Source organism: Camellia sinensis, chromosome 1 (genome assembly GCF_055761805.1).
Source record: "Camellia sinensis isolate YWXY chromosome 1, ASM5576180v1, whole genome shotgun sequence".
NCBI lineage: Eukaryota > Viridiplantae > Streptophyta > Magnoliopsida > Ericales > Theaceae > Camellia > Camellia sinensis.
This window is the reverse complement of record NC_138961.1, coordinates 27114935-27181491: the sequence shown is the minus strand read 5'-3', so window position 1 is coordinate 27181491 and position 66557 is coordinate 27114935. Positions and strand designations below refer to the sequence as shown.

The following is a 66557-nucleotide window of genomic DNA, read 5'->3' as shown; positions in this document are numbered from 1 at the left end:
TGAAAATAAGTTTTTGGCGACCAAAATTTTGGTCGCCAAAAAATATGTGACCTTTCGCGACCAAACATATAGTTGGTCGGCAAAAGCATACCACTTTCTGCGACCAACTTATTTTTTGGTCGCCAAAATATAACCTTCTACGACCAATAATATTTGGTCGCCAAAAATAATGATCATTCGTGACTAATTAATATTTGGTCACCAAATGTCATTTTTTTGCAACCAAAATTTTTTTGGTCGGCAAAAGTGGTCGCGAAATGTGTAAATCCTTGTAGTGCCCAAATTCAAATTATAAAACATAGTTTCTTTGCATATGGAAATAAAGAAGGTTGCATACATTTTGCTTTTTGCAAATCATGCAAAAATAGCAGTATCGTGCATTGATATTTTGTTCCATGAATTTAACATCTAACATTTTTTATAGCATGTGATGGGTCGTTTCATACACTAAAAATAAACTATAAACTGTATCAAATTACTTAGAATAATGGCAAGTCCAGACATCGATCCACAGGGACAATTGTGAAATTAAACTAATTTAGTTATTAAATTCCTAAATTAATTCTGATGAAAGAGATGGTTGTTCATAACCTAATAATAATTAAATTAAATTAAGCGAATAAACTAACAATTATAAATAAAGATGAATTTACTGATTTGTAGAAAAACCTAGGGTAATGAATTTACCACTAGTTACATAAACAAGGCTTCCATTTAAGATTCAATTATGTCACGGTTCAAACTAAATAATACTTTGCACCTATAAGCTCGAAGCATTAATCAAGAAAATTAACACGTTTAATATATATGCACGAACCATCTCAAGTAGTACGAGTTGTTCGCTCTAAACTAGGGTATCAACACAACTCATCCCTCGTAGCATGGTTGGCTTCATACCTTGAACATGAAAGAGTAGAAAGCCATTATATAGAAAGCATTCAACAATCACAGAAAGCAAAATATTCGAAGAAATAATGAAAAATTATATTATAACACTTATTGAGAACCATACAATTGTTCAAACTATTACATAAAAGAAAATCAAAAAGAAAACCTATTTACGTGGCTAGGGTTTCATCAAAACCCTAGAAAAGAAGAGCCTAGCCACTTATGGAGGTGTGGAAAGAAGTAAAAGAAGAAGAAACCTCCATAAAACTATCCTTGAAGATTGAGAATTCCCTTTCTTTAAATGCTAACCTCCATTTTCTCTGAAAATATTTCGAACCTGGTTACAGCCTCTTTTTCTTCTTTTTATTCCTAGCAAAAGAGCCTTAAATTTTCACGCATGCAACCCTAGGTAGGCTGCACATGCAGTGGAGCTTGGCCGCACATGCGGTGAGGTGGCAGGTCGAGACTTTTCACCACTCACACGGAAAATTTGCTTTTGGACCACTTTTTGCTTGAATTTGTGTATTGCTTGCCAAATCTGTACAAGTGCACAAAACACATCATCTTCACCAAATAAACAAAATTCAAAGACTATAAATGTAACTTAAGCAGCTTCAATTTAGTACCTTCCGGCCTACATCAGCATGCAATAGCTAACATCTAACTTTTTTTATAGCATGCAGTAGCTGAGATCTTGTACACTAAGACTTCTCTTTAGGGATTTAGATTGATTGCTATATAGCATATCCTACATTAATACTATTAATTATATAAAAGTATGGAATAATCGACTTCTTTCGAATTATTAAAAGGTTTGATTAACAATACATAAGTGAACTAAATCATAATTAACTAAGGCATCATTTGAGCAGTTGGCTTTTTGGCTATTTTAACGTAGCTAAAAAAATTGTATTTAGAAATATAGTTAATTTTTTTGTAGTTGATTTGATGATTGTAAGAGAACAAAATAAAATAATTATGAGTTGGATATGACATTTTGTCTTATTGACTATGTTAACTTATTTTGTCTTTATTGGCTATTTTAACCTAAATAGCCTGTCACGACCCAAACTTGCCCCTGTAGGTTTAGCACCGTAACCGGCCAATAATCCGTGGATTACCAAAGGCCTCAGAACAGATTGCCAAGTAATAAGGGGCTGCGGAAGCAATAATTCAAAATAGACAAGGTCTAATGAACTGTGATAACATACATGGGACAGAACATCTCAAAACTTATATATATATACATAAACATGCCAGTCTAGATACACAATATTTACAACAATGTACATCCCAAGACTTGTTTGTCCAAAACATATACAATGACTAGCATGAACACAAAAAGAAACAGCCATGGCATTAGGCTTCGTTCGGAACCTCCTAAAGAGGCACAATAGTTGGCTGACAAAATAGAACAGAAGGCCGTCAACTCTGGCCCTGGTCAGGTGCTGTCTCACCTACATACATAATATAAACTGTAAGCGAAAGCCCAGTGAATAATAACAGAGTAAAGGAGTTTCAATGAATGAGTTCGTACAGATTCAGAAATCATAATTCAGTTTCATATCAAAATCACAATTTGTCTATATTATATACAGACAGAAATCATAAGTCATGATTAAGTTTACGTGATACATCCCTTAGCGTTAACAGAATAGAACAGAACGCATACGCGTGAGGTTACGAATAACCAGTTCCACAAAGGAACCTTCGGATCCGGGTAACAGAACAGAACAGAAGCTGAGCCCCCATGACAGGGCCTCCGGTACGGGTAATAGAGTGCAGACAGATATCAGTTCCATAAAGGAACCTCCGATACCGGGTAACAGCTAACAGATATCACATGATACTAAGGATGTCACGAATACATGTCAGAAATTGAACAATCATTCATTGTATAGAACATATCATTTCGAAAAACATATCTTGTTTTATCACACAGAAAATAGATACAGTTTGAACATATCTTTACTAAGTTATTACTCAAAGTTGGTCTTGAAACAAACAGACAGAGCAGAGAGGTCAAACAGAACAAACAGACGGAGCAGAGAGGTCAGACAGAACGCGGTACGTGACCTACATAGCACATAACGGACACACACTTGAAACACACATTCTAAAAGTACAAAACTTACGTTGTTGGTTCTTAGTGTGTTTCTAACCTTCAATCCTCACTATAGAGTCTTAAACATGGCCTAGGAATGCCTAGGATGGAATGAGGATGCAAAGATGCCTTGGAAAATATTTTTCAAAACTTGCTGAAAACAAGGGTCTCGCTCGAGCGTGACTTTCTTCGCTCGAGCGAGCTTATCAAAACAGAGGGGTCGCTCGAGCGTAAACTCCTTCGCTCGAGCGGTTTGTAAAAATACAAAAGTACTGGTTGCTGAAATTTTACGCTCGATACCCGCTCGATGCTCACTCGAGCGTGAGACACAGCCCTTCACTCAAGCGTAGGTCTCGTCGCTCGAGTGTGCATCTGTGTGCACCAAAAATCTGAGAGCTTGCAATTTACGCTCGAGCCACCATTTCTTCGCTCGAGCGGAGCTCTTAACAAACGATGGTCGCTCGAGCGTGGAATCCTTCGCTCGAGCGAGGAAGCCAAGTTCTGGAATTTCCAGATTTGCAAGCTCAACCTCTTGGGCCCATTTTCTGGAAAAAAACTCTAAACTCATAGTATAACATGTTTTTAAGATCAATTTGAGAAATCAAAGTCCAAGGGTGAGTCAATTAAACACAATTTCAAATAAAGCTTCCAAAAATTGCTAAGAAACAAAACATCCAAGTGTTCTAATGAATTCAATGTTCCAAAAATGTAGCCAAATGCAAGATTAAACTCAAAATCATGATGAACTCATGGACTATAACTAGAATATGGTCTTGCATGCAAGAATTTCCATGAAAACACTTCAAATTGTTATGATATGAACATGCATGCATGAATTAAGCTCTAATTCAACATTTTAATCCAATTCTTGACTCTAGGCTCCAAAATTAACATGGACCATGCAAAACACAACTTAAATTCATTAACCAAAGGATGAATTCCTTACCTAGGTTCCTCAATTTAAAGTTTAGAAGCCCAATTATGCAATGAATCCTCCAAATCTTCTAAGTCCCAAGCAAATTTCTAGATAGCTAACTATTGCTTACAACTCTCAAGCTCTCTCTCTCTCTCTCTCTCTCTCTCTCTCTCACGTTTTGGTCTCTTAGAGGAAATGAAGAGTGATGCCAACACATGTAATTGAAGACAACACATTTGGTCTAGCAAGCCCACTTAATGGCACTATGGTAATAAAGTCAAACTAATGTAATTTAACCTTATTTAATCTAATTTAATCGTACCAAATCCAATTCTAATTAAACCTACCATAAAATCTCATAAATTCTAATTAACATGAAACACTAATCAATTTCGGAATCAGGCGCCGATAAGCCTTTCAATTCGCAGTTCGAAGTCTAAACATGAACAGATCAATTTATAGCAAACAGATAGAAACACAGAATTAATGCAATACATATGCAAATTAATCCTAGATTCCTTCTAAATTACTGTTAGGCATAATTAATCATGTTTTAGCATTAATCGGAGGTCGGGGTTATTACATAGCCCTTCTCAAATAGGGCCTTAGATTCTATGGCAAATTACACTAAGCTCCCTTCAATTTTGACTTTTTTTTGGGTCGCCTCCCTAAAGTTTTAAACTTAACATTTAACCCCCTTTAAATATATGACTTATAAGTCATAAACATTGTAAACGAAAACATTAATTTACCCTTTTGTCCTTCAATTATAACCCTCAAACTTCAGTTACATGTAACCCTAAAAATGTGAATTGTCAAAAGTAACGAATTGTTGAATGAATTGTTAACTATAGTTTTTAAGAGATATTTTGATTTATTTATTGGCAAACCATCCACTAGATTCCCAAATTGATGGCTCACTACCATGGATGAGATCTGTATTCCCAAGTTGTCCAGCTCCCACAAATGGCTCTTCCGTTATACCTATCATTTCCCCATCATCGATTACCTCTACTACCTCATCTATTTTTCCCCATCTGATGCCTCATTTTCTTACCCTTATACCTGCAACATCACTTTTTCCCCATCAATCAAAATTCCTTTTGTTAACGCTACCACCAACCGCCTCATTTCATCATAAATATTTAATTACTTTGTTATGTGCCACTCACGTGACATATTTCTATTAAGAAATTCAATAGATTATAAACAGAAAGTGCTTAGTGTTACCAAATAAAATCATATGGGGATTAAATGTTGAGTTTTAAACTTTTGAGAGACTAAAAAATGAATCATAATGTAGGAAGTTTAGTGTAATTGTCCTTGATTATACTATCTTCATTTGTCAAAATGTCTGTGCATACACGTTTACTTTTACATGTTCGTTAACATCACTCCTAACTGGACCACAATGCACATGCAATTACAAACTAAATTGGTTAAGATGATGGGTACAAATTTTTAACTCCCACGGCAGGTTGCGGCATCACAAAACATTAATTTTCACATGCAAGTTTGTAATGTTTAAATTAGTTTACATTTTTTTGACATTTGTATTATTATTTTTTAAATAAATATATTAAGATTACAATATTTTAAAAATATAAAATGATTAGCATTGTGCGGGGGTGATTTCCGCACTATGAAGAAGGGTTGAACTTCGCAGAAGAACAGTGTGCTCCGGGAATTGAAGATCTACACAGAGTAACAAACGGTAAGGCTGCTTGACCGGGGTTTGGTCAGAAACCCCTTCGATGGTAAAGTCAGGAACTTCGGGAGAGGAAGAAGAGAGAATACAAAGTATATATGTTAAGTGTGGATTTCGGATCTCTTAAGGATGAATAGTGTTCACCTTTTATAAGAGAAGGTTGCTTGTCCTCCAAGACCTTCTCTTTATGCCATTTCTCCCATTTGTCTTGTTCGTGGTCATCTTCCATTGGGGGAGAACGACCACTCCGCCTGACATTCAGGTGTAGGTCTGTCATGTGTGTGCCTTCATGTCTCCACATTTTGTTCAGATAGAGGGAGAGGAGCAGAGTTGTTTGTTTCTTGCGAGCTCCAAGAAAGATATTCGGTGAATTGGCCTTTTTTAAGTTGTCCCACTTCGGAGTGGTTGCTTGCCCAACCATGAGGTCCAACATGTTGCTCGGCCCACTTCGGAGTGGTTGCCTTCCCAACCAGAAAGCCCAATATGTTGCTCTCTCTACTTTGGAGTGGTTATCCAATATGTTGCTCGGTCCGTTTTGGAGTAGGCCTGGCACTAAGCCGCTACCTTGATTGCCTTGCTTTAGAACAAGTGTTTGGTCATTAGGTCGAGCCTTTAGCTCTCCTATTGGCGCGGATCCGACGTTGGGCCAAACACCAAAATTTAATTAATTTTATCCCATTTCATTTGCCCCTTGGTTTGCACTCACGTTTAGCGAAGTGGAAGCCAATTCCGTCACTAGCTTAGGAGTTCAGTTGGTCACAACTTAATTTGAGCTTTGCGGGTTGGATTCAAAATTATTGTTCGACTCAGAGTGTTTGTGTTGGGTCTATCTTGGTTTTTGCTCAATATTCCATAGCTTGGTGCTTTCTTAGTCGGCTGAGCGTTGTTGCTTGACTTGAAAATATATATGCAGAATAATAATAATATATATATTTTTTTATAGTATTCGTCGACTGGGCTGAGCAACTCAGCGGCATTTCAAAGCAGGCCAAGTGTGCCTTATTATAGCCTTATTCTAATTTGAAAGACATATTGGCTATCTTTTTGCTCGGTCCCACTTGTAGGAGATAAGTTGGTGTTGGTCTCAATGCTTGGTTGGCCATGTCCTGCCCCTCCACTCTGTTCGATCTCGAAGTGTAGCTTGCTGACACTGCTCTGTCATGTGGATCATATACCATTTTCTTGTTTGGATGTGATCACGTCTATTTGTTTAGCTCGTTTCTTCATATTTTGGTCGGTCATTTTACCTTCGACTTGTGAATTGTCGGTCACTTAGTTAGTCGGCCGTAGCAATTTGTTTGCATAATTTTTGTTTTTGATCACCGAGTTGGTTGGTTGGCCTTAGCATCTTTGGTGTTGCAAGTTTGTCGGTATTCTAGTTATTCGGTGGGCCTAACAATTTGGCCTTTTGAGTTTGTATTTTTTATTTTGGTTGCTCTATCACCAAGTTACTGTCAGCCCTAGCACCTTTGATGCGAGAGTTATCTAGCACATAGTTGTTATAATCTTGGTATCGACTTCGATAATATTGACTCTCGCCCTAGTACTGCACACCTCCGACCTTTGCTTGTTGTTCCTCATTTTTCTCTGGTTCTGATTTCAAAAATATAGACTTCGATATTGTTAGTCATTTGGTTGGCCAGTGTACTTCTGACTTTGCAAGTTGTTTGTAGTGTAATTGTTTGGTAGAACGTTGCACTTCCATTTTGTTTGTTGTTAATCTTTTGGTTGTTCACTCGAGCTCTGAAACTTGCTTTTGCCTTAGCTAGTTTTGTCCCACTTCCTTTACTCAGTCCATTTTGGAGTGGATGTTAGGCGTCCAATCAACCTCTATTGCTCGGTCCACTTCAGAGTGAGTATTGGGCGTCCAACCAACTTCCGTTGCTCGATCCACTTCAGAATGGGTGTTAGGCATCCAATAAACCTTTGTTGCTCGGCACATTTTAGAGCGAGCATGGGGCCTTCGACCAACTTATGTTATTTGACCCACATCGGAGTGGGCACTAGGTAACCGACAAACCTCTGTTGCTTGGCCCATGTGTTGGGTGTCCGACTAACTTCTATTACTCAGCTCAAGCATTTGATGTCTGACCAAATTTTGTTACGTGGCCCAAGTGTTGGGTATCTGACCAACTTTTGTTACTCGACCTGCTTCGAAGTGGGTATTCCAAGTCCAACCAATCTTCATTGCTTGGTGCACTTCAGAGTGGGCGTTGGGCATCCAACCAACCTCTGTTGCTCTGTCCAAGCATTAGGCGTTTAACTAACTTTTATTGCTCGGCCCATTTCGAAGTGGGCACTAGGCGTCTAACCAATCTATGTTGCTCGGCCTAGGCGTTGGGCGTCCAACCAACTTTTGTTGCTTGCCCAGGCGTTGGACGTCTAACCAACTTTTGTTGCTTGGCCCAAATGCTGGGCGTCTGACCAACTTCTATTGGTCGGCCCAAACGTTAGGCGTCTGACTAACTTCTGTTGCTTGGCTTACTTCGAAGTGGGCATTCAAAGTCTAACCAACTTTCATTTCTTGGTGCATTTCAAAGTGGGCGTTGGGTGTCCAACTAACCTCTGTTGCTCTGTCCAAGCATTGGGCATTCGACTAACTTTTGTTGCTTGGCCCACTTTGGAGTGGACGCTAGGCGTCTAACCAACATTTGTTGCTCGGCTTAAGCATTGGGCGCCTGACTAACTTCTGCTGCTCAGCCCAAGTGTTGGGCATCTAACCAACTTCTGTTGCTCGGCCTACTTCGAAGTAGGCGTTGAGAGTCCAACCAACCTCCATTCCTTGGTTCACTTCAGAGTGGGCTTTGGGTGTCTAACCAACCTCTATTGCTCTGCCCAAGCATTGGGTATTCGACCAACTTCTGTTGTTCATCCTTTTTCGTAGCTGTTCCGCTTTGTAACACCTTCGCTAGGCCAAGCTTCTTCTTTTGTAATGAAACTTTAAGTTAATGAAGTATTTTCAAAATTTGCCAAGTGTTGGACTTGTAACTTGCACTTTCAATTTCTTTATGTTTATGTTGTTTGCCCTCAAACCGAGCATCAAAGATGTGGCCTTACATCATTGGTTGTTCGGCCAGACTTCAACTTATGCCTTTAAAAGTCGAGTTGCTCTTCCGGTCAAGCAATAATAAGGGAACCTAGCAAGATTGTCCGTTTTGCCTTAACTAAACCCCGGCCGAGCAGAAGATTCTTGGCAATAAGGGTTGTCTGCTTGGACAAATTAGGATCCGTGCTCTCCGGCCAAACAGAGGCTCTGAGGTGATCGGTCAAGCTAGGCATTGTGCCTTAGAAAAATTTAAGAAAGAAAACTTTCCATAACTCCGACCAAGCAGAGGCTCTGAGGTTGAGTGAGGCATTTGATTAGTCAGACCAAGCTTCATGCCTTAGTAAAATTTTGAGGAAAGAAATTTTTATGCCCTTTATCTGAGTAAAGGCTCTAAAATCGAACAGGGCGTCTGATCAGTCAGACCAGGTTTTGTGCATTCGAAAAATTTTGAGGAAAGAATTTTCTATGCCCCCGGCTGAGCAGAAGCTTTGGGGGCGAACTAGGCGTCTGATTGGTTAGACCAGGTTTCATGCCTTAGAAAAAATTTGAGGAAAGAACTTTGTATGCCCCTAGTTGAGCAAAAGCTTCGAGGCCAAGCGGATCGTCTGTTCGCACAAACTAGGCTTTGTGCCTTAGAAAATTTTGGGCAAGTTTTACTTATCGGAGAATGTAGCTGGGCTCTTTGTAAAGCGCAAGTCATTATCATGGACTATGCTTTCAAGTAACGATACTTGACACAACTTCCACCAAGCTATACCACTTGGCGCCCTACTCTGACCAAAAGGCCGAGCTTTAGGACTGGGGTGTAGGTTAAGACCCGTAACCCATTTTTGCTCAATTGTCAAGTGAAATATGTACAACACATGAAAAAAAAACTCATTGGAGAGTGTAACTTGACTCTTTGTTTAGTACAAGTTGTTACCATGGACCATGCTTTCAAGTAACGATACTTGGTACCCCATTCGCGACCAAAGGGCTAGGGCATGGGTTAAGATCCCCGTTATCCGTTATAAAGGATGAATTTCGATGGACTGTACTTCGAGGGAGTTTCCACAGCTTCAATCTTAAGGCAGAGCGGGGAAAGGACTAGTCGGTCCAGAGCACGATGCTCCATCTAACGAATAGACCAATCTATATGCTCTTTTTCCCTGTCTAGCCACTACTTAACCACTTTGTTCGACTGTCAGTCGTACCCCTTGTTATTGCTCAACCATGTCCTCAAGTCATGCGATTACTCGGTACGGAGAATGAGAGACTACCGAGTGATGACTGACGGCCTTTTGCTTCTTGCGAGAGTCTTCTCAAAGATTTTTCGTTCTGGGATAGTTTGTACTGCTACTGGCCCTTTCGCTGCGTACTGATATCGGCCGACTACGCTCTCCACGAATAGGATTGCGGTTGGACCGTTCTTTTTATAGAAGCGAAAGTGGAGTGCGCCTCATTCGCTGTGATGACCCTTCTCCAGACTTCCTTGGCTTCGTTTGAGGCATCATTTGTTTTCTCAATTGAGCACAAAGCTCCTCAATCTCCAGACTCATCAAGTTGATGATACAATCACGGTGGTTCTTCTCAATAAACAAACGTTAAGATGATTCAAAGACGGTGATGTGACGTTGCTTCACTGTATCAAGGGTTGGACTATCGTAGTCCATCAGGTCATCATACCCAGTAAGGAGTGCTAGACCTTTTACTTGGTTCTCTTCGTTCTTGGAGTCTTCTTTCCAATCCTAAGTGGCGAGGTACCTTCAATTCTCATCGTCGGAGTTCATCACGAAGTAATCAGAGAATGTTTCCCACAAACGACGCCAATTATGCGGGGTGATTTCTGTACTATGAAGAAGGATTGAACTTCGTAAAAGAACAGTGTGCTCCAAGAATTGAAGATCTGCACAGAGTAACAAATAGTAAAGCTATCCGACCGGGGTTTGGTTAGAAACCTCTCCGATGGTAAAGTCAGGAACTTCGGGAGAGGAATAAGAGAGAATACAAAGTATATATGTTAAGTGTGTGGATTTCGAATCTTTTGAGGGTGAATAGTGTTCACCTTTTATGGAAGAAGGTTGCTTGTCCTCCAAGACCTCATATTTTCGCCATTTGTCCCATTTGTCTTGTTCGTGGTCATCTCCTATTGGAGGAGGACGACCACTCTGCCTGACACTCGGGTGTAGGTCTATCTTGTTTGTTTCATTAGAGATCGTCTCTTATTGAAGGAGGATGACCACTCCGTCTGACACTTAGGTGCAGGTCCGTCCTGTGTGCATCTTGTCCCTCTCCGCCTTCATGTCTCCACATTCTGTTCAAACAGAGGGAGATGAGCAGAGTTGTTTGTTTCTTACAAGCTCCAAGAAAGATATTCGGTAAATTGGCCTTCTCTAAGTTGGCCCACTTTGAAGTGGTTACCTGTCCAACCAGGAGGTCCAACATGTTGCTCAGCCCACTTCGGAGTGGTTGCTTGCCCAACCAGGAGGCCCAATATGTTGTTCGACCCATTTTGGAGTGGTTGTCTAACATGTTGCTCGGTCCGTTTTGGAGTGGGCCTGGCACTAGGCTACTACCTTGATTGCCTTGCTTTTGAGCAAATGTTTGGTCATTAGGCCGAGCCTTTAGCTCCCCTATTAGTGGAGATCCAGCGTTGGGCCGAACACCAAGACTTCGTTAATTTTATCCCACTTCAAATATATACTTGACACTATCCTATTATATTGTATTGTATCATTCTTATTTTTTAGATAGATCAAATTTTCTGAGGCTACGTTAAAATTTGTCAAGTTACAATTTCGATGTAAATAAAAAATAAGAAAAGTACATTTCAGTGATTAATTTAAAAAATAATATAGGTTTGATGAAAATTTTATAAGTTTATTTTTTAATGTTTTCAAGTTTTTTTAACTAATATAAAAGCATTTATATTAAATGATATTTTTCCTAAAATGGTACATTATGGTCCGGTGACATTAAGGTCTGTTTGTTTGGTTCTTTGCGTAAGAACATTGGATTAATAATTTTAGATTTACTTATAGAGGACACGAGTGAAAAAATTAATTATCTCTTTAGACTAGTAATCCCTCTATTAGTAGGGTTATCAATTTCGTAGTGCGGTTGAGATTAAAAATTAAGTGAAAGATTAGTGAATTTTTAAATAATTTTTTAACAAAATTTATATTTTTTAAAACCAAAAAAAATTATGATATTACAAATTTAAAAATATTAATTATATATATTAATACTATTTATATATTACTAATCTGTACAAATAAATACTCTTTATCTTATATCTATGAATAATGTTAGAGATATTAAATTTTTTACCAAATAAATAATAAAATGTCTCACATAAAAATAGAGTCTATAATTTTATAAATCCCACACCTATATAAGACATTTAATTATTTATTTAATAAACAATTTAAGACTGACAACATTTTTCTATACCTATAATCTAATATCGCCATACTAATCTCTTCCGTCAATCCCATCCTATTTTTAATTTCCTCCATCTTAGATAGCGAAACAAACGTGGCCCAAGGTATTTTTGATTACATCCCTATATTCCTCTGAATCTATGAGGCACCGTTCATTAGAGAGAGAGAGAATATGGAGGAGAGCGATGAGCTGAGGACGAGAGTCGTGTCGTCTGTTGCGGCCACAGCAAACCCTAACACTCAGGTCTTGAACAATTCTTCCAAAACCAGAGAAGAAGGCGAGCTCTCTTCGTCTGACGACGATGTAATTCCTTTCCAAAACCTTAATTCATCCACCATTTTTGCTCAATTCTATTCATTTTTCGATTCTCTTCCTTCATGCTTTACTTCCAATCCACGCCCTCACTCGATAAGATTGATCATACATACACCTCTCTAGACAATCTTGTAGATTTACCTCTGCTATTTCATTTTAAAGGGTTGTGGTGTTTATGTATTTAATTGCATTTCAATCCATTTCTATGTATAGAACAGTTTATGTTACTGATTTGTGTTTTTGGTTATCATTTTGGGTTTAATCAGTTCTTTTTTACTTGGTAATAGTCTTCTATGTTTTAGTCCTATATGTTTATTGTTCATTTCGATCTTTTGTAGTGTTCACGCAGATTCGAATGCTCTTGTACTCCATTCAATTTAGATTGATGTTTTAATATAATATTGCATTTGAAGCTATTTCAATGTATAGAATAGTTCATGTTAGTGATTTTCATGGCTACTGATGCAGTTTTTTTTGGTTTTTGTTTTTGTTAATGTTTAGTTGTTCTTACTTGGTAATACTCTTCTCGGTTTAGTCCTCAATGTAGCTTGTTTATTTTTGATCTTATGTGGTTCATGCAGATCTGAGTTTACTTGTACTCCGTTCAATTTAAATTGCTGTAATAATATAGACACTTGTTGGGTTGGGATACTTTTCACTTTCCATTTTTATTGCTTAAACGGTTAATGAAAGCGGTTCACTATCCTAAATGAGTGATTCTATCCCACAGGAACTTCCCGCTGCTTCGGCTTCTCAGTTCAATGATACCACTGCTGCTCGAGAGGAGCCTGTTCGAGTTGGTTCTTTAAACAAAATTGTTGAAGGTGCGAAAGACGGGCAGCTACTGTTAGCAGTTATGCTTGTATAGTTTATTTTACTAGTTTTATTATTTTTGTTTGAATTTGTGTTGGATCCTTCTATGTTGAGTGTTCTTCCATTTGTCATTTGCTCAGAACTGTGCCACAACACATTGACGGTTGATTTTTGTCTCAACGTTGCTTTAACCAAATTGGGATAATGATTTAACTTATAAAAGTCATTAATGCATAAATACATTTTTTAGATACTGGAGTAAAAATCATGATTTTATGTTTTACCAATTAAAGTTTTACATTTGTACATATATGCATATATACATTTAGTCATCTACATATTCTTCTTTACATAAAAATGCATATTAATCAAGGTTATTGAAATCAGGATACTAGGTAAATCATTGGGAGGGACTTATGGATTGGATTGTAGAATCGAATCAAGGATCATAAGTTTCTACTTTCAATGCAAAATAAAATGAAAAGTTATCGATAATGATAATGTATTTTACACAATTTTGAAATCATTAAAGAAAAATAATAAATTTGATGTAATGCATCTTTTATGTTAAACATAAATTAGATGAGACATTTGGAGAAGGAGTTTATAGTCAAATTTTTTACATAGACATGAACATATACATACATGTATAAGAAATAAATAATAAGAAATTTTTTTGGTAGGATTAGGATTGTAGTAGAATCGGGATCATAGTGCGATTCTACCTGATTTATAACTGGTATCATAGTCACTTTAAGATCCTAGTCAATACGGATCGTAAGATCCTATGATCCGGATTGGGATTATGATAACCATGATATTAATGCACTCTATGATCCGGATTGGGATTATGATAACCATGATATTAATGCACTCTCTGATTTTTCTATTTGTGCTGGTTCTGCAATCTAGGTGCATAGTTTCTGTTGATAAGAATGGACTTGGTGAGATTTGCTACTATAGTATACCACTTTCTCCCTAATTTATATTCCCATTCTCATTTCATTTAATATATTTGTTGCTATTTTTCTAACTCTTTAGCAATGGTTTGTTTATGTAGTTGTACAGCAATCGAGCTGTTAATCTAAGCTGTCACTTAACTTATCTTGGATGGTTTCTACCTACTTTGCAGGAAGGTGTGTTTCTACTAATAATCCTAAAAGCTTTGTCAATATACCTTCCAGAACTTCTGCACAGCTGAATTATCAAAAGAGCACTGAGAAGAATCGAGCTCCATTTGTGCCATTTGTGATAAGCTTTTCAGATGATGACAGTGGCAGTGACTCAGAAGAGTTCAGACATCCGAAAGCCTCAGAAACTAAAGGCAATGCACAAGGCATGGATGGGAATCGAAGACCACATGCTTCTGCAGTGCCAGAATCTCAAATACTACAACAAACTACAAGAAATGAATCCAGAGTGATGCCAAGGAAAGTGTCTTTGAGCCGTACCTTTGTCTCATCAATGACCAAAATCAATGGTCCAAATACCAGAAATGGACAGTCACTGGTCGAACAAAGAGCTCGTTTTAGAATTTCTAATACTCTCAATAAAAAATTAGCTGACCGGGAACATGGAGGTAACCAAAATATGCATTTGAACAGTAGTAAACTTCAAGATCTTCGCCAGAAAATTGCAATTAGGGAAAAGGAATTAAAGCTTAAGTCTGCCCAGCAAAATAAGGAAACAGTTTCCGGTACATCTAAGGATCATAACCTCATGGAATCAGACATTGATGCCGTTAGGGATTGCAGAGCAACTTCTGCTGATTTTGTACTGTTTGAAACGAAACAACCAGACAAGAAGCGCCCAAAACTCAATGAATCACATCAAAATCAGCTAGTTTCAGATGTCCAGCAACAAATGCGTCCTGCACAGTCAGTGCTCCCATCAGAAAGGTCTATGCTGAAGAATGGTGGTGAGCAGATCATTAATGAACATAGCCATCGAGACAGAGAGACGCCTCTAGGCACAATGCACACAGGAGCTGCTCAACAGAAAAAGAAAGATGATACTCGGGGCCCTCTTTCTTCTGGAAATCAATCTACTGGTGTGAAATACGGTGAAGATGCTTCCTATTTCTGCTTATGCTACCCGATATTTTTTACCTGACTCTGAGATGCCTTTACCATTTGGGTGCTTACTTGTGCAGGTGCTGACATAATCGTTAATGATAGTCAATGTGACAGGCATTCTAAGTTGGTGGATTCGTCTATTTCATTAGAGCAGACCAAAAAGGTGGCAAATGACAGTGCTAAAACTTTTCCGAAGAAATCAGTAAGTTGCAAAATCATCCACTTAGCTTACTTGATGTTTCTTATGTGCAATACATTTCTCTGAAAATTGGTTGGATAAATCCTTGAGGACTTAGAACCGTGTCCAATGCTCGTTTAGACATTTTTGAAAATTTTGCCTTAATTTCCCTAGAAAGGGTGTTATTGCATGGGTCGCCTGCACTTTTGGCCAGAAATTTATCCTTCAGTTATTATCTTCGCTGTTATTTTTTATTTCTATGGTTTTTCTTCATGGCATACTTCTATATATATACACGTGTTTTATGCAATAAATGCACAGATGCAAACAACATAGGGCTATGCTCCATGTATAGATTCCGGGGATTGCCCTTGTAAAAATACAGAACTCGTGTCTCTGTCTAAACATCCTAGCTTTTATTAAAATTGCTAACCAACCCCCTCACCCCCAAAAAAAAAATATATATATATATTTTTTTCCATCTTAGACTCTTATAGGAACTTGTTTCCCATTTATAATACTCTTGAAAAAGTTTGCTTTCTTTCAACTGAAGAGAAGTTATTTGGAGTATGTGGACATATGCTCCGATAAGTACCCCATATCCTCCATTTGGATTGTAATCATATAGACTCCTCCTTCCCATGGGTCTCCTCCTGCTTTCTTTTGAGCCTATCACTTGATCGAAGCAGGTTAGTGTGTGGATCTATTACTTTTAACATGCTAAGTTTCATACTTTCTCGGATCTAAGTTTAGACATGAACCTGTAGCTGAATTGATGCGGATCTAATCTTTATTGTTAGTTTCATGGAATTCCATTTTTTGGATTAATTTACACGTTCCCCCCCCCCCCCCCCCCTTGCGGGGGCCGTTTTAGTCATTCTCAATACCTTTTTGTGAGGATTAAGTTGTAGATTTGGGGATTTTCGTGGATTCAATTTTGTGAGGGTTAGTGTGTGGATCTATTGCTTTTATCATGCTAGGTTTCATACTGTCTCAGATCTAAGTTAAAACATCAACTTGTAGTTGGAAATGATGCCAATCTAATCTTTATTGTTAGTTTCATGGAATTCCATTTTTGGGTGATTTTTGTCCTTGTTTTAGTCATTTACAAGACTACCATTTCATGAGGATTGAGTTGTAGATTTGGGGATTACTCTGGATTCAATTTCGTGAGGGTTAAGTTGTTGAGGGTGATTGTGGGACTCAATTAAATTTGATAAAAAATGTAATCTTGTTTTTTAATCTTCTACATGTTGTACTTATTGTTATAATTTGGGTTATGAATATCCTTCTTGGTTTTCTTACTTCTTCCAATTGATAAAAAAGTGACTTGTGTTATATGGAGTCTTCTATTCCCCCAAAGTACCTGTGTCCACCTGACAAGAGTAAAGGTATGAGATATGTATCCAACACTTGTACTCAGTTTAGACACTTGGATCCTCTAATTTTTTACAATGTTTGAATAAGAAGAAACTCCACATTTGCTACTAAAGAAACATTTATGATCTCTCACATAGATGAGAGATAGAAAGTTCATCTTTTTCCTAAAACCTATTTAATTTCAAGTACAATTCTATATGATTTATAATATCTTATCTAAGAGTACTCTACAATAATATGTAGTATATGTAAGTGTCCATGATGCGTTCTGTACTCGTACCTAACTTTTTTGGATACATATTCCAATGTCTTAAAATTTAGGTTTAAGAAGGTATGACGCTTGGACATGGACCCCCACGAGCACCCAACGCTCATACCCGAGTCCATGAAACATAGAATGTGACTATTTATTAATCATGTTTTCTATCTCCTGAGCTAGAAATTAAATAAGAGACTGCTTTTCTTTTTTTTGTTCTAATAGCAACTTTGGTTCATTTCTCATTTTGGAGACTAGAGAACTCTACATGAAAGCAAATGAATCTCAGTTTTGAATTTTCCTATTTCATACAAAATTGGTGGTGGCGAAGGTATATATAGTTGTATAATATTTACTGTATGCCTGCAACCAAAAAAAAAAAAAAAAAAAGAAAAAGAAAAAGAAAAAGAAAAAGAAAAAGAAAAAGAAAAATACCATTTAAAAATTTCTCATTTGTGGGTTGTTTGCTATTCTTAGTCTCTGCTTATGAGAATGAGCTCTCATGCTCTATGCTTGCCACACAATGAGTGTTGTAGAATTGTTTACTAACTTGATGGAGGTGTTATATTTCCTAGTTTTGAAATTGATCAGCTTAGGGCTCTCTACAACACTATATACACTTAAATCTGTGCCAAAATTAATGTCACTTTGGATATACTTGCAATCAATTTGTTTCAGTTTTTCAACGTTTTACAATACTCATGTTTTTCTACTCTGATCCTTCCTTTATAGAGCACTGTGGAGTCAAAGCATGGTAGTGAGCTTAATTGTTATCGTACAAGAATCTCAAACAAAGCAACCTGTGGACATAATCTAACTGTGGGCAGCGAGCTTCATGAAGTTAGATCTGGTGAGGATGCATGTAAGCCTACATCAAACAATACAAATCAGGCATGTCCTGTCCATGTTCCAGATGGCAACTTAGAGACCTCTGATGTATGTTATAAACCATCTTTAATGGAGTATTTGTTGAATTACTGAATTGTTCATGAGAATTAGTTCTGATTGTGATTGACTTATTTTTATTTAAGGTATCCCTCAACAATGCAAGCCTCTGCAATTGTTTGGGTACATTAAGTATAACACAAGATAACATGGATTTGCGGTCGATACTTGACATTGAGGAATTGCAAGACAAGGAGTTGGAGGAGGCACAAGAGCACCGGCGTACGTGTGAAATTGAAGAACGAAATGCTCTTAAAGCTTATCGTAATGCCCAAAGGGCTTTGATTGAGGCTAATGGTAGATGCTCTTATCTCTATCAAAAAAGGGAACTCTACTCAGCCCACTTACAATCTCTAATGATGGAGAATTCAAGTTCGTTCTGGTCCTCTAGACTGCATAATTGTACTGGAGCTGGGCTGAATTTCTCAAATAACATTTCAGAAGATAATATGCATCAATTGCCTACATCTATCCATGAGATGCAAGATGAATTTAATGCTTATAATCAACAAGGTCATCATTCAAACATCCAAACTGCCAATGGTGCTCTTCAAATTGTGTCAGATCAGCATGCTGATGGGCACGATTTGGCCTCTGATCCGTGCAGTGAGCCTGATGCTAGTACATCAGAGGCTCGTAAAGACGACAAGGTGGCAGATGGAATCTGCTCTCCATCCAGTGATTTAAATGTTTCGGCAGATGAAGATGAAGAGACATTTTCATTTGACCATAAATCTGTTTACTCTGGTCTCGATTGTCAGACAAAAGAAGAAAATTATGGAGAAAGGGCAAAGGGCATAGCTGATGAGCGAAAAAGAAAGTTTCCTTTTGATAACTCTCAAGATTCTTTACTTCTTGAAGCAACCTTAAGGTCTCAACTGTTTGCTAGGCTAGGAACAAAAGCATTGCCAAAGAATAGTGGTCCAACTCACAACATGGAACCTGCTGTTGTAACTGGGGCTGGACATGGTGGTGCTGCAGGGCAAGCAGAGACGAGTGTTGGGAATGAATCATCCTCTGTGGTAGCGAAAAACCAACATTCTGGAGGTAGCTTTCTTTGAGCAAGTCCTTTGGTATATAGAGCCTAACTGCCTAAGTAGCAATGCCAGATATTAGAATTATATACATAGTATTTTATATATAGAATCATATATTGTTCACTCATGATCCTTTCACTTCCCCAATTCTGTTCTTCTTGCATTGTAGAAATCTTCTTTGCTACTTGCATCAAGATAATTTGGTATTTAGTGTAGTTTACTCTTCGCATTACCTGACTGAAAGAGATGATGAAGGTGTGAATGCAAAATTATTGCTTCAAAGTGTGCTGGATTTTGGATTCAACAAACTTTGTAACACTCATTTTTTAATAACCTCTTATCTATTTTGGGTAATTCCGTAACTAATTTATGCGATTAAGTTCTCAATGCTATACATCGGAGGGAAGCTAGTGATGGATCTGACATTTATGTTTTTAGTTGCATCAGGGTCTCTATGATAATTTTTTCTCCCTTTTTTTCTTTTTATGTTTTTCCTCATGCTTGTGTTTGAACTTCTTAATGCATTTGTTCTTTTTTTTTTTTTTTCCCCGAGAGGGATTGTCTAGTCAATTGATCTATGGTCCTGCTGTGATGTTTTATAATTTGAATGACCGGTATATAAACTTTATCTACATGGTGAAATGCTGTACATATCAAGGCTTTATTACATGAGAGCCTTACTTATTTCTCAAAAGTGATTCCACAAAAGTTAATGTAGTTATGTTATGCATTAAGGAACTAGCTTCATTGAACTAAATACTGCATCGTTGAATTCTCGTCATTTGTCAAATACTCCTATAAGTTAGGCTTGATTTGATGTCTAGTCAATTGATCTATGGTCCTGCTGTCATGTTTTATAATTTGAATGGCTGGTTTATATATCTACATGGTGAAATGCTGGTGTAATCAGCTGTTAAGTTAACTAACACTTTAATGTGATCCTCCTAATGTCCTATTTGGTGTTTTGTTTATTCTAGTATGGTGACCTGTACAGTGTACCCATTTTGTGATGATAATTACAACTTTTAATAGTTATTAAAATGTCCTCACTTGATTATTTGATGCTCAACAAACCATTAGGCCCCGTTTGTTTTGGGTTATAGCAAGGGGATTAGGATTACTAGTACCTTGGGATTAGTATATGGGGTGTTTGTTTTGAGAGATAGCCTTGGGACTATTAATACCTTGGGACTAACTAATACCTTGGTATTACTAATACCTTGTTTGTTTTGAGAGATAGGGAGGGTATTACTAATACCTTGGTATTACTAATACCCTTGGGGAGGGGATTCATAGTGAGGAGGTAGAGATGGTATTAGAAAAATAGTGAGGGGATTAGAAATTTTTTTATTTTTTTTATTTTTTATATATTGGAAATTTTTTTTAAAATATAATTTTTAATTTTTTATATTTTTTTATTTGTTTTATTATTTTATATAAAAATAATTTAACAATTCCTCCCTACTAATCCCCTCACTATCAATCCCCTCACTACTAATCCCCTCACTATCAATCCCCTCACTAACAATCCCCTCATTATTAATCCCTTCACTATCAATCCCCTCCATTCTATCTCTGAAAACAAACGACCCTCACTAACAATCCCCTCACTATTAATCCCCTCACTATCAATCCCATCCATTCCATCTCTGGAAACAAACGGGGCCTTATTGTCTTTTCCTTTATTGTTTCATTGTATGATTAATTTTGTTGAGAATATTTAGGTACTGATGAGGCAGAAAAGGGTATATCTGAGCTTCCTGTTCAGATCGATGAGGGCCATGTTGCGAACTTTTCTTCTAATTATGCATCTCCTACTGCTGATCCTTTGGATAGCCGTTTTTTCACAGAAGATAACCAATCATCAAGATCTGTTATCTTTTCATCTCCCATTCGAAGGAGTACATTTGGTCACCTGAAGGTTACAGAGCCAGTCAGTTTAGTTGGATTACAGAGTAGAAGTAAACCAATTCACAGTTATGATATTTGCAATGAAGAGGGCAATAGTGTTAGCTCTACTGAAATCCAGCCAAGCATTTTGAGTTCAAACTCAATGGATGAGACTTTGATGGATATATGTTCTAGGAAAGTTGGCTGTTACACCTGTAATCTTGCAATCGATCCATTTTGGCCACTTTGCATGTTTGAACTCCGGGGAAAATGCAATGATGATGAGTGTTCAAGGCAACATGTTAAAGATTACTCTCGCCAAAATATGAACCTTGAGAATTGTGATAGTGCCGGTATGAAACACTTGTATAAAATCTGTACGAAATTTGGAAACCTGAATTCCTCTGTTTTAAAGTAACTTTGAAGTTATTTTCTTCTGCAGATTGTCAGGTTGGATCATCAACCCACAAAGGAAATGCAGCAAATATTTCCAAGGGTCTTGATTTGGCACCACCAACATATCTAGTTTGCTTAGATGTGCTGAAATCTGATTTGCATCCTTATGGATCTATTCTTTCACAAGGTGTTGGACAGTGTTGGCAAAGGTGTTTCAGCACTTCCTTGGTTCTTTCAGGTTTGCTTCATTCAGATTCACCTACAGACAAACCATTCTTGCACGGCACTGAAGCTCGTATTGAGGTCAATGGGAGTTGGAATAGTCAATCACTATATTTTCAAAGTAGAAATGGCACAATGGTTTGTTGAAGAACTCTTTTCTTCTCTCTCTCTCCGTTGCTAATTTCTGGAGACAATTACTAAAAATTCCTCAAATACTTTGTAACTACAACTCAACCTATAGTTAATTTTGTAAATCTCGTTTTTTTTTTTTTTTTTTTTTTTTTTTTTTTTTTTTTTTGGTTGTCTTCATACCACACTACTCGACATTGCCTTAAGCTCAATAGCCTGGTGTTGGCTAGATGCTTTGTTACATGGTCTCTTGTAAAGGAGTCTATTCAACTACCAAGCAAGTGTTTCTGGTAGTTTGTGGCAACAACTACGAGAAACATGTGCCTGGTGAATGTCCAACTAGATTTGTATGTAGAACACATCTTAAAAAAAGGGTGTTTCTGGTAGTTTAAGACTTTAAGTTTACAGTTATACATAGAATAGAAGTTTGTCACTATTCACTTTTATGATGTTGTTACATCAAAATGTGTGAAGTATCAATTATTTACGTTCTATGTTACTTAAAAATGCAATTTTACCCTAGAACTAAAAGAAGAATCTAAGAAATATGAAAGCGTAAGGGAGGCTAAAGGGGTGTTTTCTGTGTCTTCTTTTTATCGGGCGCAGTTGGGGGCCGGGGATATTTCATTCCCTTGGCGAGGGGTTTGGGTTTCTAGGGTGCCATCTAAAGTGGCTTTTTTTGTTTGGTTGGCTGTACATGGTTGGATTTTGACCTTAGATAATTTGATGTGGCGTGGACATGTTTTGGTTAATTGGTGTTGTTTGTGTTGTCATGATGTGGAGTCTTATGTCAAATCTTCTTCTTCTTCATTGTGCAGTGACATTTCAATTATGGGGGTTGTTTTTTGGTGTATTTAATTTGGTTTGGGTGCAACAGGGGACGGTGAAGGAGGTGTTGGCTAGTTGGAGAGGGAGTAGGGTTGGGAAGAGATGTTGAAGGCTTGGCTGTTGGCTCCTTTATGTTTAATTTGGTTGGTGTGGTTGGAGCGGAAGCGTCAGATGTTCGAGAGTTTAGCAGCTTTGGTTCCTTGTTTGAAAAACAAGTTGTTGATTGTTTTACATAGATGGGTGTCAGGAACTGTGGATCTGGATGTATTTGCTTTTTGGATTTCACTGAGTCTTTATTTCTTCATTGATTGTAGTTATTGGGTTCTTTGCATCATCTTGATGCTTTTTTAATAATATTGTTCTTATTTGTCAAAAAAAAAAAAAAAAGAGAAAAGAAAAAGAAATATGAATGTGTTAGCCGTGTTTAGTGTCCTTGTAATTGGGGATTGGATGAATCTAATACGTGAATTCAATTTTGCAGCCAACACAACATAGGCTAGATGAATAGTCATTCTCCATTCAGCTTCGTATACAATATTGGCTTCAGTTTTATTCTTTGCAATTTTTCCATCTATTGAGGCCCTGATCCATGTTCTCTATCATCTCCTGGGCAATCATGTCTCATATCCCATGTCCATAAAATTCTGGAGTGTTGTGTTTATATATGTATTTTTTATGTTGCTCAATATGCTTGAGGAATTAATTCATCCTGGGGATTTTGAAAGTTTTTGTATCTTTTTCCATAGGCTTTCAAATGGTGCAGCTAGCGTGCAAGTAGCTTGCAAATGTAGTTACAATCTCGTTCTTACAAATATTTAAATTTAAATTTGTGAAAAAATCTCGAGGGGTTTCCTTGAATTCCTAATATGATAGCCATGGCAATTCAAATTTGAATTCAAGTCTCTTCCAAAGTTCTTCTTGTCCTTTGAGGTGCATAGGGTTGAATGGGATGAAGTATTTGTGTTCCCTCTTTAAGTAGATATTGATACCAAAAATACTCTTTGCTAGCTTGCCAACCTACTTCATGTCCCTTTTTACTATTCATGCTTTGGTGGCTGCTGATAGATTGGAGAAGCTTCAATAGAACTTATTGGAATACATTGTAGCCCAATCATGGAAGGAGGTTCGGGCGTTCACTATTTTAAATTGTTCAAAAAAGTTTGTTGTGGAAATGGTCGTGGCGATATGCATTACAAGAAGGTGGTTTATGGTGCACTATAAATGATTGCAAATTTGAAATGGAAATTGGTGGTTGGACCTCTAAGGATGTTAAGGGATCTTATGGAGTTGGATTTGGATGAGATCAAGAAAGGATTGGCAGATCAGATAGCTGAGCTTTGGCATGGGTGATGTTCTCAGAGTAAAATTTTGGCAAGATGTGTGTTGTGGGGATTGCCTTCTTATCGAGACCTTTCCAAATCTTTAATGCATTGCTATGACTAAGAATGTGTTTGTTTTAGATTATTTAAGGACTGTGAGTCTAGATTCTGGTATAGTGATTGGGGGTTGGAGGTAGTGTATGAATTCTTTGAACTCATGTATGGGATGGAGATCAATTGAGAAGGCAGGATGTGATGGAGTGGAAAGAAGGTACCAGAAGATTTTCATTTTGGTCATTCCATTACTTTTGGGTGGTAGGGATAGTTAACATTTAGGGAAGAGCATTTGGAAAACAGGGAAGAGCATATGGAAGTTGAGGGTGCACCGTGAACAGTGTTAAGAAGTGTGAATGGTGTGGGTACATATGTGCTTGGCGTGATGTGTGTGGAGGGAATGAAGTTAGGCACTTTTGAGGATACTTAGATTTAATAGGTTAAAGCTGATGTTGCTGCAACATTTTCATTTTGTGTTCAATGTTAAGTTTTGTTAATCTTTTTTTTGTTTTGTAGATTTTTTTGTAGGTCAACATAATATTGTTTTTAGCTTTTTACCCCGAATTGTGTATGCCTAGTGTACAGAGGTTAAGCCCCTTTTGGCATATTTAGTGGATTTTTTAATCCATCCTAAAATTGTTATTTTTTCATCCATGAAATAGAAATGATACCATTTTCTTTAGGTATCTCTGGTTAGATGCATTTTTATATTTCTCTTATTCTGATGTGTCTTTCTGTCCTGTCTCATTTTTTGTATCAATCATTTAATGTGTAACTGTGTTACTGTCTTTTATTGGCTACCAATTTGTTTTAACTTTCTTTACCTGCATGGTTTTTACTTAGAGTCAACTTGATCAGCGGTTTACTGATAATGACCAAACGCTGGAAATGGCTCTTCTTAATCTCAAGAGAAAGGGTAGGATAGAGGTAATTTTATCATTTTGCACACAGGATAACAATCTGTAATATCATAATTATTTCAATTTTTTTAATTTTTATATTATGTTTTTGTATTCTGACATATGCAGGCTCTTAAAGTGCTTGCTCGAGCTCTAGAAGCCAATCCATCATCTGCCGTTCTCTGGGTGGTTTATTTACATATTTTCTATAGCAGCGAGAAGTCAATTGGGAAGGATGACCTGTTTCGTTTTGGGGTATGTTGCTATATGTCTTATTCTTCTTTATAATGAAAATGGAGTTTCTATGAGTGTGGAGACTCTTATTAGTCTGTTTTCAGTCTCATTTAGAACTTGAGCACCATTTGGAGACCCCTAGCTGCATTATGGTTGGCCCTGATATCAAAATCTGTTGATGGGCATTGAGTTCTCTGCACTAGTTGAAACTCCCAATTCTCATTGCAACAGTTTTGTTTGAGACTAATTATGTTTGGCATGTGTACACTAATGGACTTTTGAAGATTAGGAGTCTTAGTGCTTTGTTTCTTTGGTGGTTGAAATTTTTTTCACTGTATATTTATGCATGTGTGTGTATATATGTTTTGTAATTTTAAAAGGGAGGGGTCGCATAAGAATACTATGAAGCATGGGGAAGTTGGTTATGAGTGTTGTTATTGAGTTGTGGACGTGAGTATTTGTGACCTCATAGGCAAGTGAGTTTACAAAGGATAAACACAGTGTTGATGTTGTTTCTTTCTCTGAAGAGATTAACTATAAAATGTTTGACATCAATGATCACCATCCAATACAAAGAGGTTGTGAGCCTTGTATCACTTTCACAATTTTTGCCTCAATATAACTTTTCATAATCTATCAAAATTGCTATGATGCACCAAACCAACTACTGACAGTGTAAGAATGCTGATATGGGTATTTCGGAATTATCTCTTTTGTGTGTTTCAGATTCTGCCATATGCAATTTTTACTTGTTTTTTGTTGTATGGAATGTTTACTGCCTGAAATCAGCGACAAAGTTGGCGGTCCTTTGAGGTTTATTTGGTATGAAATGTGCAAGCAGAATATGAACTGTTGATAATATGGTCCCTGTAGTGAACCATTGGATTCTGCATCTCAGGGTGAAAATGAGCCAAATTATTGGTTTATATGTGCCTGGATTCTTGAACTTATATTTGGCTGGGTTGACTTGAAATTTAATCAAATCCAACTTTCCTGAAATGAGACAGCTCAAGCTCCTTTCAGATTGGGCTCCTTTGTTTCTATGTAGGCTGCTGTACATATCAAGGCTTTATTACATGAGAGTCTTACTTATTTCTCAAAAGTGATTCCACAAAAGTTAATGTAGTTATGCATTAAGGCATATTTACCAGCTTCATTGAACTAAATACTGCGTTGTTGAATTCTCGTCATTTGTCAAATACTCCTATAAGTTAGGCTTGATTTGATTTCTTGGAGCGATGGACATGCTCCAAGGACAGTTATTTCTCAAAAAAAAAAAGGAAAAAGGGAGGCTCCAAGGACAGCCTATTCATTGAAAAGTCTTTGAGGAGGCTCTTAAATTGCATCTTAGAGTTCATACATGACAAAAACAAGCAGAGCACCATACCACTTGCATTGGGAGACCATCTTGCCATCATTGTTTACGTTCTCAATGTTCAAGCAATCAGAGCACTCATTTAGTCTAGATTACAGTCTTTGTTTTTTCTTTGAGAATTGAAAAGTGAATTATCTGTAAACACTTTTATTTTGTTCTCCAGGTTGAACTCAATGAAGGATCTTATGAACTTTGGCTTATGTACATTAATAGTCGGATACAACTTGAGGATCGTTTGGTTGCATATAATACTGCACTCTTGACTCTCTTCCGCCATGCATCTGCCACTGGCAGTGATGCAGTGCATGCAAGCGCATGTATCTTGGACCTTTTTTTGCAGTTGGTTAATTGTTTGTGCATTTCTGGTAATGTTGGCAAGGCCATTGAGAAAATCTATGGACTTTTTCCCTCTACAAAGGATTCTGATGAGCCACATTCTCTGTTGCTTTCCGATATCCTTCCATGCTTAACCCTTTATGACAAATGTATCTTCTGGCTCTGCTGTGTGTACTACATAGTCTACAAAAAACTGCCTGATGCTATAGTGCAGCAGTTTGAATGTGAGAAAGAACTTTCTGAGATAGAGTGGCCTTCTACGCATTTAACAGTTGATGAGAAGCAGCAAGCAGTTACATTGATGGAAATGGCAGTAGATTCTCTAGCTTTGTATATAGATAGTGGATCTCTTGAAAGTGAAAGTACTCTTGAGGCAGCACACATGTTTGCTCTCAACCACATTAAGTGTATAGCAGTGCTTGAAGGCTTAGAATGTAGTAAGAACTTGTTGGATAAATACACCAAACTGTACCCTTCATGCTTAGAACTTGTTTTAATGTCAGCACGGATGGCGGAGGATGATTTTGGGGATTTGGGTTTTGTAGGATTTGAAGAGGCTCTTAACAACTGGCCGGAAGACGTCCCAGCAGTTCAGTGTATCTGGAACCAATATGCTGAATTTGCCCTCCAGAATGGTAGATTTGATTTTGTGAAAGAATTAATGAATCGATGGTTTCATTCGGTTTGGCAAGTACAGTATTCTCGATATGAAGTAGATTTGATGGATGGAGAGAACTCCCTTGGCTCACTAGATTTAGCTTCAACGTCGAATCCTGATGCTTGGTTTTGTAATTCTAGTGAGATAGATATTGTGTTTGGATTGCTTAATCTCTCTCTCCACAAATTATTGCAGAATGATCTCGTTGAAGCTCGCATTGCCATTGACAGGGCATTGAAAGTTGCTACTGAGGATTACAAGCATTGTGTAAAAGAGCATGCCATGTTTTTGCTTGCGAATGGTTCACAATTTAAGGAAAATACTCCTGTTGGAATACTGAATATCCTGAGAGGTTATCTGGTCGACGCCCGGGCTTTCTCCACCCATCAACCATTGTCCAGAAAGTTCATTCAGAGCATCAAGAAGCCAATAGTTCAACAAGTAGTTAGCAATATATGGAGTCCAGTGTCATCTGATTTCTCTCTGGTGAACTTGGTTCTTGAGGTATGGCATGGCCCGTCTCTCTTACCCCAAACATTTAGCAAGCTAAACGATCTGGTGGATTTGGTTGAAGCTGTTATGGGGATTATCCCATCGAATTATCAGCTAGCAATGTCTGTCTGCAAGCTGTTGAGCAAACGCTCTGACCCTGTTGATGTGACCTCTGCGAGTGTTTCGTTTTGGGCAAGCTCGCTCTTAGTCAATGCACTCTTTCAGGCAGTTCCGGTAGCAGCTGAATATGTATGGGTAGAAGCTGCTGATGTTTTGCAGAATCTGACAGATATTCAGTCCATCTCTGAGAGTTTCCATAAGAGAGCTTTATCTGTATATCCATTCTCCATAAAGCTGTGGGAATCCTATCTCAAGTTATCTCGGACTACAAGAAATACAAGTTCTGTAATTGAAGCAGCAAGAGAAAGGGGAATCAAACTCGATTGACATTGAAGGTAGATGAGGAATATAGGTTGCATTTGCATCAGCTGAAGAAATTTTTGGGGCCACTTTCTAGGCTGAAGCTTAATCTGTAGGTGGTACCAAATTGAATTGTAAGTCTTTGCAAATTTTGAATTTTGTGTTTGCAGGTTCATGAATGGATGTTGGTTTCATTGTAGGAACCTTGAAAAGGCATACTGAGTAGGAGGATAATTGATAGGTTTTCTAGCTGTCACCAATTCTGTGAGATTTGGTAAAGAAGTTTACAGGATTCTGTTCTTCTTCTTAGATAGACTTTACCACTTGTGTATATTTTGAGAAAAGAGTTGAAGAATTCTTTTTGGTTCTCTCATTTTTATGTTACTGTACGCCAGTGTGATTCATGCCTAGTATTAAGCATTTTCATAACCAAAGTCAAATCCTATTACATTAACACAGATATGCATGAGATGCTCTGTTATCAAAATCCGTGTCCTCCATTCTCAAAACTCACTCAACCACACGATTGTGACTTGAGAATCTTATGAATGCCAAAAAAGCAAAAATATCAGTAATATATTACTTGTGGGGAGTTTGTCCTTAGTGGTGATTAGGAAGAGTAATGTATCCATCTGATGAAGACTAATCTGTGTTGTGTGGCTTACTTCGGAATCTAGAGTAGGACATTATCATTTTCATTTTTATTCACTCTTCTAGTTATTCAATTAATATGGATAACTATATGAAGTTATTAGTTGGAATCAAAGTTATTTATTTATTCATTTTGACTCTTAATGTGTTACATATAAATTACAAGTGTTTCTTTTTTTTTTTCTTTTTTTTTTTTTTTATGTTGTTATAATGAATAAATTAATTACATCAAAAGTTTCTTTTAATTTATTTATTTTAATAATACAATGTTGATTTGTAGGCATCAAAATCTCATATTTCACTATGGTATGTGTTTTGTATCAATCCATTAATAAAACACCAAATTTATCCAATATTTAATACTTTTGGAAACATGCCTTTCAGTAATTTTTTGACTTTTTGGTTAAAATATGATGTAAAAAAAATTAATATATTTGGGATGACTTTTTGACTTTTTGATGTGCAAAAAGTAAAGAGAATCTTTGACTTTTTGGTATAAATTATTGATTTTTTGATTTTTTTAATGACTTTTGAATTTTTTAGTTAAAAAATAATATTGCCAAACGAAGCCTAGTATAGTATTATTGTAATTAATTTGTTGTGGTTCGCTCCCATGACCTATTTGTGGCTACTAAAAATGGTTCACATATCCTTGAATATTACAAATAATTCTTGGCATTTTTTTTTAGAATGTGAAAAACTAAAAATAAAATAAAATTTATTGGAAGATGTACACTCTTAAAAAAGGTATATATTATATGCACTTTATCATAATTTTCATAACATTTATACCATATCATTCCTAACATATAATTATAGTGATTATGACTATCACTTTACAAGTAATACACTATAAATTCGCCTATAATTTTTACCACAAATAACATAACAACACAATTTGACAACATTTCTTATAGTGTATCTTCTTAGTACACATCATAGATTTTTCTAATGTTATTATATACACATTAAAAAAAAAAATACTATATGCATTAATCGGTATATCAATTAGTTTACTAACGGATGACGTGACATAATTTTAGAGATTTTGAGTCTTTTTAATTTGTATAATGGGTGGAGTTAATTTTAAAATGACAATGTCATAACTATATCGGTATACTAATTAGTATACCAATTGATATATGTAGAACCACTATAAAAAAAAAATGCATTTTATGTACTGTTTTAGGTATAATTGAATATAACTTTAGTCATAATTAAAATTACAATAAAGGTTGAGACCCCCTTTGGGGGTCACCCCCTTCACCCCTTTGCATTTGATTGGCTAACTTTTTTTTTTTTTTTTTGATCTCCCAATCCCCAACCCCCACGTGTGTGTGGGGGGTGGTGGGGGTGGGACTTTTGAGGGGGATGAATCATTGTTGTTAAAATTATAATTGTAATCAATACATCACCAAATATCACTTAAATTTGATACATGATTGGCCGTAATTCGAAACCAAACACCACAACAGTTGTAACTAATACGAATGTTTATCATAATTTATTTATAATATGCAGAATGTAACCCAAAAAGTGATCAGGTAAATGAGTCTATTGAAATGATAATATAATATATTTTTTTGTATTTTTAATTAATCTAATTCACAGATGAAAAAAAATCATCAAATCTTAGCAAAAAATGAAAAAAAGGAGAAATTACAAAATAAATTATAGAATTTCACCTTTATAACAAAATAGATTTTAAATTTTATTAATTTAAACTATAGTATTTGAATTTATTTTCAATTTAAACCATTAATTTATTTCTTTTAAGTAAAATCGACCGAAAAAAAATAGGATTATAATCTTTAAATTCAATATAAGTGTACATAAAATATTCAAAATATCATTTTTTGTTGGTTTAATGATTAAAATATAATTTTTATGCTATTTTTATTTAACAAAAATAGAGAATTTATTTAGATTAAAAATAAATCAAAAATTTAAAATTTCAATTGATAAAATTAAGATGGGAAAATTGGTCTAGGGTCACTCTCCCACTTTTCGTAATGGAAGAGATCCACAAAATTATTTTTTGATATCTAAGATCCCTAAACATATATCAGAGAAATTTTAGTCCTTTATACTATCTTCATCATCTGACCCACCGCTACTCCAACAACTCGACTCTGAGTCCTCCTCGTCTTCCAACACTTCCCAAAGCTTTACCCAGTGGAGATTCCCACTCCCAAACTCACCCATCTCACACCACTATCACCCACCACCACCACCACTGCCGGAATCTGACCCATCACCACCCCAAACCCACAACCACCGCCTCCAGAACTCTTCCACCTCGCCGAGCTCCAACTCACTTCAAACTCCGATTCTGATCGACTCAATGGAACACTCCTCATCGGCAGCTCCTCTTTCCCTTACTTCATGCTCGTCGCCGTAGAAGCCGGTAGTCTCCTAGGAGGCCTCGTTCTCCTCTTCTCCTTCGCTCTCATCGCAATCGCATTAGGGGTGAGCAGCGGATATACCGTTCCGCCAAAACCGACCGAACCGAACCGATCCGCCGCATTTTGGACGGATGCGTGATGACGAGCGGACGGTTGCGGATTGATTTTCTCCAACCCGCCAATTTGGCGGACGGATAGCGGATTTGAGGTTCTTTTGGCCGTAACCGAACCGCCAAACCGCGAACACCCTTAGTAATTTATAAGACTTTGTGTTTTCAATTTGTTAAAATATTTTGTTTGTGTTTTCAATTGAAAAATAATTCAAATATTCAGTTGAAAAAAAGTTTTCAACTTGAATATATTTTGTGAATTGAAAAAAATAAACGTATTATTTATCTATATTTCTTGGTTTTTAAATCTAACTCTAAAAGTAATAAATAGAAAATATGATATATGATGGTTGCCTTTTGTTTTCAAATATATATATAAAATGTAATAATACAGCGACATACAATCTATACTATTGCTCTGTTCATGGTTTTGGTGGTTTGAATTGTTTTTATATTTAAGAATCACAGATTGTAATACTTTATGTGGATGAGGCATGCTGTGATTGTAATATGTGGATGAGGCATGCAGCGATTGTGATATTCTAAAGTTTCAAACTTTCTTTCTTTGGATGAGGCATGCAGTAATTGTAATACTTTTTTAAGTCATTGACTGTAATATTTTCTTTTTTTTTTTTTTTTTTTTGAAGTGCACAGGTTGAAATATGTTGAAAATTTATAAAATTTCAAACCGCTAAACCGATTCGCATCCATCCGTCAACCCGCCAATCCGCTCAATCTGCATCTGTCGAATTGGCGGACGGATGCGGATTGATTTTCTCTAATCCGTCAATCTGGCCGACGGATGGCGGATTGGAAGTTCCGTGGCCGTAACCGACCCGTGCCCACCCTTAAATCGCATACATCTTCGTCTCCGAAGCCCTCGCGATCCAGGCGCTCATCTTCATCTCCTACGCCGGACTCAAGATCCGTGACATCAAGCTCGTCTCTCGCGCGGTGCTGCCAAGGTTCATCGCGGCGGACGTGAGGGCCGAAAGCTACGATGTGTTCGAAAAGTGTGAGAGGAAAGCGGTGGTTACGGCGAATCTAACGGTGATGGTTAAGCCGTTCGTGAGGGATTACTTGGGAGCAGATAAGGTGTTGGGGACGGAGATTGAGGTGGTTGAAGAATTTCTCTGGATTGAAGTGTCCAGAGAAATTTGAAAGACCAAAAATAGAATTAAACAGATTTTTTTTGGATTGTTTTAGGTTGTTGTTGTTGTTGTTGTTTTTTTTTTTGGTGATGTAGAAAATATTCAAGAATTTCACTGAATTGAATTCAGTGAATCACACCATGGCCCAAGAGGGTATTCCGAAACTCAAAAGTTGCCCAATCCTACTGCAGGCTGTCCCTCAGTAAGTTCCATCTTTGAAACTGCAGTATTACAATGGGTTTGTGCGACTTGAAATTCTCTCAGTAAGTCAGAGAAATTCTTTGTAATAGAGCCTGAGAAATTTGTGAAGTTAGAGAAATTTCCTAGATCAATGTACAATCACCAATTTCTGTTCATAAAAATATAACTTTACTGTAAATAGAGAGAATTTCTCTGGTTTCAATCTAGAGAATTTCTCTAGTTTGTCTGGTTTGAAGAGAATTTCTCTGGTTTTGGATTAGAAAATTTTGTGGTCTTGTAGGTTTGTTAGACATGGGTTTAATTGTAGTTAATAGAGCTAGAGAAATTTGCGAAGTCAAAGAAATTTCCTGAATAGCCATACAAATTTCCTCTCCACAATTTTCTCTGAATTTATTTGGTACTCAGAGAAATTTCAATTTTCTCTGGAGATAATTTCTCTGGAACTGAAATTTCTCTGGATTTCAATTTTCTCTGGAGAGAATTTCTCTGGGACTGAAATTTCTCTGGATCCTGTTGAGCGACCTTAGACATTATAAAAAATATTTGATGTCCTTTATACTATAAAATCATAATATCAGGACTTTAAAAAAAATACCCCAATTAAGATCCCGAGTTTATTTTGTTATGAAAGTTGTTTTTTTTTTTTTTTGGGTGGTAATTTTCCCCTTCCCTTCTCAAAAAAAAAAAAATATATATATATATATATAAAGCCCAAAATAGCACAACATTACTTTACTCTTCTAACGTGCGCTGGTGATATCCATTTTAGGTTAACCGTTAACCCCACGTCGTTCTCCTCAAGCCTAAACCCATAAAACCCTCGGAACAAAGCTAGGGCAAAACCACAGGCCACAGCGTCGCTCTCGCTCTCGCTCTCGCTCTCGCTCTCTTCTTCGTTGAAGATGAATAATCTGAAGCTGTGTTGGGAGTTCACGTCGAACCTCCAGTTGCAGTCGGAGGATGAAGCCCTTCGCTTTGCGGCGTTCGATATCGAGCGAAACCGCTTGATCTTCGCTTCTTCGGCCAATTTTATATACACTACTCAGCTTCCTTCATCCCATGTAAGCTCAATCTCATTGTTTTTGATTTCTATGAGTATTTGAGAATCCAATACGATTTGAGCTTCAACAGCTTTTTTATATTTGAATCAACTCAGTGATAACATTGAAAAAGGTTTCATTTATCTCTCAATTAAGGATTATGTATGAAACGCCTTTTAGGAATCTATAAATCATTACACGGATAATGATATTAATTTTAGAGACTGCACGTATCCTCAAATTTGCATTATTTTTTTTAATAATTTACCAATTTTACTGAAAGATTTTTTCAAAGTTTGGTTTGAAAATATTTTGAACGTTTGGAAAATTCGAGAAAGATTGTTTTTTTTTTTTTTTTTTTCTTAATTATTTTTGTTGTGATGTCATCCTATATCAATTTACTCGAAAGTTTGGCTGAATTTTTGCAAACTTTTGGAAAGGGACATTTTTTTTTAGTTAATCAAATGTTCAAAATTTCCAATTTTTGGCCGTAAAACTGAAGATGGGAGAAAATTCAAAATTTGGAGTTTTTTTTTTTTTTTTTAATTATAAATAATTTGATTGAAATGTGTTTTGAAACCTTGTTTAGAGTTCAAAAATAAATTTGGCGGTGGGGATTCCTAAAGGCTTTGATGGGAACTCCATATGGATTTTATCATCTTAATTAAAAATTCTGGTGTAAAGTTTAGGTTTTTTTTTGGGGCTAAGTAACAAAATTTAGGAGCTTTTGAACTGAATCTTGTACCTAAATTGTGATAGGGCTTGAGGTTAACTAGAAAAAGCTCATGTTTGGCTTGAGCTTAATTGAGGATTTGGCTTTGACTGGAAGATTAAGGATCCATGTAGCAACCCATTACTTTGCGTTAGAATGAGGTACTGATTTTTTTTTTTTTCAGCCCATTATTTTTCTCACATGGGCAATATGGGTAAGTGGAGATTTAGGTACTTAAAAAAAAGGGTAAGTGAAGATTTAGATACTTGATGGAAAAGTTGAACATTATTTTGTGATTATCCTGATTGTTCAAGAATTTCTCATGTCCTTATTTTATTCGTTTGGGCAAAATTCACATGGTTACCGTTTGGAATATGAGTATTTCCCAAATGATTTTATGACTTGTTCCTATCCTTGGATATTTATTTTTTAAATAGAAAAATGAAAACTGATGCAAGTTGATGAATGTGCCAGGATGGCAAATCATGGAGGAAACCTCCTTTATTTCTGTCTGTTGAGCCTATTGATTTAGAACCTGGAGACTTCATTACTTCCTTTGATTATCTAATGGAGAAAGAAGCATTGATAGTGGGGACCTCAAGTGGACTTCTGTTACTACATAACGTGGAAGATAATGCAACAGAAATAGTTGGTAAAGTGGAAGGTGGTGTGAAGTGCATCTCACCTAGTCCAGATGGAGATCTGCTTGGCGTAATTACTGGTTTTGGCCAGATATTAGTAATGACTCATGATTGGGATCTGTTGTATGAGATGGCACTTGAGGATCTTCCTGAAGATGTTGACGTGAGTAAGGACTTCTTTCCATTGTTTTTTTTTATAAATTTTTTTACATGTTTTTCTGTTGCAAAAGCTGTACGCTTGTTCATTTGTGAAAGCTTTTTTGGCTAGTTTGGAAAAAGAAAAGATAGATTATTGGAAATTTGCATTATTCCTCCTCTTTAATTCATTGATGAATTATGAAAAAAGAAAAGACAAAAGGTGGAACTTTTTCTTGCTTTTGTGTCTTTTAATGATAACTGAATCAAGCATGGTATGATTCTTTTTACTAGAAGGTGAGAAAAATAAATTAAAAATTGGGTACAATATTGAGTTAACCACTGATTAAATTGAAAATGATTGACATTATTGGATTGAAGCAATGAAAATATAATGAAACTCAAAACCGAAAACTTTCAGTGCCTCATGGGTTGATATGTCATTGTGCAAAGGATTAAATTTAGTGGAGGGTCTAAGTCTTAGAATGAATGAGATTCTGATTCCATGCTATTAAGTTTCAACATTGAATTACATTCATGGAAAATTTTGATGGTTTAAGTAGATTGCAGTAAAATATAGACTGAGCAATATGGATTTTATCTGCTCCAAATAATAAATTGTGATAGATGTTTGATGTAATTTATAGGCACTCATGGAAAAATATAACATATCTTTTTACTTCTTTGCTTATGAAAAATCATTTTCAACCTGTGTCTCTACAATGGGAAGTGTGTTGATTCTTCTTCTTCATATTTTTAGAGGCTGGATTGTGGTTTCAGGTGAACCAACATTTTGTTCCAATTATTCACTTGAGAATCCCATTTCTTGGCGAGGAGATGGGAAATACTTTGCTACGCTAAGCATGGCTTGCAATTCTTCTTCCTCGCATAAGAAGATTAAAGTTTGGGAACGAGATTCGGGGGCAGTGCACTCTGTTTCAGAATCAAAGTCTTTTGCGGGATCAGTTTTGGAATGGATGCCTAATGGGATGAAAATTGCAGCTGTTTATGACTGTAAGATAGAAAATAGGTGTCCATCAATAGTTTTTTTTGAGAGGAATGGGTTAGAAAGAAGCTCATTTAGTGTCAATGAGGATATGTATTCCACTGTCGAAATTTTGAAGTGGAATTGTTATTCGGATCTTCTTGCAGCTGTCGTCAGATGTGAAAGATATGACTCCCTTAAGATCTGGTTCTTCAGCAACAATCATTGGTATTTAAAGCAAGAAATTAGATACCCCAGAAAGGATGAAATTAGATTCATGTGGGATCCCACAAAGCCACTGCAGTTGATTTGCTGGACTCTGGGTGGTCAGATCACTATCTTTAACTTTGTCTGGGTTACAGCTGTCATGGAGAACTCAACAGCATTAGTCATTGATGGCTCCGAGATACTAGTAACCCCTTTCTCCATATCTCTAATCCCACCTCCTATGTTTTTATTCAATCTAAGATTTCCAAGTGCTGTTCGGGACATAGCTTTCTGTTCCAAGAGTTCTAAGAATCATTTGGCTGCATCTTTGTCCAGTGGCTGTTTGTGTGTTGTAGAGCTTCCTAAACTTGATACTTGGGAAGAGCTAGAAGGCAAAGAATTCAGTGTTGAGCCTTCCTATCCTGAATCAGCAATTGGATCCTTTGTACATCTTATATGGTTGGATTCACATGTGCTTCTTGGTGTTTCTCATTTTGGTTTCAGGCATAGTGATTGCTTACCAGAAACATCATCAGGTAAGGATGAGCTTCCTGGGTACTATTTGCAGGAAATTGAGCTTGTGTGTTTTGAGGATTATGTCCCAGGTTCGATGACATGCTTAGGTTGGCATGCGAAGAGATGCAATCAAATCTCCCTTGAAGAGCCAGTAATGGGTATAGTTCCTAATCCTGCTAGAAAATATTCAGCATTTGTTCAATTTCATGGTGGAAAAATTTTTGAGTATGTGTCGAAGTTGTGTATCACAGCAGGAGCTCCTGCCCAATATCTTCAAATACATGACAAGTTGGGATTTTTATCATCTTGCCCATGGATGTCTGTAGTTCCTGTAAGTGACTCTGGGCCATCAGAACCTTTGCTTTTTGGGCTTGATGAAAATAGTAGGCTGCATGGTAATGGAAGGATACTGTGCAACAATTGCAGCAGTTTCTCATTTTACTCCATCTTTAATGATCAAGTGATCACACATCTTATTCTTGCAACTAAACAGGATTTTCTCTTTGTTGTTGACATTGGCGATATATTGCATGAGCAATTAGAGGCTAAATATGAGAACTTCATGCCTGTTATCAAGAAAAGAAATGAAGAAGAGAAAAGAAACTGTATAAACGTATGGGAAAAAGGTGCCAAAATTGTAGGTGTCCTGCATGGAGATGAAGCTGCTGTTATACTACAAACAGCTCGAGGAAATCTTGAATGCATTTATCCGAGAAAATTGGTCCTTTCCTCAATTGTCAATGCTTTGATCCAAGGACGTTTCAGAGATGCACTCTTCATGGTAAGGCGGCATAGGATAGATTTCAATGTTATTGTTGACCATTGTGGTTGGCAAGCCTTTCTTCAATCAGCTCCAGAGTTTGTCAGACAGGTAAACAATCTAAGCCATATAACTGAATTTGTTTGTTCCATAAAGAATGATAACATAATGGAGACACTGTACAAAAACTATATTTCCCTACCTTGCCTAAAGGAGGCTAATGTTGTAGAAGCCAGAAAATTTGAGGGTTCTGATGCCAATGGTAAGGTATTCTCTGTCCTGCTAGCAATAAGGAAGGCTCTTGAGGAGCAAGTGGTGGAAAGTCCAGCAAGAGAGCTTTGCATTTTGACCACTCTAGCACGAAGTGAGCCACCAGCTCTTGAAGAAGCTTTGAAGAGGATAAAAATTACCCGGGAAATGGAACTGTCAGGTTCTGATGGCCCAAAGAGAATATCTTACCCTTCTGCTGAGGAAGCTCTGAAACATCTTTTATGGTTATCCGATTCTGAGGCTGTTTATGAAGCTGCTTTAGGTCTGTATGACCTGAACCTTGCAGCCATTGTAGCTTTGAACATGCAACGAGACCCAAAGGAATTTCTTCCATTTCTCCAGGAATTGGAACACATGCCAACTCTGTTAATGCAATATAAAATTGACCTCAAACTGCAAAGATATGAAAAGGCACTCAGGCACATAATTATGGCAGGAGATACTTATTATGCTGATTGTATGAACCTCATGAAGAACAATCCTGAACTTTTTCCGCTGGGGCTCCAACTGATCACTGATCTCACCAAGAGGGGACAAGTCCTTGAGGCCTGGGGGGATCATCTTAGTAACATAAAATGCTTTGAGGATGCTGCTGCAACTTATTTGTGTTGTACTAGCTTGGAAAAAGCACTGAAGGCTTATCGTGCTTGTGGTAATTGGAGTGGGGTGCTGACTGTTGCTGGTCTTGTTAGACTGGGGAAAGGGGAGGTTATGCAACTGGCACATGAACTCTGTGAAGAACTCCAAGCCCTTGGTAAACCTGGGGAAGCTGCCAAAATTGCCTTGGAGTACTGTGGAGATGTTAATGGTGGGATCAATTTATTAGTCAGTGCAAGGGATTGGGAAGAGGCTCTGAGGATTGCTTTTATGCACAGGAGAGACGATTTAATTTCAGAAGTGAAGAATGCATCTCTTGAATGTGCCAACATACTAATTGGTGAATATGAGGAAGGGTTGGAGAAAGTAGGCAAGTATTTAGCCCGCTACTTGGCAGTTCGACAGCGGAGATTATTGCTTGCAGCAAAGCTCCAGTCAGAAGAGCGATCAATGAATGAATTTGATGATGATACTACTTCAGAAACTAGCAGCAGTTTCAGTGGAATGAGTGCATACACCAAAGGGTATGACTTTTATATTTGTAATTCATATAACTTTGTGTAGTTCACATCATGCTTCAGTAGAGCTACCCTTTTTGGACAATATTCTGTCAATAGTTAAAAATCATGCAGAGGTAATTTATCCCCTCTAGATGCAGCTACTGCTACTTCATTTGTGGTTCATGGTACATATGGATGCACTTGTTTGTGTGTGCATGTGTCTTATTTATGAAAGCCATGTAGTTGATGCAGGACAGCACTAGATGGTGCTGTGTAAAAGTGATTTTATGGCAAGTTTTGGTCAAAGATGGAACTTTTTTGTGCTTAGGATTTTAAAATGCTGAACAAAGGTTGTCAAAGTGATAGGTTACAACTTTGAGGAGTTTCAGAAAAAGAAGGCACGTTAGAATATGCAGGTTGTGTTGTTTGAGGTGAAAAGGTAGAGGAAAGGGCTGGCGTTGATTAGGAGTTTAAGTGGTTGATTTTGAGGGTGAAATGAGGTCTGTTTTGTGGCTGTGAGCATTCTGACTTTGCTGCATTTGTGGAAGAGCAGGAGTGATGAAGAATTTAGGAATCTGACACAGTTACTTAGGATTTCAAGGTTTGGTTGTACCAGAGATCATATGATCCCAAATTCTAAAAGATTCCATTAAATATAAATACTCAATTATTTATAGGGTTCTGGGTGTCTCCAACTTTTTCATTAACAGGGCTTGAAGACATGAAACTTTGATACTTTAATTGTTGATTTTTTTTTTTAATTTTTTAATTTTTTAAAGCCAAATAAAGATCACATTAACAATCTGATAACATGACTTGACCCAGCATTGAAAATTATCAGATTGTTAATGTGATCTTTATTTGGCTTTAAAAAATTAAAAAATTTCATTGACTACAGCCCATGTCCAACAATTTTGTAACTATCACTCCACCAGGTAACCTTTTCTTTTTTAATTATAAAACATAATACAATACCAACAATATAACCATATTAGAACTTATATTATGCACCTTTACCTGTCCAAGTAAAAAAGAGAATGTTTTCCCCTTCACACCACAAAGGAGAAAAACCAAAATACAAAAATGAAGACCTCAAAGGCTAAACGCACTGAAAAATAGGACAAAAACAGTTGTTGAATCTCTCTTTATTAATACCGAACACTTGGTTTTTCCTACAGTTACACATTGATTTTATATTTGCTTCGTGTTACAATTTTGATTGCCTCAAGTGACCTCTCGTTCATGAGCAGGACGAGAAAGGGCTCTGCTGCTTCCATCAGCTCAACTACTTCTACCAAGGCAAGAGACACGAGGCGCCAGCGGAATAAAGGGAAAATCCGTGCTGGCAGGTATGTCGGTTGTTCAATCATCTCTTGCATTTTGAAGTTCCTATCATTCTCATTGTCATGGGTGTTATAATGAACTGCCTTTCCAGCCCTGGTGAGGAGATGGCTTTGGTAGAGCATTTGAAGGGGATGTCTCTGACCACTGGAGCAAAGGGTGAGCTTAAAGCTTTGTTGGTTTCCCTTGTGATGCTCGGCAAGGAAGACATTGCAAGGCGATTGCAGCGCATTGGAGAAAACTTTCAACTGTCTCAAATGGCAGCAGTTAAACTGGCCGAAGATGCAATGTCTAGTGATATCATAGATGAACAAGCCCATTCTTTGGATCATTACATTCGGAAAGTGAGAAAAGATCCACAGCATTTAGACTCTTTCTGTTGGCGGTCTAAAGTGTTGATTCCGCCTTAACAGGTAACATTTGCCAAAACATGTAATCCACCCACTTGTTCATTTGAAGTGTGCCTGTTTTTATCTTTGATACATCTAGTCATCTACTCCCCTCTTGGTTGCTGGTGCTGCAAATGAGATGTCTATGAATTGGAAAAATATGGAGTGCATGAATACTGGCGGGAAATGTAAATAAACTAACTCCATGCATCTTTGAGCGTGTTTCTATTTGTTTTTTAAAATTGTTGTGTTGTGATTCTTGCTTCCTTTTTTTTTTTTTTTTGGTTTCAACAATGCTATGAACACACAAAGTAAATACAAAATTGGCCACAGAAACTAAACATGTGACTAGGATCAGTTTGGCTTGATGTTATATGTTTACCTACTGTCCACAATCATTTTATTCTTCTCCTTGGTTTTTAGTTCTCTCTCACATCTAAATAGAAATGTGTCCGTCTTTCTCTCTGTCCTACCTTCTTCCCCACTGCAATTATTTATTTTCTCCATTAGAAATTGTCATTTGTAAATTCATAAGCAGCAAAGTATTGCTCTGGGACGGGTATGATGCCCCATAAAAAATTGATTGGCTCTATCATATTCGCAAAGCATTTGAAGGGACTAGGGAGATATATACATGTGATGATGAATAGCTTCAACTAAAAGAAAATTGTTGCCATGTAACTTTCATCTTGAGAAATTTGACTTCAATTCCATATCATTTATTCTGGTTTCTGCACTTCTTTCCACTTTTATTAGGGTTGAATAGCTAAAATTGATATGCGAAACACAATGGTGCTATTCTGTTTTATTTGACACACATTTGTTCGAAGGATTGTAGATATCAGTGTATTTGTTTTTTTTTAATGCCCTTTATTGACGTGTTATACTCTCGTCTGCAGCTTCGGAAAGGTGCGATTATTTGCTTTTCATGGTTGCACATACTGAGATATGTACCAGATCTGTACACTGTTCGTATTGGTGGCTAAAAAAGATAGGAAGTAGCTAGAGGATAGTTTCCAAGTTGTACTTGAATTTTTTCTGAACTGTTCTTTCCCTTCTCATTTATGGATTCTTTAGTAGTTGCTTAAACCATTTTTTCCTCTGTGTCACCGATCTGTACACAATTTTTTTAAAACTTATTTATTTATCAGAATTTCAGTTTTGTGTTGAATATATTTAAAGACATGTAAAATTGATGAATTGTGTCAAACTGGCTAGATATGTGGCTGGTTATTGCCTAATGGTCATATGGGTTGTCGTCCAATCCGTGAATCTCAAACTCATTGTTTGGTTGGAGTTGGATAGAAATTTTGAAAGATAAAAGGAAAATGTATGTGAAATGTAATTATATTTTATTTATATTTTATTCATATTTTTTCTTTTCCTTGCCAAATTTTTATTCAGATCTGTGAACCAAACTCAACCCAAGTGTCGATCACTGGATTGCAAGTAGGATGAAAATGTTTTGAAGAACCTTATGCTAACTTTTGTAATTTTATAATACTGGTTAAGCCCGATTCTATATACATGGGGTTTCTGAAATTTGGATTGGCCGATTTGGGATTTGGTTAGGCGGGCTAAATGTATGAGAGAAATTGGGTTTTTCCTTTCGAAAAAAAATATATAAATATTAGGCAAATGTGGTGAAATTATGGGTTTCTATCTCCAATTTTCTAAGTCATAATTCATTAAGGGCAAAATTTATTGTACTTCCTAATGATTTGGTTCATGTATGAGTTATCTTTTAGTTTAGATATAATTATAGTTTTTACGTGATTTATGAGTTAAAATGTATAATTTTTACGTGATTTATGAATTAAAATGCAAAGTTATATTTTATGTTTAAACTAACGGTGACATTAGAGATGCCATTTTAATTTGATTTGTGAGGGTTCGCCCATATCCGTCCGAATGTGGTGGATTTTACTTGACCCGACACTTATGTAGAGCTGGTGTGGATTATATTTTGGTCATCTGTAGCAAGAGTGGAGCGGGGGCAAGTATTGCCTCTTTCGATCCAAACCCAACCCGATATAATTAATAATATATATGTATATATATATATAATTAGATATAAGAAAGGAATATTAAAAGTTTGTGGTTTTGTATAAATATAAATAAATAATAATCTTAAAAGTATTTATATATATAGAAATAAGAAAAATTATTTAGTATGCTAATGATTTAAATGGTTTTCAATTTTTTTGTGGGTGTTGGGTTTCTGCGAGTATCTGTGAAAGCAGGGATGAGATTGAAAAATTTTATCTGGAATGAGGATGGGACGGGGGCGGAGGTGGGGTTTGTTCACAGGGACAGAAAATGACAAACCCGTTCCGTGACCATCCAAGATCTATACACACTAATTTTGAAAGTGGGTATGAACAATAATTTTTTGATACTAAAATTCCTTAAAATAACTAGTGCCATTCTTCTTAAAAAATCCTTCCCTTCAGCAAACTCCATCTCTTTTCCCAATTCCCACCAATGCCTCCCAGCCCACCCCCTTCTCACAATCCAACCAAGATGATCAATCATAAGGATGATAATACAAAGTGGAAGAAGAAATAAAAACAACGAAAAAATATGAAGTAAAAAAATGGTCCCCGAAGCTTGTCTCTCTAATTTAGAGAGAAATTTCCAACCCACTTTAATCACCTGTTTCTTTCCAGTCAATTTTCTTTTTGAGAAGTATATCAGTTGCCAAAGGCAATCAAGAAGAAAAGAATAAGAAAGGGCCAAGGAGGCCAACAAAAAAAAAATTAGCAGAAGAGGAAAAACAGAGGAGGATTTGTTGAATGGATTTTGGGTCGTAAACAGTTGGGTGCTACTTAGAAGAAGAGGTAGGAAAAATAGAGTATCTAGCAAATAGAGATTTTTTTTTAAAAAAAAGTTTTATTCACTATTAGATTTGTACAGCTTTTGCATTTTTTTTTTTTTGGTGCTTTTCCTTTGTGTGTGTAGGCGCGCGCGCGCGTTTTTTTTATTTATTTTTTATTTTTAGAACAAGTTAGAAAGCATATATACAGATACGAGGTACGAATATGATACGATACGGATACGGTGATATAATAAAACTTAAAAAAGTAAGATATAGGTACAGTTAGGATACGTTTGTAAAAAATAAAAAATAAATAAATTATTAGCAGTGAGTTACACAAGAATGTTGAGAAATCACAGTAACTTTATAATGCAAAATACTAATCTTTAAGAATTAAGTATTAATTTAAGCCAGTAGTTAGTTTAGTTTTTAAATTTTCAATAGGTTTTGCAAATATTTCATTTCAATATCAAGTCTAATATGTTGATATTATAATATTAAAACAATCCACAACTTGATCCTATACTTTTTCCTTTTGCACTAGTCAAAAATATTTTATGCAAGTTTATTTGTTTATTTATTTATTGATATTTAATTTTACTATTGTTATAATATCTTATTAATCTCTATTTCTATGTAGTTATAGGGGACATTCATGATACAATGAAGATATGTCAATTTGATGAATTCTATTACTTTAACTTACTATGTTATTTTTATAAAAAAAACTAAGCAAAGTATTGTTGAAATATTTTATTTATCCTCTCAATTATATTATATTATGATGTTATACAAGAAATGATACAACTCTGATTTTGTAAAAGAAGTAATACGTGACTTGGAACATTTGGTATTTCAAAATTAATTAAGAAGTATCCTATAATATGTGCTTTAGAGCATCCGATATTTCAAAACTAAGTATTCGATACTGCAAAATTAATGAAAAATCAATTAAGAAGTATCCGATACTTTTAATAAGTATCTGATACGTATCCATAAGTATCTAAGGAGTATCGGTATCCGATATGGATACGTCTTCCCATTTGAAGTATCTGTGCTTCATAGAGAACAAGTAGTTTTATTAAAATAAAGTAAACAACAAGACCTTGAAGTGTCAAACAAATAACCAGACAACAAATTATAAACAACAAAAACAACAAATCTACCAAAAAAACCATCTACATCAACACTTGCAGTCGCTCCTTGACACTTTTGAAGTGTAAATCTCAATTTTTTATATTTGAAATAGAGATTTTGAATGTTTCTCTCTGATATATTTTGAATTTTTGACGTCCACAATGATTCTCTCTTCTCTCAAGCATTTTTCAATACCATTGTGGGTATTCTTCCTCTTTAACTATTGTTTTTGGCAGTGTCCGAAATACGGCGATGGGGATGGCGCAGTTAGACAATGGCAACGGGGATGACGTGGACAGAGATTGCTGGAGTACCACTGAAAATCTCCTAAAGACCGTAGCTCTCAGTGCTCTCTCTCTGGAACTCATATCCTTTGTGATGTGTTATTGTCACACAATTTGTATATTGTCCGTGAAAGAATGTTGGTTAATGCAGCCTGCCCTTTTCGCATACTAGAGTTTTGTCAACCTAATGGGTAAAGCATTAGAAATTGCTATTTCAAGAATCATTATAGAAGATTATATATATATAATTCCAGTGTAATCTATATATATATATATATATGAAAAAGGCTCACTTCCACCATTTCATTTTGATTAGGCTAAACCCTAAACCTTAGAACTCTCTGGCCGATTGCCAATTCATGCCTCCTTTTACATCCAAAAACAACAAATAGAATTTAATTGAATGCAAATACTAAAAACTTGTGATGAAATATGGAGAGTTGGAGTTAACAAAAGTTAAAAACCCAATAGGGAGGGCTGACGTAACCGCCACATGTACTCTGCAATTAATGATTATACATTTTTCTTTTGTTCTGTACCAATTAGATGTGTATTTGTTATATTGTTTATTCCAATTTTTTACGACACTTTATGATCTTTCCAATAGTTCATATGGGAGATTGCCAATTGAAAGTTTTCAAAACTCATTTCGTTCAATATAAACATAAATTTAAACATTATATATGAGTGAATTAACTAAGGTCTTGTTTGGCAAGCGATGATTTTAGTCAAAAAGTCACCAAAAAAATCAACAAGCCAATAACATATACAAAAAAGTCAAAAATTCTCTTTTCTCTCTACTTTTTGCACATCTTTTCGTAAAAAATCAAAAAGTCATATCAAACATACTAGTTTTTTTAACCTAATATTTTAGTCAAAAAATCAAAAAATTACTAAAATAATCTGTTCTCCAATGAGGCCTAAATTGGAGATAATAAAGAAAAAACTACAGACTTTAATTACTACGCCGCCCATACCAAACTTGATTGGAGAAGTTGGAAATGATTGATTTTGATACTCAACAGACTTCAATTACTAAAACAAAACAATACTTGAAGGAATAAAAGGAAAACTCCTATACAATTAAAACATCCAATGCACATGAATTAATAGTATTTATTTACATGATGTCTTAATTTCCATGATAGCATTCCAATCTACATGAACAGAGTCACACAAGAGTTGAAGCAATACCAACTGAATGATCAAAACAACCACCTCTGGACTCATGATTAATGCATTATGATTCAAAATTTATCTTCCAAAAGTCACGCTTCCCTATAAATTTGTCATGCAAAAAAAAAAGAAGCATTTTGTACGTTTAAGGCCTCACTTCTCTTTAGTTGGCTCTAACTGAAGAAGTGTACTTAGACTTAGTGGGCCTACTTCGAAACCTGTTATTCAAATTGTTCATTTGTAAATCAGCCACCCCTCTACCTCCTGATCCTTCCTATGCTCTCGACCCACCTAGCCACCCTTGGACCACCGTTAGCGCGACCCCTCTTCCTCCTCTTTTTCTTGGTGATCTGAAAACCCCAATGTAGGAGGAGATCTGAGACAGATCTGAAAGAGATCTGTGATAGAGGAGATCTGCAACAGAGAGAGAAGAAGGAGAAGAGTAAGGATGAAGAGGAGAAGAAGCTGCCAGAAATGAAGGTTGCCGGAGGAAGAATGGGACTGCCGGTGATGCTCTCACTCTTTTAATACAACGTACTATTTATTTTTATTTTTTTCCTTTTTTTTGATGTAATAAATTAATAATATGAAGTATGGTAAGACAATTAACTAGAGCATAACATGTACACTTACAGTTTCAAACCAGCATCATAACTTGTGGCGCTACCTTTTGAACCTTCTCCTAACAAACCCTTACCAACCTGCAAGCAGAATAGTAAGAAGTTCGGAAAATTAGGATGAACATCAAAGAATAAGAATGAACACTAAAAACACAGAAATTTAAAAAATTAACCCAGACCTTCTCAACCAAAACTTGACAATTTATGAGATTTCTTTAATTGCGAAAACCTAATCGAATATCTTGAGATTGATTGCAAGATGCAGGGCAAAGCTCACTATCTGGCCTTCCAACAATACGATAAAATTGTTCGGGGAGCAACATTTTGAGCTTTGAGTTATCAAGTCCTGGTTCATGAGCCTAGTCCATGTTATTTGTGCCTAGCACCAAACTTCTGTGAAATAAATTACATTTCCAGCTCTATTCCTTCGCATCCATAGTTCTAGAAATTTTGACCTGCCTGTGTTGATTTTCCCCAACCTGTTTGACTTCTAAATGTCAGACATAACAAATCCTTGCAAGAGGAAATTATTCTTGCTCACAAGGCTGTCATTGTTCTCATCAGAGATGCCATTGTGGTCACCAGAATCCATGCATGAGCCTCAAAGTGATTCTTCACAATCTGCCAGTATTGAGAAGAGCAAAAAATGTCGCTAATCTGTCTCTGTGACCGTAAAGAAACAATTCCTTATCCTCTTCCTCCACATTTTGTAACACAGAGCTCCTGTCATTATTATAACCCATTTTCTCCATTTTCTCAAATAAACTGTTCCAGGAGAAACCCATGCTTTCGAAATCTCGATGGATTTGGTCACCAACTTGAAATGCTTGGACCCTTGTTTGTGACCTCAACCCAACTACATGCTGGAGTTTTCTTCAATCCCGTCTCATTCATCTTTAATCTCAAGTTTTTTGCATCGCACCATCTACCAGATTGAGAATATATGCTTGATAGGACCACGTAATGAGCTGGATTCTGGGGCTCAATTTTGACCAGATGATCTAATGCAAACTCTCCTAACTTCACATTAGAATGCATTCTACAAGCACTGAGTAAGGCTCCCCAAATTCCAGCATCAGGTTCCATTGGCATTGTCTGAATTAAATCTAATGTTTCCTCAAACAAACCAGCACGACCTAACAGATCTACCATACAAGCATAGTGTTCTAAATCTGGGTCAAGATTATGCTCTTTGGTCATGGAATAAAATATCTTTCTTCCTTTGTCTATCAAACCTGCATGTCTACAGGCAGAGAGAACACTGACAAAGGAAACGGAATCAACTTCAACATCACTCTCTTGCATAAGTGAGAAAAATGCAATAGCACGGTCTGCTTGCCCGTGCACTGCAAATCCAACAAGCATGGAGTTCCATGAAATCATGTCCTTATATTCCATATCATTAAAAATTTTCTCTGAAAAATCAAGGTGCCCGCATTTGGCATACATGTCAATGAGAGCATTGCCAACAATTGTGTTAGACTGAAAACCCATTTGGATTACGTAGGCATGGAAACTCGTACCTTCTTTCATGGAAGCCAAACATGCTGCCGCAGGAAGAATGATCACAATTGTAACTAAATTAGGCTGTAAAGCCGCCAATTTCATCTGGTGAAATGCAGAAATGGCTTCTTTAGCACGTCCATTCTGCACGTAGCCTGCAATTATTGCATTCCAAGAAACCTCATCTTTAGTGAACTCAGTTTCGTTGAACAACGATTCAGCCGAAGAGAGGCTTCCACATTTGGCGTACATGTCAATTAACGCATTCTTCACATGACAGTCTGACTGAAATCCGCACTTTTTAACTAGCCCATGGATGCAATTCCCAAGATCGAGGTCACCTAAGAGTGCACAAGCTGGAACAACACCCACCATTGTTCCTGAGTCTGCACGTTCCCCACATAATTGTAATTGGCAAAACATCTCCATTGCACGAAAAGGGTCGCCAATCTGAGTGTATGCAGTTATCAAGGCATTCCACATCACAACACCTTTTCGTGGCATCCTCTTGAATATAGTCATTGCAGGAGTAAAGAATTGACATTTAGCATACATAGACACTAAGGCTGTTCCTGTTGATACATCAGAATCGATATCGGATTTGATAGCATAACAGTGTAAACTCTTCCCTAGTCTCACAGACAATACTTCTGCACAAACTGGAAGGACACTTGCTAGAGTCACTCTATTGGGTTTCAAATTATTTTTCAGCATATCTTGAAATAAAGACAGTGCTTCCTCCGGATGCCCGGATTGAGCAAAAGCAGCTATAGCTGCAGACCAAGCAATCACATCTCTCCCCTGAAGTCCCACAAACAATTTTTTAGCCTTCTCCAATTCTCCGCATTTGGCATACATTGTCATGAGAGGAGTAGCAACCAAAATGTCTGAATCAATGCCTTGTTGTATTGCAAAGTCATGGATATCCTTTCCCATCTCTAAATCTCTCATCTCAGCGGCTGCCATCAAAGCACTAACAATTGATACCTTATTTATCTTTACATTGTCCCTTTTCATGTGATTAAATAACTCTAAAACTTGACAAAAACCTCCATTATGTGCATAACCTGCCATCATTGTACCCCATGAAACATCATCCCGACCCCACATCCGATCAAAAACCAGGCGAGCAATATCTACATTCCCACACTTAGAATATACATCAATCAGCCCATTTAAAACAGCTTGTGGAAAAACCCTCCTGATTACGTACCCATGAAAAGATTTGCAAGGCCTAATATCTAATAACTCAGAAACTGCCGGGAACAAATTCAACAAGCTCACCGAATTGGGTTTAATTCCACTTTTCAATTGCATATTATGAAAAAACTCGAATGCTTCAGAAGGATCTGAGCTCTGCGATAACCCAGCAATCATAGCATTCCAAGCCACAACATCCTTGTTTGGCATTCTATCAAACACCTCTCGTGCAAGATCTAAATCACCCATTTTACAATACATATCAACAAGACCAGTCCCAATAAACACATCGCATTCTAACCCTTTATCAACGATTTCACGATGAATCGAGACAGCCTCTTGGAAATCTAAAATCCCAGTACAAGCTTTCAAGGCAAAAGTGAATGTATACTTGTCCGGTTCTAATGATTTTTCTAATATATTGTGGTACATTTCCAGAGCCTTTTTGTGCTGGTTCGACCTCGTGTAAGCTCTGATCATGGAGTTCCATAAAATCACAGGTGGGTTTGGCGTGGAATCGAAAACAAAGCGAGCCAAGTCGCATTTTTGGAAGGAAGAGTAGGAGTTTATGAGATGGGTAGTTAAGGTATTGTCTGGTTTGAAGCCTGAAACTATCAAGTGGCCATGAATTTGGAGGACAGAGTTGAGATGTTGGGAGGAAGAGAGGAGAGTAAGGTAAGGATGATAGTAGTATTTTGAAAGGGAATGGAAGGGTCTACGCAGTGAATTAGTACTGATCATCGTTTAGAGAAAGCAAGCTTCATTCATGGACTTGCTCTGTAGTTTAGTTTGTATTCAACAACACTACATAAAATAAAAGCCTTCTCAACCGCATCTCCAAAGCTTCGTCAATAAAAATATGACGAAAAGTTTGATATAAATAATTTACTTCAATGATTTTGGATTGGTTTGGGATGAGGTTTGGCTTTTTAATTTTTTAGTTATTTATTTATTTATTTTTTGATAATTACTTGTTTTAGTTAAAAAATTATTATCAGTTGTCATATTATTATTATTATTTTTTTATATATATTTTTATAAAAAGTCAAAAAATTATTAAAATAATTTGTTTCCAAATAAGGTCAGTCTTGGTTAAAAAGTCTTGTTTGTGATAGATTTTTGGCTTTTTTAAATATTGGGAGAGAAAAAATAAAATGATTATAATTTGAATGTGACATTTTATCTTATTGACTTTTTAATTTTTTTTATCTTTTTATAACTATTTTAGCATTGTAGCCACTTCCCAAACGAATGCTTCATTAAAGATAGTCGGTGGTCCGATTTAAAATAAATTTTCATCAAATTATCTTAATACCAATTGTTCGAGAAGTTCTTCACCCGATCGTTCATCAATGGTCACTTTTAAAATTTGAAGAAAGGATAAATGCTTCATTTGATGAAAAAGTATGGGTAAATTACACTTTGCCCTCCTAAAGTTTTATTCATTTTTCACTTTGGCCCTTTAAGTTTAATTTTTCTCATTTTGACCCTTTATGTTTGCAATCATTTCCACTTTGGCCCTTTAAATTTAATTTTTCTGATTTTGGCCATTCATGTTTGTAATCTATCCCAGCTTGGCCTTTCATATTTGTAATCATTCTCACTTTATTTCTAAACTAACTTTCATCCAAAAAACTAACAAAATCTGCCACATCACTAACACATCAACTCTATGTGTGATGTAAAAAATTCACTAAAGATACAAAAAATAAAAAATAAAAAACAAAAAAATTAAATTTTTTTTAGTCTTTAGTGAACTTTTTTTTTTTCAAATTTATTCATAAACATTATTACATTATAGATGCATTTAGATTAGATGCAGTTAAAAAAATAAAAATAAATTTAACTAAAAAAGAAAAAAATTTACTAAAGACGAAAAAAATGAAAATATACTGACTTAAACACCTGTATTGTCAATTCTGAAATGAAAAATTTATTATTTTTTTTTTGTCTTTAGTGAACTTTTTTCTTTTTTTAATTAAATTTGTTTTTATTTTTTTAGCTGCATCTAATCTAGATGCATCTGTAATGTAATAATATTTATGAATAAATTTGAAAAAAAAGTTCACTAAAGACTAAAAAAAAAAAAATCAATTTTTTTGTTTTTTATTTTTTGCATTTTTAGTGAATTTTTACATCACACATGAAGCTGATGTATTAGTGATGTGAGAAATTCTATCTTTTTTTTTGGATGGAAGTTAGTCTAGGAGTAAAGTGGGAAGGATTACAAATATGAAAGGCCAAAGTAGAAAGGGTTATAAACATGAAGGGCCAAAGTCGAAAAAATCAAACTTAAAGGGCTAAAGTGAGAAAAATCAAACTTAAAAGGCCAAAGTGAGAAATGGATGAAACTTTAGGATGGCAAAGTGTAATTTACCTAAAAAAGTGTCACTCCCTTTATTTGATACTAATATAATGAAACAGTTGAAATATCATTTTTATCAATTTTTTATCAAATTTAAATTTGATAAAAGATCTGATACAACGCTAGAAATTGCTAACATGTCTAAAAAAGAGACTTTTAATAATAAAAAATGATAAAATTATAGTAAATCTTTTCAAATTATGATTCATTTTCATTTTGTTTCATTTAACTTCAAAACTCAATAGTTAACTCATTTAAAATATTATTTTATTACAATTAATCTTTTTTTGTTAGGATTGTGTTATAAATTTACAAAAAAAAAAAAAATTAGATCATGTGTAAAGTGCATAACACATTTATTAAAATTCTACGACAATAATGTCCTTATTTGTTGATCTATTTGCACTTTGCTACTAAGATAAAAGAGAAAAAGTGTAAATGAAATCACTGTATAAGATTATTAGAGCATCCGCAGCAGCTCCCCTAAACCCCCACCTTACCTATTTTAAGGGGTTGATGGCTTCCTCTAAAATTCCAGTAGCACCGTTAAACACTTTCCTAAAATAAGAATTGCTACAGTGCCTTTATATTTGTAGGGAATCACTATAGCACCCTTATGTTTTTTTTTTCTATTTTATTATTATTTTTTAATATTTTTATGCTTTGTTTAGGGACTGTAGTACACATTTATGATTTTTATTTTATTTTTAAATTTATAATTAAAAATTATATTTTAATAAAATAAAGAAAAAATAGAGAGTTTGTTAATAGAATCGAGAAAGAATAGGGAGTTTGTTGGAGGAAGTAGATAAAAAAATGATTCCTAAAATAGGAAATGATTTTTTTTAATAATATTTTAGGTAAAATATAAGTATTCCCTTAAGGATGCTCTTAGTATCTTAAAACAATCGATAATAGGTATTATTTTCTAAAAAAGTTAATAACTATATTATGTGTTTTACACATGATCTGATTTTCGGTAGGTTTTTAACAAAATTTTAACAAAAAGAACTAATTGTAATAAGATATATTTTGATGGGATTAACTATTTGAGTAATGTTAAAGACCCAAAAAGTTCTATTAAAATTTCTATCAAATGTCTTACATAGATATGGGATCTATGTGCATGTGGGACCCATATGGATCCTACACCTATGTGACACATTTAGTAAATATTTTGATAAAACTTTTGATATCTCTAATATTTTTGTAACTATTTTGAAGTTCAAGAAGACAAAGTACAAATGAGCAATAGTTTAAGAGAATTTACTGTAATTTACAGATAAAAAATACACATCCGTCCCAGTTTTTTTTTTATTCTTTTTGGAAATTTCAACTTTTTGAGGGCATACAATCATTACATTTAAATTTAAATTTCAAAATATTTTTCTACTGATGCCTCTATCTTTTCAAAATTTTAATATATTTATAATTATTCAAACGGAATAATTTTGAAAAATCAGGTATTTTTCACTTTTAACTTTTTAAACGGAAATATCATTTTGAGACATTTCAAAACAAAATAATGAACCAATAAAATAAAACTGAGGGACTATGACGGTAGAAGGCCGCTTCGGCACTGCATAAAAGGCTTCTTAACATGTCTTAAGAGCTTTTTAATAATAAAAACATAGCAACAAATTATTTTTGAGAAAATATAATGTCAGTGAGGTTTCAGATTTTTTTATTTATTTATAAATTAGTGAGATATTTTATACGAATTAATAATTAAAATTAAAATTAAAATTTTATTTTTTATTTTTTTTGTATATGTATTTTTTTTGCGGGGTTTCAGACACCATTGGGGTGTAATCCCATTATTTTTAATAAATATAAATTACAAATACACTTTTTTAAGTTTATTTAAAATATGAATTACTCTTATAATTTAGAAAATTATAAATATTTTCTTATCAAAATTTTTATTTTAACATAATTAATTGAAAAAAATAAAATTTCTAATTACTCTCTTATTCAATAATAAAATTACCTAAATTATTAATTGAAATAAATTTCTGATATCATTAAAAACTGTTAATTGACTTGATGATTTATTAATAAAATTGGTCATTTGCCATTGTTTTGGAAAATTGGTTAAAAGTTGATTTTTCGATTTTTTTTTGTTTTTTTTGAAAAAATGCGTATAAAGTAATAGAAAAGTGATGTGACCAAAAATATATTAAAAAGCTAAAAATTAGTTTTTTACCCATTTGCCAAAACAAGCCAAAATTAAAAATTTCAAGGGGTGGAATGTAATTTTCAAAACTACAGAGGGCAAATTGTATTTTAAGCAAATCACATGAAGTATATTTATAATTAGATTAGATTTCTTTCATGTTCACATCTTAACATCAAAGAACTTGAAGGGTCGTGGAACCCACCACATGTCCAATTTTGATAATCCAAACCGTTTACTTGGGTAAAATAGTCATGTAAAAGATCAAAATAATCAGATATTGGTAAATATGCCCTCATTTGGCATAAGCTAAACGAGAGCTTTTTGGCTAAAATAGTCACAAAAACAAAATAGATTTTTTAATCCAATAAGACAAAATGTCACATTCAAATCTGTTGGCTTTTTGACTTTCGAAGGTTATTTTTGTAATTGCGAGCGTGCCAGCAAGGATCAATCAGTTCTTACAGAAAATTAATTGCCAACCAATTATCAGACAATTGTGTTTTAGTTCTTTCAGCCTCAATGAGGAGGACTTTTACTAGTGGCTTGATTTAGGAGAATTAAACAAGATAACAATTAAATGAAAAACAATTGAAGCATTTCATTAAAACAAAAAACTTACAATGATCCAAACTCAGCCTCGTAGAGGTTTACAACAACAATCTACTACTTGAAACTACTCCTATGAACGAAGTGCAGTGCAGGAATTTAAAGTACATGAATGTAAAGAACATGAAATGTAAGACTGGAAATGTAAAACTAAAAGGGAAAATAAGTAGAATAAGACTGATTTTTTGAATCCGAGTCTGGGGGTCTTTTTGTGGGCCTTCTCTGCTATTTATACTTCTCAAGGATGACCATCGAACTGCATTTCTAATCGTCGAACTGCTCCTCCATGATCGCTGATCATGTTGCCTTATAATTAGCTCTACTATGCTATCACTTGCAGTTAGGCTTCCCTTTTAAATTTGAATTTAAATATGAGTAACCGTTGAAGCCACATCACCTTGCATCTGTTTGTTGATCTACTACTACTCAGATCTCGTAATAACTAATACTAACTGCCACGCGTACGATCAGGATTGAAGACTTGAATAGTCTTCCTGTATTACCCTTATTCTGCCACGCGTCGAATTGTAATTGGCTTGTACAAAATATGTAGCCAATATTACCCTCCGCACTAATATACCCAATACTTGGTGATATTAGTGGATCTAGGTCTTTTATCCATGTCTTAGAACGTGCATGGGCTTTGCATTTTTCCAGAAATGCAACTGTCATTCATCATCTGCATTAAACTCTCCTTCAATCTTTTGAATACCCCCACCACCTTAGTATTCGAACAGACTGATATATATTTTTTATGGCCGAATCGATTTTTGCCTCCATTGATCGAGCAAATGAAGAGTTATCTGATGATGCTGTTTCCCCTCGAAAGAACCTCCCTGCATTAATTAGCCATTTTTACCCACCTTTCTATATTCAGGTCATGGATGCCTTTGCAAATTATTAACCCTTGGATTGCGGACACATTGTCCTTAATCCTTTGATTCAAAAACTTACAAATATGGACATGGGAAGTTCTTCTTCTGACTTATCCTTGGATTACGAACGAACTGCTCTCAATCCTTTGATTCAGAAAGTCGCAAATATGGACATAGGAAGTTCTTCTTCACAACCCTCTGCATGTGATATGGCTTTTTCTTCCTCTGGGGCTTCTGACTGGGTAAGTTGGTCGAAACCTGAGACCTATGATTTGAGGGAGTGAATTAACCATCATTTCGTCGAGTTCACCGATCCTTTAGAGTTTCCTTCCTATGCGCGAAGCTCGGTGGTTTATCCTTACATGCCCATCGACTGACGACGCAGTTTGGAGGAGAATCTGCTTGTAGCATGGTACATATCCTCCATGCCTACAAAGATAGTGCACGCTGCCCAACGCCCAAAAGAGGCACAAGGGTACGATCCATCGTTCTTAGCTCAGAAGGCAAAGCTTTGCTCTTCTGACTGGCTCAATTATATTAATGCCCTTGTTCCTTCTGCCCTTGCTCATTCTCTCCACATGGAAGCTCCCATACCTCCTCCTCTACCAAATCCTTGCTGGACAGAGAGACTGAGGCTTGCCCTCTTAGCAGATAAGGTCTTTTCTCCTTACAAGCCTCCACATTTCCTTACTCCAGCTGAGCGAAAGCAAGCCCAATTTCTGCTTGCGGCCTTCTCTCATTTGCCTTTTAATGTTCTTAAGGATGATGTTCCTCTCAAGACCCTTCGATGGGCTTATGATATTCTGACTCGGGGTCACGTCCTCAACCCCCTCGCCCAAGCAGAACTTCATATGTTTTTGGACCAACTTCCGCTGCTTTTTCACTGGCATCGAACTTCTGTGGCCACCACTCAATCTTTGGACCAACTCGCCGCCCTTCGAATTCATGCCCAGTACGAAGCAGAGAACTTCATTGAAAAATTCGATAACTTCAAGAATAAAGACTCTGCGTACTGGGATGACTTGGATATAGACAAGTTAGAACAAGAATTGAGAGAAACAACATTCGAAATAAAGGTTGAAGAGCTTTTTTATGAAGTGAGAGCACATCAACTTATGCAGCCAATCCTAGAAGAAATAGAGGATAGAATAAAGAAAGAACATAAATTCATTGATCATAGTTGGATCAAATTTCATGATCTTGTTATTTATTCTATTCCTTACTTTTATGAACTTGAATTTGTATCCAAAAAGGGCCATTCGATGTAATTGCTTTTACTTTAATACAACTAAGACTTTTCTATTTGTTTGGCATTGTTTGGTCTTGTCTCCGTTTGTCTTTAAAAGCAAATTTAGGACTTTGAACTGCACAATCTTATCATCCGAATATGGATTTAATTGTTTTAAATGAAATACTAACAAAAACAAACGTGAACTTTTCCAATTTATAGAATGCAGTTGATAGTTTTTGCTGATTTTTCATTCATAATCCGTGCTTCGAATCTAACAATCTTACCCCTTAAACCTTGTTTCAATTATAACCAATATATGGTCATGATTTAGTATGATCAATCAATTTTAAATTGACCATTTTGCTTTGAACAACAGTCCATACTTTCAAAAATATGGAAGCTCCTTTTGAGGGCTGCACTGTTTTAGTCTGAAAAGACAATCTTTTTTGAATATATATAAACCAACTATTGGTCTTGATGTTTTGAACACCAATTCCCATCTTTAAGAGATCTCAAGTTTTGCTTCAAAGGACATTACTTTCATTGAGAAACCTAAAACAGGTCTTTAATCCCTTTGAAATAAACAAATACTTGAGCATTCTTACATTCATAGGTATGAAATGTACTTTGAAGCCGGCTTCTCAGTTTCGAAGCCGTTTATTATTTGACTTTTGGCACCAAAATCTGGTTTCGAAGCCAAATACTATACTTCGAAGCTGGCCTCAATATCGGAGTGTGTTTTTCCCTCCAAAAGTATCAATATTGAAGGAAGCTCTTCGTATTTGTACTTTTAGTACTTAATGAATTATGCGATATATCTTGCAGACACAAAGGCTTTTAAAACCCTTTTATTTCGTGCTCTGAAATCACTCGCTCGCTCAAAACACAAACCCTTCTCCTCTGTTAAACCTCTCTTCCTTACCTCTTCCTTGCTGCTTGCTACCAATGGATTTTTCTTCTCTGAAAGTGATTGTTGGTGATCGTATTAGCCCAACCATGGCTTTGAAAAGATGTATTGATGAAGAGATTGCCAAATTAACAGCTGATGGGTCAAGCGCCATAGACGGACACCTCTTTGTTCCTTGCCACAACAACAAACAAGAATATGTTTTGGGTCCCATCTTCCGAGAAGCTCCTACCCAACTTCCAGCTTTATACCCTCGCTTGGAGGACCACTTTCTTCTCTATGAAAGAGGGCTCGATTGGGGAAATTGGAGGGTGACCCGACCTCATCGCTGCTGGCCGACATTGAGAGCTGAATGGGAGGAATGGTATGACAGAGTTGTACCTGTGCGAGAAGATGACCTGCAGGAGCTCTGTATTCTCGACGCCCTCCGTCTTTCCAGGTTCATCATTCTTGAAGACCCTTTTTTGATTCCTGCTACTCTTTGCTTTTGGAATATGGATTTCAATTTTTTTCAATTTCGGTGTGGCATGATGGCCCCCACCATTCTTGATATCTGCCATTTTTTAGGACTTTCACCCCTTGGCACTTCTTTCTCTCCCAGTTACCCAGACGTCTCTATTAAGTTTTCTCTTCCATCCCTAAATTCTTCCTATAGTGACTTTGTAAAGGCTGAAAACAAAAGGATAGGCCTCGTGAGAGATAGAGAACTCTTTTCCTTCATTTTATATTGGTTGTGTAAATTTCTCTTTTGTACATCATCTCAACGGATTATGCCTGAATTCGCCCCACTTGCGAAGGCCTTTGTTTTGAAAAAACATATAGCCTTGGCCCTATATCTCTTAGGCCATGTTTATAGAGCTTGCTCCCAATTTTGTGAGAAACCTCTTGACATCAACCAGGGAGGTCCCCTTTGGGTACTCTAACTCTGGCTCTTTGCCTATTTCACTGATTTGCATTCCAAATGTTTAAAATTCCTTGTTCAGGATCCTAGCATTTATGGGGAAAAGTATGCTAGAATTGCTCTTTATCCTGCTTCTTTTGCCTATTACCTCACATTTTTTCATCAACTTCTTATTTCTCCATCTGCCTCATTCTTCTGCCCCTTTGATGCCAACACAGGACCTACTTGGCTGCAAGCATTCTTGGCTGACCATGAATGTTTCATCCCACCCCACAAAGATATGTGGGCTTTTATTTTGTTACCGAGGGAGTTGTTCATAGGTATTTTAAACCCTCGAGCTTATAAATGTATATTTGAGGTGTACTGCCCTTCCCAGTTTGCCAGACAATTTGGGCTTAGTCAGGGGATTCCTGTTCCACTTTGCAGCCTCTTGAATGTCTATCTTATGGCCAGAGACCTGAGAATACCCAAATCAAAACTAGAGGCTGCAACATTTAAACTGTTGAAAGAATTGAGCGAGTTCAGATTTGTCCCCTTCCTTCCTTCTGGCCTGGCTCTAAAAAGATTTCAAAACTGGTGGATGGCCAATATGGAGGTGTGCCTATCCGTACACCCTCATGATTTACTGATAGGGTTAGGAGTGCCTTCGAAGGCTAAATCAACAATAGTTGAGAACATTCCTTCTCTTTCCACAGCTGCCAAAACTGCTCATGTAGCCTCATCCTCTCCTGCTAGAGTTACCATAGCTGCTTCAAAAAGGGATAAGTATTTTCAGGTTTCTTTTTTTTTAGACTCTTTTGTTTGTTTCCTTTACATTCATACCTCTTGGTGCATGGTCTCCACAAGAAGGATCTCCTAAGAGGGCTGAAATTCTGGCTACTCTCAAGGACAAACAAAAGTAGAAAAATAAAAGGAAGTTGATACTCACTCCTGAGGAATCCGAATCCCAGATTGAAGAGGAAGAGATTGAGAAAGAGCAGGAAGTACCATTACAGAGGAAAAAGAGGAAACATATGACTGTCTCTTCTTCTGATTCAATCGAAGATCCTATTTATGAGACAGCTGCCAGAGTAGCAGAAGAGGAACTTACTTCTAAGAAGTCTGAATCCCAGATCGAAGAGAGAGAAATTGAGAAGGAACATGCAAGACCAATACAGAGAAAAAAGAGAAAGAAGATGACTGTCTCTCCTTCTGATTTGGTCGAAGACCCTATTCATGAAGCAGCTGCGAAGGCAGTAGAACAGGAATATTCTAAGGCCATAATTGTTTTTGAGAGGGCTGAGAAGAGACGGCAATAACAATTCTTAAGAGATGAAGCTGCTGCTGCTGATGCAATCCAAAGGGAAACTGCAAGAAGGCAGCATATTGCTGAGCACTATTCCCTTCGTAGCTCTCCTATTGTTGCTATCACTTCTGAAAGAAGTAACTTCTTTCAAGCCTTTACTGTTTTTCCTTGTCAAACTTTTGGTATTGAGACTTGACATTATTTTGTACTTTTTCTTTTGCAGCAATAACTACTGAGCCTATTCTTCTAATAAGGACTCACTCAGTTGAAGTTGAAGTTGATCAATTGCAAAATGTAAGATCCATTCAGATAATACTCCCACTTTCTAGGCCTACATCCTCTATGCCCTCCTCGAGGCCAAGTATTCCTGTATTTCTTTCTTTTGGCTTACATCCATACCTCCCTTATTTGTCCTTTGATCTATCTCGATTTCATTCTCTTTCGAGCCTTGCTCTTCCTTCTCCTCCTAAGGAAATCCCAATTATTACCTTCTCTTCGATGGTAGCTGATTCCCCTATAGAGGGTGCTGGCAGCTCTCCAACTCGTAGTTTATTACCTTTGTCTAGTTCTAGCCCTTCTTCCCTTGATTTATTGGTGGCTAGAACCATAGAGACTGTTGAAGATGCTCCACTCATTTCTCCTATCTCTATGCAGTCCTTCGTGCCTTCCACCAAATCTCTTTCTGTACCCCTCATGTCCACGGATGAGGTAGACATCTTCGAAGCAAGACTAGCTAGTCTCTTCGACATGCCTTCTACCTCTCCAGTGGCTAGTGATGAGACTGAGCCATGAGTTCTCGCTGACTCCTTGCTAAAATTTTTTTAGAGCTCTTTCTCCAGTCGTAAGCCTTCTTCACCTCTGATAGACTTGGATAACTGCCTGGAGTTATTGACATCCTTTTCGAGGATTCTCTTCGAGGCCTTAGAGAGACCTATAATAAGAAATGGCTTCCTTCAGTGCTGCAAGATTGTTGAGCAATCTGGCATGACTGTCTCAAGTCATTTATCTTAGGCAACACCTACTATTGATTTCTATATCAACATTTGCCATACTGCCAAGGCTGCAGAGGAGAAATTGGTTCAAGATCAGAGCTTTGTTTCCACAGTGCATACCGAGGTATCAGAACTAAAGAAACAACATTCTTCTGTCTCTCACTTTCGAACTCAACTACTGGAGAGGAAAGCTCAACTTGAGGAGGAGCTATCTGTAGTGAACCAGGCCTTAATTCGAACTGACACCAAACTGCAGATCACCAATCAAGGACTGGCTGACCGAAAGCAGGAAATGACCACGACCATCCAATTGTTTTCACCTTTTAACAATAGAGCATCCATTGTAAAAGAACAACTGAGGCATTGTAATAATTTCTGGGCCAATTTATGACAGAATATATTCAACTCTTTATAAAGAACAAATTCTTATTTACCACTTGAGTATTCTCGTGTTCTTGTACTTAGTGTTTACTTTATTCCTTGTGTTTCCCAAATGGTTAGAAAATAGGCTTCAAATATCTGCCATTAATCTTTTTGGGATGTATGTATCCATTCAAATTTCTCAAATGGTATGCTCCAAAAGGCAGGACTCTATGAATTTGATATGGTCCTTCCCAATAAGGTGACCATTTGCCAAACTTATGGCTTTTATTCCCTATTGGGAGTATTGTTTTCCATACCAAATCACCTTCATCAAAGCCAATGTACTTGACTTTTTTATTATAGTTTTTGGTTGCTTTCTTCTTTTGCAAAAGAATGCTATTTAATGCCAGAATTCTAGCTTCATCTATGCTTTCTAATTCCAAGCACATACTCTGATGGTATTGCTCAGGATCTAACTGATCTTGGCATCTTCCCTTAATGACTTAACATTAATTTTCACAGGTAACACTGCATCATGCCCATATACTAAGGCATAAGGAGTGACTCCTGTGCTTGACCTTGGGGAAGTCCTATAAGCCCACAACACATCCAACAATAAGTTATGCCAATTGTTAGGATTATCTTCCACAACCTTTTGTATTTCTTTTTTCAAGGACTTATTGGATGATTCAGCTTGACCATTGGCTTGTGCATAATAGGGAGTGGAATTAACAAGGCTAATTCCAAACTCTGCCATAAAAGACTTTACCATCTTCCCATCAAATACAGTCCCATTATCAATAATTATAGTCTGTGGGATACCAAATCTATGGATTAAATCTTTAATGAATCCAATGACCTCAGTCTGGTTTACAACCTTGTATGGCTTAGTTTCAACCCACTTAGTGAAGTAATCAGTGGCCACTAAAATGAAACAATGATGCTTCGAAGAAGGTGGGTGTATTTTCCCCATCATATCCATAGCCCATCCTCTAAATGGCCAAGGCTTCACTATTGCATGCAGGTCAGTTATGGGCACATGCCTTATTGTGCCATGCTTTTGACATGCTTGGCAACCTTTTGCATATTCTATACAGTCTTTAAGGATAGTTGGCTAATAGTAGGAATGCCTTCGAAGCAACCATCTCATTTTCACCCCAGGCTGATGAGCACCACAGATGCCTTCATGAACCTCAGCCATAGCTGTTAATGCTTCTTTTGGGCCTAAACATTCTAGCAATAAACCATCTCTCCCTCTTTTGTAGAGAGCATTACCGTACATCACGTATTGCATATATTGTAATTTAATTTTTCTACTGGCCTTCGAAGATGGGCCAGCCAAGTACTGCATTATTGGATGCCTCCAATCTTGTTCTTGTAAGTCATTCTGGTTGACTTCGAGGGCCACATTCCTTTTATTTAAGGGTGGTATTAATTTCTGACACGTTGTTTGGCTTATGTCCCTTTGAGTATTATCCCTTCTCTTGAGATTCGAAACTTTCTGAACCACATCAGTAGCTCTATTATTCAAGAATCTTGGAACATGAGTTACATTTGCTATTTGAAATTGAGAAAGCAGATATAATGTAACAACATAGTATGACAACATGCTCATACTTTGACATTTGAAAATTCCTTTTACTTGGTTAACCACCAATTGAGAATCTCAAAATATGTCAACTGCATGAACTTGTAATCCAATAGGAATTTCCAGTCCCACTATTAAGGCTTCATACTCAGCTTGATTATTAGAACAAGTAATTTCATCCACTTTGAAACCATGTGTGGTTTCTACTCCTTGTGGTGACTTAATCACTATACCAATTCCAGTTAGGCCATTGACTTTTGATCCATCGAACCACATTTGCCATGGCTCAACACTAGCCATACCATGTTTCATTATCTCTTGGCTTTTTGTTTGAGATGGATGGTCTGCCAAAAAATTAGTTAAAACTTATCCTTTTACTGCCTTTTAGGGAACATATTCTAAATGAAATTCTGATAAGGCTAGTATCCATTTGCCAATTCTTCCCCTCAACATAGGTCTAGATAACATATACTTAACCAAATCTGTGGTTGCAATTACCAAGATAGTTGTAGATAAAAGATAGTATCTTAATTTCATTGCAGCAAAATGTAATGAAGACACAACTTTTCTACAGCTGAGTATTTACATTCACAAGAATTTAAAACCCTACTAAGGTAATAAACAGCTTGCTCCTTACCTTCTTCATTGTCTTGGGCTAAGAAAGCTCCCAATGAATCCTCTGCTGCAGCTATGTATAACTTCAAGGACTTCTCACCCTTTGGTGGCGTTAGCACTGGAGGGTTGGCCAAGTAGGCTTTGATTCCTTCGAAAGCAATTTGATGCTCTGCTGTCCACACAAATTCCTCTTCATCTCTTAACCTTAACAAGGAAGAAAATACTTTAGTTTTCCCTGCAGTGTTAGAAATGAATCTTCGAAGAAAATTAACCTGTCCAAGAAAATTTTGTAATTCCTTCTTACTTGATGGAGATCTAGCTTCAATGATAGCTTTGGCTTTATTCTGGTCAATCTGTATTCATTTCTTGTGTACTACATAGCCCAACAAATTTCCAGATGATACGCCAAAAGCACACTTAAGAGGATTGAGTTTCAACTTGAACTTTCTCATTCTTTCGAAAGCTGCTTCTAAGTAAAACAGATGCTCCTCCATAGATTGAGATTTAACTACAATATCATCAATATAACACTCTAAATACCCTCCAATGAAGTCGTGAAAGATAGTGTTCATAGCCCTCTGATATGTAGCCCCAGCATTCTTTAGACCAAATGGCATTTTAACCCATTCGAAGGTGCCCATATTTCTAGGACATCTGAATGCTGTTTTGTGAACATCCTCCTCTGTAATGCAGATTTGGTTATAACTAGAGTGCCCATCCATCATTGATAAAATTTGATGCCCTGTTGAATTGTCTACCAACAAATCTACTATAGGCATAGGATACTCATCTTTTGGAGTTGCTAGATTTAAGTTTCTGAAATCAATGCATACCCTCATTTTACCATTTTTCTTAACTACAGGCACAATATTAGATAGCCATTCAACATACCTGACTGTCCTAATAAAGCCTGCCTTGAGTAGTATAAGAATTTCCTCCTTAACTTTCTGAATCACTTTTAGACCCATTCTTCTTGGTTTTTGCTTGTATGGCTTGAAATTAGGCTTCATAGGGAGCCTATGTTCCACTAATGACCTATCCAATCCCGGTAGTTCATTATAATACCATGCAAAACAATCTTTATATCTCTTCAGAATAACTAACAACTGATTCCTGTCAAGAGCATTCAACCAAGCACTTATATAAATGGGCTGTTGTACAGAACCTTCCCCTAAATTTATTTCTTCTAAGGGCTCTTGTATCTGAGAACTTACTGAAGCTCCTTCTTTGATTCCTTTTGGCTTTGAGGTAATCTTCTTGCTGTGTTCTGCTTCCAAGTTCTTTGATTCAACATCTTTACCCTCCTCCTCATAGACAAAGTCTGTCCACAAGGCTTCTTCTTCTTGTATCTCCTGGACTTTGTTTCCATGTCCAATGCACAGTATTTATCAAGGGCCAAAACTCTGGCCTATTGCTGTTTCTGCTTGTAGTCAATTATCATGGCTTCTTTCTCTTGCTCTTGCACTTTCTAGATTATTGATTTTACATTTAATATTGAAAATTTAATTAGAGCCAAAGACTTGGCTTCTTGTGCTTCATCTTTTTGCCTACAACCAGGCATCATTGTCATCCTTAACGATAACCTCTTCATCAGCACTCTCCTGGACTAAGTGCTTCAGGTGTGTTACCTCCTCATCAGCCGTCACTTCGGCTGAGCCATCAGGTTTCCTCAGTATACTGAGTGGTGTCACTCCCTCAATATACATCTTAGCCTCTGCGAAGTCTGCGCAGGCTATGAAAGGTTGAGGATCTGCATCAATTTCCTCTGTCTCTCCATTGCCCAAGGCCATCATTATTTTTTGATGCAAAGAGGAAGGCACACATTTGTTTGTGTGGATCCAATCTCTGCCAAGTAAAGCATTGTACTTAGCATTACTGTCTATCACAAAAAATGCCGTTATGCAGTCCCTGGTTCCCACACTCAGGTTGATGGGTAGAATTCCCTGAGCCATCTGTTTGTCTCTAGCGAAACCAGCAATGGTTGTGCTGGTCGGGATTAACCTGGGGTTCCTTTTCCCTAGTTTCTTCAAGGAACATTTCAGTAGTAAGTTCACCGCTGCCCCATTATCCACCAAGACTCGGTTCAATTGTATCCTATCGAAGAAGGCCTTGATATACAAAGGCTTGACATGCTATGTCATAGAATTCGAGGGATACTCAAAAGGATATGAGAGGTTAATACTCACATCTTCTTCACTCTCATATTCAGTTTCCATTGGGGCAGCCATTCCAGAATTATCTTGCACCATACTAACTTGTGAGTCTTCGCTAGAGACTGGAATTGGGTCAATTTCTTGCCCTTCTTGGTCCTCATCTCCAGCTTGGAATTCATGTGGTAGTATGTGTACCATATTCACTGATATTGAGCCAAATTGAATGGCCAGCTATGCCTGTTTCTTCTCTTGGCCACTTTGTTCAGTCACTTCAGAAGCATCTTCCATGCTGCATTCTGGCACCTCATTACTAACAGACTCCTTCGAATGATCTTTTCCGACTGGCTTTTCAACCAAAAATGTTTGTTCAGCCATGAAGGCTTTGAACATTTCTTTCTCAACCATTCCTTTCTTTTGGCTTAGGCCAACTTCTTCTTCTGTCTCCCTATCACTCTCCATCAAAGCTTTCTCCAATCCTGCTAGACTGGACTTCTCTTTGGCTTTTAGTTCAGAGTGAACTTTGGCCAATTGTTCTCTGCTACAACCCATTTTGTCTTGTAGAGTTGGTTTTGGAGTATGGTCTGACTTTGAATTCTTCTTTCCTTCTGTTTGGACCAATAAGGAGCTTTCTCCACTTTTTTTTTAGATCTTTTTGGTACTGAGTGTACCTACGCTGAATCTTCCTTCTTTATGATCTAGAAATTACGGGGACCATATCTGGTTTTTTTTTGCTTTTGGGTGTTTAAGCAATACCCAATTGTTTGGAGCCACCAAAGGAGGTTTGATCATCCTACCTTGGTTTCCAACAACAT

At 36.4% G+C, this 66557-nt stretch overlaps 3 protein-coding genes across 8 annotated transcripts; 2 read left to right on the top strand and 1 right to left on the bottom strand.

Moving 5' to 3' along the window:
- Positions 1 to 12065: 12065 nt before the first annotated feature.
- LOC114296827 (zinc finger C3H1 domain protein) lies at positions 12066 to 28709 on the top strand. Of its 2 annotated transcripts, none has more exons than XM_028241175.2 (11): positions 12066 to 12388; positions 13131 to 13224; positions 14346 to 15263; positions 15366 to 15490; positions 17835 to 18038; positions 18134 to 19094; positions 20809 to 21327; positions 21417 to 21730; positions 24766 to 24849; positions 24951 to 25076; positions 26594 to 28709. In XM_028241175.2, the coding sequence occupies exons 1-11, from the start codon at positions 12257 to 12259 to the stop codon at positions 28361 to 28363; spliced, it is 5247 nt and encodes a 1748-aa protein (XP_028096976.2). In that variant the 5' UTR covers positions 12066 to 12256; the 3' UTR covers positions 28364 to 28709. The 2 variants fall into 2 exon arrangements, with proteins under 2 accessions (XP_028096976.2, XP_028096972.2); XM_028241171.2 differs by having other exon boundaries at positions 12099 to 12388; positions 14346 to 15275.
- Positions 28710 to 33588: 4879 nt separating this feature from the next.
- On the top strand, positions 33589 to 42120 carry ABO1 (IKI3 family protein). Of its 4 annotated transcripts, none has more exons than XM_082874837.1 (6): positions 33589 to 33915; positions 35081 to 35410; positions 36143 to 39241; positions 40468 to 40566; positions 40653 to 40971; positions 41847 to 42120. In XM_082874837.1, the coding sequence occupies exons 2-5, from the start codon at positions 35355 to 35357 to the stop codon at positions 40966 to 40968; spliced, it is 3570 nt and encodes a 1189-aa protein (XP_082730963.1). In that variant the 5' UTR covers positions 33589 to 33915; positions 35081 to 35354; the 3' UTR covers positions 40969 to 40971; positions 41847 to 42120. The 4 variants fall into 4 exon arrangements, with proteins under 4 accessions (XP_082730963.1, XP_028096984.2, XP_028096989.2 ...); XM_028241183.2 differs by having other exon boundaries at positions 33593 to 33915; positions 35081 to 35414; positions 36163 to 39241; XM_028241188.2 differs by having other exon boundaries at positions 33622 to 33915; positions 36163 to 39241.
- Positions 42121 to 44823: 2703 nt separating this feature from the next.
- On the bottom strand, positions 44824 to 50550 carry LOC114296857 (Pentatricopeptide repeat (PPR) superfamily protein). Of its 2 annotated transcripts, none has more exons than XM_028241192.2 (3): positions 47162 to 50550; positions 46996 to 47063; positions 44824 to 45370 (listed from the first exon to the last, which is right to left on the bottom strand). In XM_028241192.2, exon 1 carries the CDS (start codon positions 50424 to 50426, stop codon positions 47793 to 47795), a length of 2634 nt encoding a protein of 877 aa, XP_028096993.2. In that variant the 5' UTR covers positions 50427 to 50550; the 3' UTR covers positions 44824 to 45370; positions 46996 to 47063; positions 47162 to 47792. The 2 variants fall into 2 exon arrangements, with proteins under 2 accessions (XP_028096993.2, XP_028096997.2); XM_028241196.2 differs by lacking the exon at positions 44824 to 45370 and adding an exon at positions 46219 to 46776.
- Positions 50551 to 66557: the final 16007 nt, after the last annotated feature.

What these genes read in the sequence shown, in the direction of transcription:
- LOC114296857 (XM_028241192.2), bottom strand. Translation starts at nt 50,426, where the DNA reads ATGATCAGTACTAATTCACTGCGTAGACCCTTCCATTCCCTTTCAAAA.
- LOC114296827 (XM_028241171.2), top strand. Translation starts at nt 12,257, where the DNA reads ATGGAGGAGAGCGATGAGCTGAGGACGAGAGTCGTGTCGTCTGTTGCG. An exon ending in ATCTACTGGTGTGAAATACG is followed by an intron (nt 15,276 to 15,365) that starts GTGAAGATGCTT and finishes TTACTTGTGCAG; the next exon opens with GTGCTGACATAATCGTTAAT. An exon ending in ATGACCTGTTTCGTTTTGGG is followed by an intron (nt 25,077 to 26,593) that starts GTATGTTGCTAT and finishes TTTGTTCTCCAG; the next exon opens with GTTGAACTCAATGAAGGATC.
- ABO1 (XM_028241183.2), top strand. Translation starts at nt 33,757, where the DNA reads ATGAATAATCTGAAGCTGTGTTGGGAGTTCACGTCGAACCTCCAGTTG. An exon ending in CTCAGCTTCCTTCATCCCAT is followed by an intron (nt 33,916 to 35,080) that starts GTAAGCTCAATC and finishes TGAATGTGCCAG; the next exon opens with GATGGCAAATCATGGAGGAA. An exon ending in GGGAAAATCCGTGCTGGCAG is followed by an intron (nt 40,567 to 40,652) that starts GTATGTCGGTTG and finishes CTGCCTTTCCAG; the next exon opens with CCCTGGTGAGGAGATGGCTT.